Source organism: Urtica dioica, chromosome 1, assembly GCF_054948205.1.
Source record: "Urtica dioica subsp. dioica isolate 48M chromosome 1, U.dioica_male_clone48M_v1_H2, whole genome shotgun sequence".
NCBI classification, from domain to species: domain Eukaryota; kingdom Viridiplantae; phylum Streptophyta; class Magnoliopsida; order Rosales; family Urticaceae; genus Urtica; species Urtica dioica.
Window position 1 is genome coordinate 53733776 of NC_142756.1, and position 72089 is coordinate 53805864.

The following is a 72089-nucleotide window of genomic DNA, read 5'->3' on the forward strand; positions in this document are numbered from 1 at the left end:
GAGTCTTGAAGTCGCAGAGCTAAACTCTAGGTCAAATGAGGACCTAGGTGCCAAAACAATAAAACGAAATTGACTAGAGAGAGAGAGGAGAGGGGCGGCCACAAGTTCTAGAGAGAGAGGCTCTCAATCTCTAACCTATGTGGAATGAAAAAAATGAGAAGAATGAGGCTCCTATTTATAGGAGAGGTCTTACCTTCAATAAGGTAGTTTCCTCTTCTATAGAATATCACATATTCATTAGCCAATTTCCACTTTTCCTCTATGACATACTCGGCCAAGGTAGGCTTCATTAAGCCTTGGATTTGTTTCCTTTTTTGTTCCTTGCCTTGCTTCTTTCTCAACTTGGGCGCCTACCTCATTTCCCTTAGGGGAAATTTGTTTCCTCTTTTTCATTTGGCAAGTATCTTCATACATTTATGCACAAAATATTCTCTCTATCTCTTGGGTATGTTGGGCGCCTATCTCATTCAAGAAAGGCCTTCTAGAACTTTTCCACTTGTTCATGACAACATGAAAAAGGCCCATTAAGAATTTTCAATAAAATTCTTATGAAATGAAATTAATCCACAAGGCCCAATTATTTCAATATGGCCGAGTGACATTAAGTCATCAAATGAACATGTCAAAAAATTTATTGACATCCATTTCATCCTATGTCTCAAAAGACAAACATACCATTTTGACAATTGACTCCACTAAAGAGTTGACACTGAAAATCTCTCTGTTCAAATGAATTTATTTTCTACTCAAGAATTCAACCTAATTGTAATGAGCGGATCCACAGAATATTATCATGTTTACCCTTCGTGAATATCATCAGCTAGTCGGGATTTACCAAATTACCATTTTACCCTTCTAGTTGTTATTTCCTCAACTCATTTGTCGATTGTGAATAAGTTAGAAACAATGTATTGACGATGAGCTAACAAGTCACATTGTTTCATCCAAAAGAGTCAAGACTCAATTTGGACACTGACCAGCTCATTTATTCACACTCGAAGGAACAAAGCATGAGGTGACATACATTGCATTTCAGCAATCTTGTACATGAATTCCATATCTATGAGAACTTCACAAAGTTACTCATGACATACTCACAACTTAGTACTTCACCAATAGGCCTTGTTCGGAATCACATAGTGAGTCCGAACTCTGACTTTCTCAAATGAGAATACTAAGGTGTGAAAAGACATGTCTCATTTCAGGATTAAGGTAAGCACGATGAAATTCATACGTAGTGACTTCGAGACATAAGAGGTTAAATGGTTTGTTCTTATCTTGTCTCTAGAAGTGCACTGGTCAATTCAGTACCTTCGCAAGATACCTAGAAGAACTATAGAGTCTCCAACTCTCGATGCCTCATAACCAGACATCATAGATTCTTCTAACAATCATACTGAGGTCAATAATCCTTTGACCCTTAGATTGCGAATATATCGTTTTAAGCAAACTACGAAGAGTTTGTTCATGCAAATCTACATTTGTCTCTTCGTAAGTTGTTTAGTTTGTTTATGGACTAAAGACTAAGGTTTTATCATAAAGCTTCAAACAAGGAAGATTGAATGAACGTTTCAACTTTTTATTAATGAATAAGCAATTATAGGCAAGAGTCTTCATGACACTTTATTACATCAAATGTAGAATATAAAGATTACAACTCTTCTTGTGGGAACTATTGACAACATACTCCCACTTGACTCAAAGAAGATGTGTGTAGTCCTTCATGCCTAATCCCTCTCGATGTTGGTCGAAGACCTTGTTCGCTAGGGCCTTTATGAATGGATCTGCTAGGTTGTCCACCGTTGAGATCTTTTTCACTTCCACGTCTCCGCGCTGCACGATCTCTCGAATCAAATGGTATTTCCTCTCAATATGCTTAGAGCGCTTATGGCTTCGAGGTTCCTTTGAGTTAGCGACAGCCCCACTATTATCACAATAAAGGGTCATGGGCTCGTCGACGTTTGGAACAACTTCCAAATACAGATGTCAGGTCTAGTGCAAAGCATAGCATACATGAGGCTTCCTACAGCAGAGGCGTAAGGAATTTTCCTCATGTCTTCAATCTCTTGTGCAGTCTTGGGAGACTGGTCCTTAGAGAGTGAAACTCCATGCCTAAAGGGTGTTTGGCCCTTCTTGGAGTCTTGCATCGAGAAGCGATCCATTACCTTATCAATATAAGATGCTTGAGAGAGCGACAGGGTCCGGTTTTTTCTATCTCGAAAGATTTGGATCCCCAGAATGTACGCGGCTTCTCCTAGATCCTTCATATCGAATTGCTTTGCCAGCCAGACCTTAATCTCAGATAACTTACCCACATCATTACCAATGAGTAGTATATCATCGACATATAGTACCAAAAACACAACTTTGCCTTCGTGTATTAACTTGTAAACACAAGGCTCATCTATTGACTGTTCAAAGCCGAAGCTTTTTACAGTTTCATCGAATCTAATATTCCATGACCTAGATGCTTGATTTAGTCCATAAATGGACTTAAGTAACTCACAAACCTTGGTCTCTTGACCTTCTTCCACGAAACCGTCTGGTTGAGCCATGTAAATGCGCTCGTCAAGATTTCCATTCAGGAAGGCTGTCTTGACATCCATTTGCCAGATCTCATAGTCGAGAGCTGCAGCTATGGATAGGAGTATGCGGATGGATTTAAGCATTGCGACTGGCGAGAAGGTTTCTTCATAGTCAATCCCTTCTTGTTGGGTATAACCCTTCGCCACAAGTCATGCTTTGAACGTCTCGGCGTTCCCATCAGGACCCTTTTCTTCTTGTATATCCACTTACACCCTACGGGTTTAATCCCTTCAGGAAGGTCTACAAGTTTCCAGACTTTGTTGACATACATCGAGTGCATTTCAACTTTCATGGCATCAAGCCAAAGGTTTGATTCAAAACAAGCCATCGCTTTGCTATAGAAAACAGGATCATCCATGTCAGAGACAGCTACGAGAGAGTCTCCATAAGACATGTACCTGTCAGGCTTTTGAGTAGCCCTCCCCCTATGTCGAAGTACTACTTGACGAGATTCTGATGAGTTAGTTTGTGTTTCAGTTGGGGTAAAAACAGTTCTTACAGATGAGGTAGAAGCTTCCTCACCCAACTTTTCTTCAAGCACAATTTTGCTTCTAGGTTTTGCATCCTTCATAAAGTCCTCCTCAAGGAAACGAGCATTTGTGCTAACGAAAGTCTTATCGTCCTCGGGACTATAGAAGATGAAACCCTTGGTTTCCTTTGGATATCCCACAAACAAGCACAATTCTGACCTACTAGCCAACTTGCTAGTCTTTTGCCTTAGCACGTGTGCAGGGCAACCCCAAATTCTGATGCGGCCAAGATTCACTTTACGGCCAGTCCATCGTTCATAGGGAGTACCAGGAACCGTTTTGGACGGAACTTTGTTCAGAATATAAGCGGCTGTTTCGAGGGCATATCCCCAAAAGGAAGGAGGGAGTGATGAGTAACTCATCATTGATCTAACCATCTCCATAAGAGTTCGGTTTCTTCTCTCTGACACTCCGTTTTGTTGAGGTGTGCCAGGTGCGGTAAGCTGAGAAGCGATTCCTTCTTCTTTAAGAAAGTCATCGAACTCTCCAGACATATACTCACCACCTTGATCAGATCGAAGTGTTTTGATCACTTTGCCAGTTTGCTTTTCCACTAAAGCCCTAAAGACCTTAAATACGTTAAAGGTCTCGGATTTGTGTTTGAGCAAATAGACAAAACCATATCGTGAGTAATAATCGGTGAAGGTAACGAAGTATTCGTATCCTTCACGTGCCTGTTGGTTGAGCGGACCAGATACATCAGAATGTACTAGTTCCAGTAACTCAGTGGCTCTTCGACCCTTATCGGAGAAAGGTCGCTTAGTCATTTTTCCTTCTATGCAAGATTCACAAGTAGGCAGTGAACCAATTGCAGAGGCTTGGAGTGGACCGTCCCTCACAAGTCTCTTAATCCTATCTAGACTGATATGACCAAGTCTCAAGTGCCAGAGGTATGTTGATTTTGTTAGATCGGAGGATTCATAAAGTTTGATCCTCTTTGGCTCCCTAATTAGATCGTTATCTATTTCGGTGTCTAAAAGAGAAGGTTGAGTGGGATAGATGTAAAAAAGACCATTCTGCATACGTGCATCAGTGACAAAAAAATTAGAAAAAGAAATACGAATTCCATTCTTTATAAATTTTAAATAATAATTTTGCTCTAAAAGTTGAGCAACAGATATTAAGTTTTTCCAAAAGGAAGGAACATAATAAACATTATTCAAATTTAAAGTGCGATCTTCAAAAGATAGCGTCACGGATCCCACAGCCTTCGTAGCACCACGCTCCCATTACCCCACTTCAAGCATAAGTCGCCATCCTCTAAGCTTTTTCTTTTCCTAAAACCTGTTAAGGAGCAGCAAATATGGTTAGTAGCAGCGAAGTCAATAATCCACGATGATACATTATCAGCTACTAAACAAGCTTCAATAATAAGTACAATACCTTTTACTTTAGTTTTGAGGTAGGCATGACAGTTCCTACGCCAGTGACCAGGCTCATTGCAGTGGTGGCATTTGTCCTTAGACTTATCCACCTTCGGAGCCTTTCGCGCCTTCTTCTTCGTTTGAACCTTAGGTTGGTTCTTCTTCTCGGCATTGCGAGGTCTCTTCTTAGATCCAGAGGTGGAGGCAGTAGCATGTACATCTCCTTGAGCCCTCTTTTTCTTAGTGAGTGCCTCAGCGGTTTGAAGTTCCTTCATGAGCTCAGTAACAGTGTACTCTAGCTTGTTCATGGAATAATTCAACTTGAAGGTATCAAAGGTTTCGGGGAGAGTTTCCAAGATCATATCTATTTTCGTCTCCCTATCAATCTCGGATCCAAGGATCTCCATTTCGTTTAGATAGCTAATGATCAGCATCATATGATCTCTAACGGGAGTTCCAGCCTTCATACGACAGTTCATGAATTGTTGGACCGCTTGTTGCCTAGCTTGACGTCCTTGCCCTCCAAACATCTCATGGAGATTGTAGAGCATATCGGTGGCAGTTTCGTAATCACGATGTTGTTGTTGCAACACATTGTTCATCGATGCCAGAATGTAGCACCTCGCAATCTCATCGGATCGAAGCCAGGCCGCCAGGGCGTCTTTTTCCTCTTGCGTCGAATCTTCATTCGTTTGAGGACAGGGGGTGGTGAGAACCCATTTGTGCTTGTCGACAGTAAGGACTATGTCGAGGTTACGTTTCCAGTCGACGTAATTGTCGTCTTCGAGTTTATTCGAGGAAAGAATGGTTGAGAGAGGGTTGAGAGACATATTGCCTATAAAAGTTGAAACAAGTTTATGATTAGTCTTTGGTTTAGGATTTAAGTTTTATTAAGACTTTTATAAAATCCAAAGGTGTTATAAACCAAACGATAATTTGCTCCCTCAAGAGAAGGCCGCAAAAAATCTCCATTTATAAGTAAATGACACATCATTAATGCTTAGCCAAGATGTCAATACATCAATTTTGACTAGCCACCTTTTAAATTGGTTTGATCACTCACATCCTTTCGCAGAGCCTCAAGGGAGGATTACTAGGGATTGAGCCTAAGTGTGCAACCAACCACTTAGTCCAAAAGATCAACTTTGAAAAACAATCCCCCAAGGGGAGGCCTTGTCATCATCGTCTCACTCTCGGACGTAGCTCATTGAGCAATGATCGAAGCAAAAACGCCTTGGAGTACTCCCATTTAAGAGAGGGTCGCAAGAGCGGCTCTTAGTCCCACGTTAATTGCTTCTTTCATTAGTGTTGGGGATCGTGGGTTACAAACAACAAGTATAACTCTCCCACTTAGTTTTTGGAGTTGGTTCATCTACTCTTATAAGTTCGGAAACGATTTTCCTAGTTATAGAGCGATAGAGCGGACAACTAGAAGAGAATCCTAGATATTCATGTTCAGAGCAGTATTAGTGCATAAAGGCACAAGGTACATACTCGATCTTTTCCTATTTTCTATTTCGGGAAAGTGCGTGAGGGAAGTGTGAACTTCAACTCACTCGAACACTTGAAAGTTTGAGATTACACATCTTTTTATTTTTCGGCTTGTCTACAAGGAGACCTCCCACTCAAATTTTCAAGAGCATATAGATTTTGAACATATGTGATATAGATATAGTTTTGAAAACATTTTGAAAATTTATTTGATTTGGATGACAAAATATTTTTCAAGTTTGAAAGTGAAAACGGTTTTTCAAAATTTAAACTAGTTTTGTAAAAATTCAATTTCAATTAAACTTTCAAAAATCAAAACATTTTAATCTTACACATCATGTTTATAATCTTATGAAAAACATTTTTGCTCAAGAAATTTTTCTCATTAGAGTTCTATAACTCATGGTAGTGTGGCTGAAAATCCGGAATTCTAAAAAAACTGGAGTTTCGGAACAGCCGCGCACCTCGGAGTAAAATCGCCATAACGGGCGGCTCCAATGTCCTTTTGAACTGAAACTGGTGGCATTAGACAGAGGACAGACAGAGATTTAATTGGATTCAAGAATCATTAAATTTTAATTTCTGAACAGAGAGTTATTCCACTTTTACTGCGGGTTATACTCCAGCTCGAATAAAAAGAAATAACTAAAGCTTGGTCCTTTTTAGGTGCGAAAAAGAATCGAGTGTAACGGAACGTTTTATGAAGGTTGTTTAAGCTTTTATTTTTGTTTTATTATCAAGTTAATAACAAGGTATAAAAGAAATAACAACAAGCATAAAACGATTCAAGTAAAAATAAGAAACTAGTAAGACAAGAAAACTAGTCACAAAATTTTACTCGAAATTTCTCAAACCTTTAAAACACGTTTTTCAATATAAAAAATTAAAAAAATTTAGAACTGATTCTATTGTGTTTTAAAAACATCCCAACTCATAAAAAATCAACATTGTTTTTACTTTAAAGGCAAGAGCAATAAATTAAAAAAAATCTAAGATAACAATTCTAACTTGTGACAAAATTAGTAAACTTTCGAAAACGATTTTCAAGCTCATATTTCTAAATACATGTACATGCTAATCTTTGACCATAGATCTGATACCATTTGTTGGAATTGATCTAGGGTTTAAGAAAAAGTTTAACGCTTCGCAAAGCGGCGGAATTTTAAAAATTTTCTTTTAAAGTAAAAACACTTTTTTACTAACCTAGACAAAGAGCAAGTACATATAAATAAAAACTATAATGAGCATAGAAGTTTACTAACCTTTCTTGAAGCTTGAACTTTGAGAAGCTTTTGGAAAGTTTGCAACGCTCGTCTCCCCTCGCAGCACGTCTCTCTTTCTTTCCTCGGCACCTCGAGCAACCACGAAAGTTTCTATCACTAAATCACTCGAAATAAAAGGAATCAGTGAGTGGGCACTTTTAAACACTACGACTTAAGAACGAGTTTTGAAGTTGCAGAGCTAAACTCTAGGTCAAATGAGGACCTAGGTGCCAAAACAATAAAACGAAATTGACTAGAGAGAGAGAGGACAGGGGCGGCCACAAGTTCTAGAGAGAGAGGCTCTCAATCTCTAATTTATGTGGAATGAAAAAAATGAGAAGAATGAGGCTCCTATTTATAGGAGAGGTCTTACCTTCAATAAGGTAGTTTCCTCTTCTATAGAATATCACATATTCATGAGCCAATTTCCTCTTTTCCTCTATGACATACTCGGCCCAGGTAGGCTTCATTAAGCCTTGGATTTGTTTCCTTTTTTGTTCCTTGCCTTGCTTCTTTCTCAACTTGGGCGCCTACCTCATTTCCCTTAGGGCAAATTTGTTTCCTTTTTTTCTTTTGGCAAGTATCTTCATACATTTATGCACAAAATATTCACTCTATCTCTTGGGTATGTTGGGCGCCTATCTCATTCAAGAAAGGCCTTCTACAAGTTTTCCACTTGTTCATGACAACATGAAAAAGGCCCATTAAGAATTTTCAATAAAATTCTTATGAAATGAAATTAATCCACAAGGCCCAATTATTTCAATATGGCCAAGTGACATTAAGTCATCAAATGAACTCTTCAAAAAATTTATTAACATCCATTTCATCCTATGTCTCAAAAGACAAAAATACCCTTTTGACAATTTTCGTTCTTGTTTTGACTTAGCTTCCAGTTTAACTATTCCTAATCGATGTAATTCGTGACAGTGACATCATGGATCCAAATGAACAAAGCTTGAGCTAAAATACTTGGACTCAAAAGTTCACAAACCTTTTCCAAGTTTAGCTTAATGTCAACTGACTCCGCTAAAGAGTTGACACTGAAAATCTCTCTGTTCAACTGAATTTATTTTCTACTCAAGAATTCAACCTAATTGTAATGAGCGGATCCACAGAATATTATCATGTTTACCCTTCATGAATATCATCTGCTAGTCGGGATTTACAAAATTACCATTTTACCCTTCTAGCTGTTATTTCCTCAACTCCTTTGTCGCTTGTGAATAAGTTAGAAACAATGTATTGACGAGGAGCTAACAAGTCACATTGTTTCATCCAAAAGAGTCAAGACTCAATTTGGACATTGGCCAGTTCATTTATTCACACTCCAAGGAACAAAGCATGAGGTGATATATATTGCATTTCAACAATCTTGTACATGAATTCCATATCTATGAGAACTTCACAAAGTTACTCATGACATACTCACAACTTAGTACTTCACCAATAGGCCTTGTTCGGAATCAGATAGTGAGTCCGAACTCTGACTTTCTCAAATGAGAATACTAAGGTGTGAAATGACATGTCTCATTTCAGGATTAAGGTAAGCACGATGCGATTCATACATAGTGACTTCGAGACATAAGAGGTTAAATGGTTTGTTCTTATCTTGTCTCTAGATTATCCGTTGTAGAAAGTTCTCGCCGCGGCTAGAAAAACACGTCACTACGGTGAGGCTTATACAACGGATAGTCTAAGCGTTGTTGGAGATCTGAAATATGGTGAAATTTTACAACACTTATAGTAAGTGTTGCAGAAACATCAAGCTTCTACAACACTTATAGTAAGCGTTGTAGAAACACCAAGCTTCTACAACGCTTAGCCATAAGCGTTGTAGAAGCACTCAGTTTCTACAACACTTATTTCAAGTGTTGAAGAATCTCCAGTTTCTTCAACACTTAGCCGTAAGCGTTGTAGAATATGGGTTGTAGAATCCAACATTTATAGTAGTGTAAGCATGATGTTATTCATACATAGTGACTTTGAGACAGAAGAGTTAAATGGTTTGTTCCTTCAATGTCTCTAGAAATGCACTAGTCAATTAAGTATCTTCAAAAGATACCTAGGAAGAACTATAGAGTCTCTAACTCTCTATGTCTCATAACCAGATATCACAAGTTCTCCTAAAAATCATACTGAGATCAATAGCCGTTTGATCCTTAGATTTTAATACACTATTTTAAGCAAACAATGAACAGTTTGTTCATGCAAATCTATATTTTACTCTTCATTTGTTGTTAGGTTTGCTTAATGATTAAAGACTGAGGTTTCTCATAAACTTCAAACAAACAAGGAAGAATGAATGAAATTTTTAACTATTTATTAATTATTCAGCAGTTACAAGCAAGAGTCTTTGTAAGACTTTATTACATCAAATGTATATAAGTTATGACTATTACTCTTCTTGTGGGCACCAATGCCAACACCGTTGAGTTGTTGGAACTCGTACATTCTGATGTATGTGGTCCGCTCAGTACACAGGCACGGGGAGGATATGAATACTTTGTTACCTTCAACAATGATTACTCGAGATACGGTTTTGTCTATCTGCTTAAATGTAAATCCAAGACATTTGACATATTTAAGGTCTTCCGGTCTTTAGAGGAAAAGAAAACTGGCAAACAGATCAAAACCCTTCGATCCGATCAAGGTGATGAGTACATGTCTAGAAAGTTCGATGACTTAAAGAAGAACGTATCGCTTCTCAGCTTACAGCACTTGGCACACCTCATCAAAACGGAGTGTCAGAGAGAAGGAACCGAACTCTAATGGAGATGGTTAGATCGATGATGAGTTACTCATCACTCCCTATTTCCTTTTGGGGATATTCCCTCGAAACAGAAGCTTACATTCTGAACCACGTCCAGTCTAAAACGGTTCCTAATACTCCTTATGAATGATGGATTGGCCGTAAAGTAAATCTAGGCCACATCAGAATTTGGGGTTGCCCTGCACATGTGTTAAGGCAAAAGACTAGCAAGTTGGCTGGTAAGTTAGAACTATGTATGTTTGTTAGATATTCAAAGGAAACCAAAGGTTTCACATTCTATAGCCCCGAGGACAACAAAAGATTCGTTAACACAAACGCTCGTTTCCTTGAGAAGGACTTTATGAAAGATGTAATACCTAGAAGAGAAGTTGGGTGAGGATGCTTCTGTAGGAATAGATCTAGGATTAAGAATAGTTTATCGTTTTTAGCAAGCGGCGGAATATAAAAAATTCTTTAAAAACACATAAAACGATTTTACTACCTAGACATAGTGCATGAGCATATAATTTAAAATTTAAAAACTATTAAGAGTTTTCACTCGGTACCAACCTCGCTTGAAGCTTGAGCGTTGAAAAGCCTTTAGAAATGTTGAATCGCTCGTCTCCCCACTTAGCTTGTCTCCTTCGTGTCTTCTTGAATCCCGAGTGACCACGGTAGTTTCTACCACTAGAGGCTTTGAGTTTAGAAAGGATTTAGTGTGTGGGCACTATTAAACACAATGACTTAAGAATTAGTCTTAGAGCCAAAGAACTAATACAAAACGCTAGGTCTAATGAGGACCTATTGGAATAGAATAAGGATTAAGAAAAGATTATCGCTTCTAGCAAGCAGCGGGATATAAAAAATTTCTTTAAAAACACGTAAAACCATTTTACTACCTAGACAAAGTCCATGAGCGTATAATTTAAATTTTAAAAACTACTATGAGTTTTCACTCGGTACCAACCTTGATTGAAGCTTCAGCATTGAGAAGCTTTCGAAAAGGTTGAATCACTCGTCTCCCCACTAAGCTTGCCTCCCTCGAGTCTTCTTGAACCTGTGAGTAACCACGAATTTTTTTACCACTAGAGTCTTTCGAGTTTGATTAGGATTTAGTGTGTGGGCACTTTTAAACACTATGACCCAAGAACTAGTCTTTGAGCAAAAGAGATAAAACAAAACGCTAGGTGTAATGATGACCTAAGTTCCAAAACAAACGAGCAAGAATGGAGAGAGAGAGAGAGAGAGAGAGAGAGGTGGGGCGGCAAGGCTAGAGGCTAGAGAGAGAAGCTTTCAATCTCTAAAACTTGTGTATTCAACATTGTGATGAGGTGTGGTATTTATAGGAGGAGTGATTGCCTTGAAGAGCTAGTTTCCTCTTTTCTATTGAATATCAAATATTCATGAGCACAATCTTTATTTACCATTCCTATCAAAATACCAAGCCTGAAAATAGTTTCCTCTTTTTCTCCACGTTGGCCGTGCAAACCTATGTGGCATGTGCCACAAAATTGTTTCCTCTTTTTCCTTTTGGCAAGTATCTTCATACATCAATGCACAAAATAAATTACGTTTCTCTCTTGATGGTGCACGAATTAGATCTTCTAGAACATGCTTCTAGATGTTTCTTTATTTGTTCATGACAATATAAGAAAAGCCTATGTAGAATTTTCAAATAAAATTCCATAAAATAAAATTCAATCCTCAAGGCCCAATACACTAATGTTGGCCGTATGACTTATTTCATTGTCATCATATGACAATGTCAAAAAACTTATTTATCGATATTCATACCATCTATTGTCCTAATGGATAAACTTATCCTTTAGACAACTTTCGTAAAAGTTGTCTAGTTCAACATTTGAACTTATTTTGACTTAGCTTCTAGTTTAACTAATCCTACTCTAATGACTTGTGGTAGTGACCTCTGTTGTCGCACGAAAATGAACAACTATTGAAAACCTCGGGCGGTTCGATCCAAGGCCGGACCAAGTGATCGCACCCGGGCCAAGAGTGTGAACTCGATAGTCTCGAGCTAGGTTTTCTCCGATCAACCCGCCTCTCAGGAGAGGTAGGGGGTGAGGAGGAGGAGTGACCGTGCCATGGTTGTCGCCTGCCTACGTACCCGTGTGTGGGATCAGGTCAGAACGTAGTTCAAGCGTGTGAGACGCAGTATGAGGTGCGGAGCCTTGGTGGAGAGGCGTTCTCAACGAAGGAGAGGAGGCGCGGAGGAGTCCTCGGTGACGTCTCATAACTTCGGAGATCGCGTATGCGAGAGAGAATGTGTGTTTTCTCTCTTTTGGAGACGTGGAATACTCTAAGTCAAGAGTTCCTTGTTGTGGCGGAGATTCCGGACGCGTAGGCGATTCCTAGTTGGAAATGCCAGACGCGTAGGCGATTTCTTGTCAGAAATGGTGGACGCGTCTAGGGTGCTAGACGCGTAGGCGATTTTCAGTCGAAAACCGTTAGAGCACTCGTGGGCTCAAGATTAATCGTTCGATCAAGAGAGGCGGCACTCGGGAGTCCCCGGAAAGCGCTTCAGAATCTCTGAGAACGAGAAATCGAGGAGAATCTGCTTCAGGCCAAGGATGGCATCCAGAGAAGCAGAGAAAAGTCTCAAGTTCCTTGAGAATAAATGGGATGGCTTTCCCCTCTATGAGAGGGCGTATTTATAGGTGTTTGAGGGCCTTAGAAGGCTTCTTTTTCGTCCATGTGGGACTAGGAACGCGCGCGCCCTCAATTGGAGGTGCACGGCGCGCGCGGCGCACAACACGCGGCGCGCATCGCGCGGCGCAGGGGGCGCGGCGCGCAGGTCAATGGGCGCGGCGCGCGATGCGCGGCGCATGGGGCGCGCGGCGCGGGCATGTCTTGGCGCGGCGCGCGGCCTGCCTGGCGCGGCGCACGGATTGCTGCATGGCTGGCCGGCGCAGCGTGCTGCGCGCGCGGCGAATGGCTCGTCTTGCCGGACTCTTGTGGGCCTTTAGGGGTCTTCGAATACCATTCTTACCACGTGAAATATGAAGGTTTCCACTTGACGAGAGTGACTCGACTCGAGGAGCGAAGCTCGACTCGAGGGGACTGACTCAAGGCTCGACTCGAGGAGCGAAGCTCGACTCGAGGAGACTGACTCAAGGCTCAACTCGAGGAGCGAAGCTCGACTTGAGGAGATTGACTCAAGGCTCGACTCGAGGAGCGAAGCTCGACTCGAGGAGACTGACTCAAGTCTCGACTCGAGGGGCTAGGCTCGACTCAAGGAGTCAAGAGTTTGGGCGAGGGCTTGAAGACTTGCCGCTCTTCAGGACCTCCGGCCTGACCATCGGCCCTTTGAGCAACGTGCCTTCTTGGCGTCTCGGGTTTTCCGAAAACGACCGACAACATTAGCCCCCCAAGTTCATTGCTCGGGAGGCCCCGGGCGGTGAACTTTTAGTTGTTTCCGCCGGGTGTTTGAGGAAAATAGACTTCCCAGAGCTTCACTGTCACGAAGCTTTTGTGGCTATAAAGAATATTCTCACAATTGCTAGTGCTCTCTCTCGCTTTTCCGTCTCTCTCGACACGAGTGTGTGATCGACACGTGGAGGAGGATCCAAGCGGATAGGAGACGTAGCTCGACGTGGGCGAGGCAGACGCGTTTGCGTCCGTCGCTCTAGCCCCGGAGCAAAGGGGACATGCGTCGGCAAGCGGGGCACGCATTTGTGTAGAGGCGGCCCGGCGTGTCGCGGCTTGTTGATCTTTTGGTGAAGTCACGCCCCAAGTCTTTCTTCAATGGAGCTTTGTTTTGACGATATCATCATCCCGGAGTCCATGGGACTTGACGGTGACTAGCAGGGCGAAGATTGTGTAATCGTGACCTATTGGGGGAAGATCATGGCGTCCATCTCGGCCAGCTTGGAAGGCGACTGCACTTTTGCGTTCCGCAATGGCGTGCTCATTCCGAGGTCTCGGAGATGGAGGTTGACGTTGCGGGCTGATGCTTCGAGAAGACGGAGTAGCACGTGGTGGGAGGCTCTGCCGCACCGGAGGGCTTCGACTACTCGGGGATCAACGCTAAAAGTTTGACCACGCATCAAGCATAAGTCGGTCTCACGGGGCATCCGCCATTCCCACCCTGGTGACGCTTCCCCGTCTGCATTCGGAAGATCGGCCCTTAGTCCCCAGGCACGAGCGCGGGTCTCTACTTCGGCTGACCTGTTCTTCAGGTCGCTCCAGGTGTTTGTTCGAGGAGCGGGACTCGACTCGAGGAGAATGACTCAAGGCTCGACTCGAGGAGCGGCTCGAGGCTCGACTCGAGGAGCACAACTCAAGGCTCGACTCGAGGAGAACAACTCGAGGCTCGACTCGAGGATGACTCGAGGCTCGACTCGAGGAGGATGACTCGAGGCTCGACTCGAGGATGACGACTCGAGGCTCGACTCAAGGAGAACGACTCGAGGCTCGACCCGAGGAGAACGACTCAAGGCTCGACTCGAGGAGCGACTCGAGGCTCGGCTCGAGGAGCACGACTCAAGGCTCGACTCGAGGAGAACAACTCGAGGCTTGACTCGGGGAGGACGACTCGAGGCTCGACTCGAGGAGGATGACTCGGCTCGAGGAGCAAGGCTCGACTCGAGGAGAGTGACTCGACTCGAGGAGGGAGGCTCAACTCGAGGAGAATGTCTCGACTCGAGGAGCGAAGCTCGACTCGAGGAGAATGACTCGACTCGAGGAGCAAGGCTCGACTCGAGGAGAGTGACTTGTCTCGAGGAGCGAAGCTCAACTCGAGGAGAATGACTCGGCTCGAGGAGCGAAGCTCGACTCGAGGTGAATGGTTCGATTTGAGGAGCAAGGATCGACTCGAGGAGAATGACTCAACTCGAGGAGCGAGGCTCGGTTCGAGGAGAATGACTCGACTTGAGGAACGAGGCTCGACTCGAGGAGAGTGACTTGTCTCGAGGAGCGAAGCTCGACTCGAGGAGGATGACTCGACTCGAGGAGCGAAGCTCGACTCGAGGAGAGTGACTTGACTCGAGGAGCATGACTTGACTCGAGGAGCGAAGTCTCAGCTAGTTCAGGCCGAGCGAGGTTCTTGCTCAGAGGCAGGGTTCGCGAGGCTTTGCGAGCAGCTTCAATTAGCTCGCACGGAATGGGGAGTCTCCTAAGGCGAGTGTGATTACGCTCAGTAGGCGGTGGTGAAGATGGCACGACCTGCGCCTTGTATAGCAGTTCAGGTGCGTTGAGATTAGTCATCATACGCAGCGCCTAGCGGTGACTCAGAGCGCGTCTTTGGAGACGGTTGTGTGCGTTGTTTTAGGCATCTTGGGCACGTCGTAATGGATGGTCTAGATGCGCCAAGTAGGCTACTTAGGTGCGCCATGCAGGCGTCTTAGGTGCACCATGTAGGCGTCTTACGTGCGCCATGTAGGCGTCTTAGGTGCGTCGCGAGGGACGACTTGGTTGCGCCATGTAGGCGTCTTGGGTGCGCCATGTAGGCGGCTTCGATGCGCAATGTAGGCGTCTTTGGTGCGTTGCGAGAGACGGCTTTGGTGCGCCATGTAGGCGTCTTAGGTGCGCCATGTAGGCGTCTTAGGCGCATCCCGAGGGACGACTTTAGCCTGCATCTCTGGGATGTCTTATGGCGCGCCGCGGAGGCGTCTTAGCCTGCATCTCTGGGATGGCTTATGGCGCGCCGCGGAGGCGTCTTAGCCTGCATCTCTGGGATGGCTTATGGCGCGCCGCGGAGGCGTCTTAGCCTGCATCTCTGGGATGGCTTATGGCACGCCGCGGAGGCGTCTTAGCCTGCATCTCTGGGATGGCTTATGGCGCGCCGCGGAGGCGTCTTAGCCTGCATCTCTGGGATGGCTTATGGCGCGCCGCGGAGGCGTCTTGAGCCTGCATCTCTGGGATGTCTTATGGCACGCCGCGGAGGCGTCTTAGCCTGCATCTCTGGGATGGCTTATGGCGCGCCGCGGAGGCGTCTTAGCCTGCATCTCTGGGATGGCTTATGGCGCGCCGCGGAGGCGTCTTGAGCCTGCATCTCTGGGATGTCTTATGGCGCGCCGCGGAGGCGTCTTAGCCTGCATCTCTGGGATGGCTTATGGCGCGCCGCGGAGGCATCTTGAGCCTGCATCTCAGGGATGTCTTATGGCGTGCCGCGGAGGTGTCTTGAGCCTGCATCTCAGGGATGCCTTATGGCGCGCCGCGGAGGCGTCTTGGCCTGCATCTCTGAGATGGCTTATGGCGCGCCGCGGAGGCGTCTTAGTTGAACGCTCGTTCCCGTTTGTGTTCGGGTGTTTTGTTTTGGTGGAGCGTTCTTTCTTTTTGTGGAGCGTACTTTTTTGAGGGTTTTGAGTGTACTTGTCGTTGCCTATGTCACTAGCCCCCCGAGTTTTTGGGTTTATAAACGTTATCGAAAAACTATGATAATGCGGATTTTGAAAGAAAAACCTCAAACTTTATTAATATTGCAAAAATTTGAAATCCTAAAACATTGGCTCGTAGGCCTTATTGAATGTTGGAAAGCAAAGAAATAAAATGGGGGGAGTGCTGGCTAGTGGTAGTAGTCTCTCAAGTTTTTCGCATTCCACATGCGACGGATCGGTGTATCGTCATGTATGACTTAGCAGACTTTGTGGGGTCCCTCCCTGTTTGGGATGAAGACTTCGGCGCCTTGCACTTGAGTGTCATGCAGAGGTCTTCGTAGATTTCGCGGAGGACCTTGGTCGACTCGACGCTATCTCTGATTCGGGAGATCGTGTTAACCGTCTTTCTAGCGGTTTTTCCATCGATTCCTTCGATGTAGCATATTCTGGCTTGGGATTGATCTCCAGCCATGGTGCCGATTCCATCCTCGGTGGGGAACTTCACCAGTAGGTGGTATGTTGAAGTAATGGCCCTTAGTCAGTTCAGCGTGGGTCGCCCAATGATTACATTGTAGGGCGACTCTTGATCGACCACTAGGAATGGGACCATGTGAACGACTTCAATGCCTCCGGGAGTTCCGAAGGTGACCGGCAAATCGATGATGCCTTCGGTCATGACTCTCTCCCCAGTGAACCCGAATAGAGGCGTTTCGGTCGGAGTTGGACGTAGCCCCCCGAGCTTCATGCGCTCTAGGGTGGACTTGAAAACTATGTCGGCAGCGCTGCCGTTATCGATGAGAACCCTTTTCACCAGGTTATTAGCCACTTGGGCTTTGAGCACGATCGCGTCATTGTGCGGATGCACAACTCGCTTGGCCTCTTCATTGGTGAAATACATCGTCTCGTGAGGCACGGACGGAGGTTCTTCATACGTAAGGTTGACGTGCATAGCAGCGTCTTCTTGAGCCACGGCCCTTAGGAATTTTTTCCGTTGTCGGGCCGAATCTCCAGCTTGTGGACCTCCCAATATGGTGGTCACAATGTGGAGTTGTGGATTGGCATTGGCAGTAGCCGTGGTTCGGTCGGCAGAAGCGGCTGTTCCTCCTCCCTTGCCAGACTGTGGTGTGTTCGAGGTGGGGACCGCAGCGCTAATCATGCGTAACACGAACTCTTTTAGCTCACCCCGTTGGATCAATGCCTCGATCTGTCTTTTAAGACTGTAGCATTCGGAGGTCAAGTGACCGTATTCCTGATGGAACTCACAATATTTAGATCTATCGCGAGTCGCGGGATCTTTGCTTATTGGAGCCGGGGGAGTGAACTTGTCATGTGCCAAAGCCAGGATCCGCTCTGGCGGCGTGTTCAATGGCGTGAACGACGAGTACCCTTTGAAGTTTTCCGCAAGTCGCGGCTTTTGGGGCATCGGAGGTCGGCTATTGGAAGTCTGACCCCCTTTGTTTCGTCTTTTACGGGAGTGGCCTTGCTCGTTGCTAGGCTCGTCTCGACGGTGAGGGCTTTGGTTATTGCCCTTGCGGCCATCGAGGTAATCTTCGACTCCCATGAAGGTCTTGGCTCGAGTCATTAACTCGGCCATGGTAGAAGGGACACGGCCGACGATGGACTTAAGGAAGTCACTTGTGCGCAAGCCTTCAATGATGGCAGTGATTGCGTCTTTGTCGTCAAAGCGGTCGACCTTATTCGATTCTTCAGTGAATCGGGCGAGGTATCGTCTAAGAGACTCGCCATTCTCTTGCCCGATTGACCACAGGTACATCTTGGTCTTCTTTTGGACCATAGATGTAGCAAACCGTGCTAGGAACATGTCCTTCAGGTCTTTGAACGATCGGATGCTTCCTGGCCTTAAGTTCTTGAACCACTCGAAGCCGGGTCCGGCGAGGGTAAGACTAAAAGCTTGGCACATGGCACCGGGAGCGACACCCTGCATCATCATCCAGGTTTCATAGTGCTGGATATGGTAAGCGGGATCCGCTTTTCCATCATATGGAGCAATGTTCGGGAGTTTGAAATTTCCTGTGCATACCTCTGCCAATATCTGAGCCGTGAAAGGGGAGGACTTCTCCTCAACGACCCCATAGGCACTTCCGCCTATTCCGTGTTCTCGGAGATCTCGTACTTCATTTCGAAGATTGTGGATCATTGTGATCACATCGAGACCGGTAGTCGGAGTAACTCCCTGTTCGGGAGGAGTCACTTGTCGTCTTTCATTTGACCCTTGACCCGTGCGCCGGTTCCCGTTAGTTGGGGCTGCTATGGGGATGTTTGGCCGAGAGCTTAGTCGCTCCCTTAGGTCATCGCCACGCTCGATGCGTTGGGCGGTGAGGTGATCCCTAAGATCAGGGCTGGTCGTACGGAGGCGCAGGCTTCGTCTGCGACGCCGCGCTCTCCGCGTGCCCTGACTCTCCGTAACATTCTCCCTTTGACCTAGTCGGTCGAGGGCCGAGCGTCGGGAATTCCCCTCTTGAGAAGCTGTCGGCGCGTCTCCTACCCGGGGTAGGGGATTTGAAGGACCGGCTTCAAACACGGCGGGGAGTCCCCCATCCTTCGTGAGAGAAGTCTCGATACCCTCCGAATCGCCAGTACCCTCGTAGTCAGGGTCGCGGTCATGACTTTCCTCATTGAGGTTCTCGGGATCCCCGTTGGGGATCGCCGTGTTATGCGCGGGTTGCTCCACAGCGAGTCGACTATGGTACCTCGCGTTCTTCGCCTTTAGTTGGCGGACATTCTCCTCCAACTCCATGATGCGGTGGTCCCTGCTATCTGGAGATGGAGATGGTGAGCGGGTCGAGCTCTCTTCATGGAGCGACTCTTCGTCACCATGCGCTCAGGAGCGCAAGAAGTATTTCTTGGTCCCAGTGACGTTTTCGGGGTTGTTCACGCCCTCAATACGTACGGGTGGTTGGCTACTCATCGTTTCCCAAGTTCGAGAAGGTTGAGTTCGCAGAAGAAAAGAAGAAGATGAACAGAAGGGATTTCGGGCTGAATAGATCGGGAAGTCCCCTCCTTCTAGCGCCAAAATGTTGTCGCACAAAAATGAACAACTATTGAAAACCTCGGGCGGTTCGATCCAATGCCGGACCAAGTGATCGCACCCGGGCCAAGAGTGTGAACTCGATAGTCTCGAGCTAGGTTTTTCCGATCAACCCGCCTCTCGGGAGAGGTATGGGGTGAAGTGAAGGAGTGACTGTGCCTTGGTTGTCGGCTGCCTACGTACCCGTGTGTGGGATCAGGTCAGAACGTAGTTCAAGCGTGTGAGACGCAGTATGAGGCGCGGAGCCTTGGTGGAGAGGCATTCTCAACGAAGGAGACGAGGCGCGGAGGAGTCCTCGGCGACGTCTCAAAACTTCGGAGATCGCGTATGCGAGAGAGAATGTGTGTTTTCTCTCTTTTGGAGACGTGGAAGACTCTAAGTCAAGAGTTCCTTGTTGTGGCGGAGATTCCGGACGTGTAGGCGATTCCTAGTTGGAAATGCTGGACGCGTAGGCGATTTCTTGTCAGAAATGGTGGACGCGTCTAGGGTGCTAGACGCGTAGGCGATTTTCAGTCGAAAATCGTTAGAGCACTCGTGGGCTCAAGATTAATCGTTCGATCAAGAGAGGCGGCACTCGGGAGTCCCCGGAAAGCGCTTCAGAATCTCTGAGAACGAGAAATCGAGGAGAATCTGCTTCAGGCCAAGGATGGCATCCAGAGAAGCAGAGAGAAGTCTCAAGTTCCTTGAGAATAAATGGGATGGCTTTCCCCTCAATGAGAGGGGGTATTTATAGGTGTTTGAGGGCCTTAGAAGGCTTCTTTTTCGTCCATGTGGGACTAGGAACGCGTGCGCCGTCAATTGGAGGTGCACGGTGCGCGTGGCGCGCAGGTCAACGGGCGCGGCGCGGGATGCGCGGCGCGGGATGCGCGGCGCGGGACGCGCGGCGCAGGATTCGCGGCGCGGGATGCGCGGCGCATGGGGCGCGGGCATGTCTTGGCGCGGCACGCGGCCTGCCTGGCGCGGCGCGCTACCTTCCTGGCGCGGCGCACGGATTGCTGCATGGTTGGCCGGCACAGCGTGCTGCGCGCGCGGCGAATGGCTCGTCTTGCCGGACTCTTGTGGGCCTTTAGGGGTCTTTGAATACCATTCTTACCACGTGAAATATGAAGGTTTCCACTTGACGAGAGTGACTCGACTCGAGGAGCGAAGCTCGACTCGAGGGGACTGACTCAAGGCTCGACTCGAGGAGCGAAGCTCGACTCGAGGAGACTGACTCAAGGCTCAACTCGAGGAGCGAAGCTCGACTCGAGGAGACTGACTCAAGGCTCGACTCGAGGAGCGAAGCTCGACTCGAGGAGACTGACTCAAGTCTCGACTCGAGGGGCTAGGCTCGACTCAAGGAGTCAAGAGTTTGGGTGAGGGCTTGGAGACTTGCCGCTCTTCAGGACCTCCGGCCTAACCATCGGCCCTTTGAGCGATGTGCCTTCTTGGCGTCTCGGGTTTTCCGAAAACGACCGACAACAACCTCATGGATCCAAATGAACAAAGCTTGAGCTAGCATACTTGGACTCAAAAGTTCACAAACCTTTTCCAAGTTCTAGCTTAATGAAAACTTACTCCATTGAAGAGCTGACACTGAAATCTCTCAGTTCAAATGAATATATTTTCTACTCAAGAATTCTACCTAATTGTGATGAGGGGATCCATTGAATATTATCTATGTTTAGCCTTCATGAATATCATCAACTAGATGGGATTTACAAAATCACCATTTTACCCTTCTAGTTGTTTTTTCCTCAACTCCTTTGTCGCTTGTGAATAAGTTAGAAACAATATATTGACGAGGAGCTAACACGTCACATTGTTTCGTCCAAAAGAGTCATCGATGCCATTGGTTGGTTTGAGGGGCTGGCTCTCATTGTCACAAGGCCGTTGATCCCCTATCCTGTGTGCCAAGCTTCTCAAGCCATACCTCGGCCTAGTCGCTCGGCCGGCAGTGGAGGTGGCGGGCAAGTGACTCATCTATTGAGAGTTTTTTCGTCGAAGGTCGAAAGTGAGTGTGGTAAGGGAACGAGCTACCAAGTACGGAAGCCTCCTCCTTCTAGCGTTGTTGTCGCTCGTTTTCGGACAACTATTTAGGAGCCCCAAACGGTTCAATCCAAGGCCGGACCAAGTGGTCGCGTTCGGGCTCGAGCGTCTCGAACTCGGTATCCCGAGTTCTCTCTAGCAGTGAATGGTGTTTGCCTCGTCCGTCGTTGGTCCTGCAAAAGAAGGAAACAATGAACTACAAAGGGGAAACAGAGGGGATGCCTCTGTTTACCTCTGTGACGCTCATCATTAGGAGGATTGATGTGGGATATAGAGGGTTTAGTGTTTAGAGGGCCGAGGTTGAGAGAAACGACTGAAGTACGAGTTCAGCAGCGTTTTGGTACTCAATTTCGGATTACCTTACTCTAGGGGTCGAGCTCGTATTTATAATCGACCAAGGGGTGTTTGGGGAACCCCTTGGCCGAGTGAAAGTTTGCCGGCCATTGGCCGAGTAAAGCTCGGTCGGCCAATGGCTCGGTGAGGGCATTGGGCCAGCCAATGGTCGGGTGAGGACTCGGTCGACCATTGGTTGGGTGAAGCTTGGTTGGCCAATGGCCGGGCGAAGGAGTAGGGCCGGCCAATGGCCGGATGAAGGCCGGGCCGACCATTGGCAGGGTGAGAATGGTGGGCCGGCCATTGGTCGAGTAAAACTCGGTCGGCCAATGGCCGAGTGAAACTGTTGGGCCGGCCAATGACCGGGTGAAGGCTGGGCCGGGCATTGGCCGGGTGACAGTCAGTCGGCCAATGGCCGGGTGAAAGAGTTGGGCCGGCCAATGGCCGAGTGAAGGCTGGGTGGGCAATTGGGCGGGTGAAAATGCTGCACCAGCCATTGGCCGAGTGAAACTCGGTCGGCCAATGGCCGGGTGAAAGAATTGGGCTGGCCAGTGGCCAAGTGAAGGCTGGGTCAGCCATTGGCCGGGTGAGAACGTCCGGTCGGCCAACGGGGCCGATAGTGCTGCGGATCGCACCGGGCCGATAACATTAGCCCCCCAAGTTTTTCACTGGCGTAGCCCATGTGGTAAACTGAAGCGTGCTGCGTCATTCACTGTATTGTCGGACCACCCCCTCAACGAACCGGTAAGCCTCTTTATTATTTTTTTATTCGCTTTTCTTGACACGTTTTCTAATTCCGCGTGCTCATGGGGTCCCCTAACCACCTGTCGGCGAGTGGGCCCCTCGATGATGTCTTCACCTTCTTTCTTGATGATTCCTACGAGACTCTGGACAAGTTCTTGAACCAACTTCCATTGCCCTCCAACGACCCTCGCCTTCTTCTAACGATGGGCTTGGATTTTACTGGACGGGCGGCAGTGAGCTCGACCGACTGCGACTTTTCTCTAGTGGACACATGGCTGACAGGCGAGGACGACCACCCGGCGAGACTATCGCGTCAGAGGGACCGGCCGGACTGGCTCTTCACGGCGCAGGGGCGGCGCTGGAGGAAGCGCGTGCCGGAGATCTCCCGCGTGACCCGAGTGAGGAGCCTCCATACGGGACGAGCGTCAGGGAGGTCCCGCGCGGCCTGGGCGAGGGGCACCCGGCCGAGAAGATCGCCCGGGAGGGCTCGCGCAACTCGGGCGCGACCGGCCTAGATGACACGCGCACCGAGGGGACTGTTTGGTTGGGCCCCCGCGGATCTGGAGAGGCACACGCTCCCGGCGGAGGTTCTCCCGATGAGGCGAGCATGGGAGGAGGCGCACCGGCCTTGGGTGGCTTCGACTTGACCAGTGCCGGGGTGGGAAAGGCGGCGCTCCGGCAGGCGGGACCTATTTGGCTGGGCATTGGCGACTCTACGGACCCACACATACCATGCAGGGCCGCGTCCGGCCGGGAGCGCGGCGGGGGCGATGCGCCGGCGCCGGACGAGAACGGCCAGGCTGATGCCGGCGCCGGAGGTGAGGCGCGCCGGCTGGGCGACGCCAACCGTGGGGTGGCAATAGAGTCACAGCCCGCCAAAACCCTAGGGGTTGGCGGGCCAGGCCCGCGCGAGGAGAGTCCACCCGGCCGTGGGCCGGGGGAGCACGAGGAGAGCCCAACCAACCCAAGCTCGTAAGGGGGGACCTCGGCCGGGCCAGTTGCGCAGGAGCCAGGCCCTGCTGGGCCGGGTGCTTGTGGGGCCGGCCCACCTGTCCTGGGCGACCGGAAAGAGAGCTCGGTAGGGCCTAACGGGCAGGACGCGCGCAAGGGGACCTGTCTGGCCGGCCTAGGCGCGGACGAGGAGGCCCACCCGACCGGCCCAGGCGCGGGCAATGAGGCCCGGCCGGCAGGCCCGGCCGGCAATCTTGCATAGCTGACTCCACAATGAAGCAGAATATGTGGCTGCTTGTGAAGCATCCAAAGAGGCTGTATGGCTTAGAAAATTCCTTAAGTATTTGGAAGTTGTTCCAAACGTCGACGAGCCCATGACCCTTTATTGTGATAATAGTGGGGCTGTCGCTAACTCAAAGGAACCTAGAAGCCATAAGCGCTCTAAACATATTGAGAGGAAATACCATTTGATTCGAGAGATCGCGCAACGCGGAGACGTGGAGGTGAAGTAGATCTCTGGAAGATCCATTCACCAAGGCCCTAGCGAACATGGTCTTCGACCAACTTCGAGAGGGATTAGGCATGTAGGACTACTCACATCTTCTTTGAGTCAAGTGGGAGTTTGTTGTCAATGGTGCCCACAAGAAGAGTAGTAGTGTCTATTTATGTACATTTGATGTCATATAGTCTTACGAAGACTCTTGCTTGTAATTGCTTATTCATTAATAAAAAGTTGAAACGTTCATTCAATCTTCTTTGTTTGAAGCTTTATGATAAAACCTTACTCTTTTAGTCCATAAACAAACTTAACAACTTACGAAGAGACAAATGTAGATTTGCATGAACAAACTCTTCGTAGTTTGCTTAAAACGATATATTCGCAATCTTAGGGTCAAAGGACTATTGACCTCAGTATGATTGTTAGAAGAATCTATGATGTCTGGTTATGAGGCATTGAGAGTTGGAGACTCTATAGTTCTTCTAGGTATCTTCCGAAGGTACTGAATTGACCAGTGCACTTCTAGAGACAATATAAGAACAAACCATTTAACCTCTTATGTCTCGAAGTCACTATGTATGAATTGCATCATGCTTACCTTAATCCTGAAATGAGACATGCCATTTCACACCTTAGTATTCTCATTTGAGAAAGTCAAAGTTCGGACTCACTATGTGATTCCGAACAAGGCCTATTGGTGAAGTACTAAATTGTGAGTCTGTCATGAGTAACTTTGTGAAGTTCTCATAGATATGGAATTCATGTACAAGATTGCTGAAATGCAATGTATGTCACCTCATGCTTTGTTCCTTGGAGTGTGAGTAAATGAACTGGCCAGTGTCCAAATTGAGTCCTGACTCTTTTGGATGAAACAATGTGACTTGTTAGCTCCTCGTCAATACATTGTTTCTAACTTATTCATAAGCGACAAAGGAGTTGAGGAAATAACAGCTAGAAGGGTAAAATGGTAATTTAGTAAATCCCGACTAGCTGATGACATTCATGAAGGGTAAACATAGATAATATTCAGTGGATCCGCTCATCATAATTAGGTCGAATTCTTGAGTAGAAAATAAATTCATTTGAACCGAGAGATTTTCAGTGTCAGCTCTTTAGTGGAGTCAGTTGGCATTAAGCTAAACTTGGAAAAGGTTTGTGAACTTTTGAGTCCAAGTTTTTAGCTCAAGCTTTGTTCATTTGGGTCCATGAGGTCACTGTCACGAATCACATCGATAGGAATAGTTAAACTGGAAGCTAAGTCAAAACAAGAACGAAAATAGTTAAAAGGGTATTTTTGTCTTTTGAGACAAAGGATGAAATGAATGTCAATAAATTTTTTGACAAGTTCATTTGATGACTTGATGTCACTCGGCCATAACTTGTTTATTGGGCCTTGTGGATTAATTTCATTTCATAAGAATTTTATTGAAAATTCTTAATGGGTTTTTCTCATGTTGTCATGAACAAATGAAGAAGCTTCTAGAAGCTCCTTCTAGATGAGAGATGGGCGCCCAAAATACCCAAGAGAAAGAGAATATTTTGTGCATAAATGTATCAAGATACTTGCCAAAAGAAAAAGAGGAAACAAATTTCCTCTATGAGGAAACAAGGAGAATCGGCCAAGGCAACCAAGAAGGGAAACAAAAGAGGAAACTAATCCCTTGTGGATTGTATGAGATGGGCGCCTATTTTGATAGGTATGGATAATAAAATATTGCTCATAAAGGCTTGGAAAATAAGAGGAAACTACTTCTTTCCAAGGCCAACCCCTCTCCTATAAATAGGACCCTCATTCCCTTCATTTTATTCATTCCACATAAGTTAGAGATTGAGAGCTTCTCTCTCTAGAACTTGTGGTTGCCGCCCCTCTTCTCTCTCTCTCTAAGTTTATTTTCGATTTTTCTTGTCTTGGCACCTAGGTCCTCACTCGACCTAGTGGTTAGCTCTGCGACTTCGAGACTCGTTCTTAAGTCGTAGTGTTTAAAAGTTCCCACTCACTGATTCCTTCTTTTCGAGTGATTTAGTGATAGAAACTTTCATGGTTGCTCGAGGTGCCGAGGAAAGAAAGAGAGACGTGCTGCGAGGGGAGACGAGCGTTGCAAACTTTCCACAAGCTTCTTCAAAGTTCAAGCTTCAAGAAAGGTTAGTAAACTTCTAGCTCATATTGGTTTTTAATTACATGTACTTGCACTTGTCTAGGTTAGTAAAAACTGTTTTACTTGTAAAAGAAATTTTTTAAAATTCCGCCGCTTACCGAAGCGTTAATTATTTTCTCAAACCCTAGATCGATTCCAACACCAGCCGGCCCAGGCGCGGGCGAGGGGGCCCGTCCGACCGGTCCGGGCGTGGGCGAGGCGACCTATCTTGCCGGCTTGGGCGCACGTCGGGAGGAAAATTCGACCGGCCCGATAGATAACGACGCCCCGACCAGTCCCGAAGATGTGGCGAACCCAGAAGGCTCGAGAAAATTTCTTTTATTCCATTCGCCGGCGGCCGCGGTGCGCACCTTGACCGCCCAAGAGGAGGAGCGCGCCTTGTCCTTCCCTATCGGAGAGTCGGCGATTCTAGGTGGCTTTGACTGCTCTGGTGTAGACGTTCTGAGCTCCCTCTCATTGGCCAGCTTCATGAGCCTGAGGAAGCGGTTCAACATCCTGTCATCCGTATCGTTACTACAACCACTGCCCGACGATCTCCCAACTCGCCCGCGAAGGGGGTATGCCGCCGTTCATGAGGCGAGCCTTCACGGGGGACTACAGCTACCCTATTAGCATGTGATCCGAATATTCTAGTTCGACCGAATGTTCATGCGTCCCGGATGTCTTCATCCTTTTATCGTGTGATGGTTGTGCGCCGTATGATGCTCTATCGAGCGAAAAACATGGTCATGATGGCTGACGACATTAGGAACCTCGTGTCCATCTACGAAGTCCCCGGGAAGCCGGGCTTCTATAAGGTTCAAAACCGCAAGCGCTTTCCCATACTCACCAAGCTGTCTTCCAAGAATCAATACCCTTAGGTGTGGCTATCCAAATCCGGCTTTGGGGCGGCGCCTCCTATCTTTGGCCCCACGGCGACAAGGGTCTGAGCTCGCACTCGTGATAGGAGCTGTTCTGGACTTGAGGCGACAAGGGTCGCTCTTCAAGTCCCCGGATCTCATGTCGACTACTGGGTGGTTTGTACCCGGCAACGAGGTGCCTCGTTGTTCTCCTCGGGGCGGCGAGGCCCTGTCGAGCCCTGAGCTCGAGGCGGGGGGCTCCTTCGCCCCACCCCTCGATGTGGGGGGTACTAAACATTTTCATGTTATCGCGTTTGTTTATCGTTTGTGTTATACCTTACTCTAACCTCTTGACGTCCTCTTTTTCTTTTATGACAGGTGCCATGGCTCGAGACTATTTGTGTACGAGACTGCCTAGGGCGCAAACCACCGCTGATGCTGTTGCCGCGGCCCGCTCTCGGACCGAGGCTCGCCGCGGGGGATCGCCCGTGCGAACGCGGAATGAGGCAAATTCTTCGAACAAGCGGCCTTCATCATCGGTCTCTCTGAGCTCGCCCTCTTGTCAAAAATGCACTCACACATCGGTGGCAAGGGACGGCATGGACTCGATGCTAATAGCAGAAGCGGAAGAGCTGAGGGGTCAATGCTCCCAAGGGATTCTCGAAGCCCCTTTGAGGGACTTTATATGTCTTCTAACGATGAGCGACATAGAGTACTTCCAGAACGGAATCAGCGACACTCGGAAGGTACGATCCATTTTCTTGGCTTATGTATAATCATCATGCTTATTATGATTACGCGTGTGCCATCCACTCTTGCAGATGCTTGCACGCCAAGAGCGGGGCGACCGTATTCTCCGGGACCTGCTGCGACGGATGCAGAACATGAAGGCGGACACGGAGAGCGCCACGGTCAACCACGCCGCTGCCCTGGTGAGGGTCCGATCTGCCCAGAGTTTCAAGCACTCGAGGAGAAGTCGAAACGGGCCCGCGAGGAGGCGGCCTGTCTCGGCGCGGAGCTGGCCACTGAGAGGTCACTGCGGGCGGCCGAGCAGGCGTCTCGGGAGAAGGCGGAACAGTCGGCCGACACCTTCCTAGGGGAGACAAGGAAACTCCAAGCGCTACTCTCATGCCGGGATGAAGAGCTGAAGATCGTCCACGCTCAACTATCGGCGAGCGAGATCTCCCGCGTCAAGGCGGAGAGGGAGCGGGACTCCTTACTGGTGGAGACGCAAGCCATCATCGAGGAGAAGGACGACGTCGTGTGAGCTAAGGAAGATCTAGAGGATGATTGGGACATCACTGTAGAGGAGGCTCGTTATGCGGCATCTGTACAAATCGCGACGTGACTGCGAAGGAGAACGCATCTCACGGAACCACCTTCTCTTTCTTCGACAACATGTTCCCCCCTTTGGACGACGTGCCACAGGCAGACGATCCTTGTCCCCAGGTTCCCGCAGAGTCTGCCCAATCGACAAACTGTCCCCCTGACAAAGAGGCCACCGATGGGTCGGGCGTCCCCCTGCCCAAGATTGACGAGGAGCAAGTCGACTTTTGTTCCGAGTAGCTGGTTTCGTTTCGATTTGTTGCGCACTTGTTTAGCACTTGTTTTCTTTGATGCTTTCCTTTCGGATATTTGTCATATTTTGTCTTTTTTTTGGGTTGTTTCCGTGACGTTGATCATTTTTATTAAAGCTTTTCTGGTTTGCCATACGTCTTATTTTCTCGATTTTACTATGTTTAGCGTAATCAATTCGCGCAATCCGGATGATGCGTGTCTCATGAACCTCGGTTTACTACGTCTAGCATAACCGGTCTGCATGGCTTAGCACCATACTTAGTGGCTAGGTTTTCCGTGGACGTTGGCTAGACCAATTTCGTCGGCAGGCGCAACCTTTGAAACCCATTGGTGACTCGTTGCCTCTCGGCACACGAGATGGGCGGCTAGCGGGCCCCTTTCCTGGCATGTACACTTCCTGTAGGTATGCGTGTTGTGCATCAGGACACGCTTGGAGTAAGCGCAGTTCCCAGAGAGCGTGGTATCTATCTGTATGCTTGTCGTGTTTTGGGTTTTGACTACTGTCTTAGGGTTAGCAGTCCGGTGCGCGGATGCAACCCGTTGACAATTCGCTACCTTTCAACGCACAAAACACTTGTGGGTCCGGTGGTCCACCTCCTTGGAGTCGTGCGAGGGCGTTGCACAAAGGGCGTATACCTGTTAGCCCCTCGAGTTTCTTAGGTACTCGTAGAGGAGACTACAAATTATAACAATGCGTAACAAAGCTTAAGATGAAACGTAATCCCATGGTCTTATATTACGTGAAATAAAATTACATCCCATGGCCTTCAGCCTCGTTCAAATTGTCACTTAACAAAATATGAAAATGAAAAGAAAAAGGAGGCAAAAGGAGCCGAGGACGGGCCTCATTGGTAGTATTGTCTTAGATGCTCGGCATTCCACGGGTGAGTGAACACGAGCCCTTCTAAGTTCTGCAGCTCATAGGAGCCGCAGTGTATGTCTCGGCGTACATGATACGGGCCTTCCCAGGTGGGACCCAAGACTCCTACCCCTTGCACCTTGGTATTTTGGAACACTCTTCTGAAGACGAGGTTCCTGTCGGTGAACTTCCGAAGCTTGACCTTGGAGTTGTAATACTTCTCGACCTTCCTCTTTTGCGCGGCGAGGCGGGTCAGTACGTCAGCCCTCTTCTCGTCTATGAGGTCCAGTTCGAGCCTCATCGCTTTGTCATTGGCGGCTTCTTCAAATTCTTCAATGCGGGAAGTCGGGAGTTTGGTTTAGACGGGAACCACAGCTTCGACGCCGAATGCGAGTGCGAACGTGGTTTCGCCGGTTGCATTCCGCGCGGTCGTCGGTATGTCTACAAGACCGTAGGGAGCTCTTCGGCTCATGCCCCCTTTCTTTCTTCTAACTTCTTCTTCAGGTTCTCCTTGATCGTTTTGTTGACCGCTTCGACTTGGCCATTGGCCTGAGGATGACGAGGGGAGGAGAAGGTCTTGCTGATTCAAAACTGCTCGCATATGTCGCGGACGCGCGTATTGTAGAATTGCTTCCCATTGTCGGTCACGATCGATGCGGGGATCCCGAAGCGGCAGACGATGTTCTTCCAGATGAAACTAGTCGTGTTCGCCTATGTGATCTTTGCCAACGGTTCTGCCTCCACCCATTTCGTGAAGTAATCGATAGCCACGATTACGTGCTTGTATTGTCGCGGGGCCGTAGGCAGTTCACCGATGAGGTCGATTCCCTACTTCTATCACCCCTACGTCGCTTCTCGAGATGTAGGGTCGGGTCAACACTTCTATTGGGACATTGCCTTCTCCTTCTTCGTCTACTCCTGACGCAAGGCGTGCCAGGGCATCGGCCTCGATGTTCGCCTCACGGGGAACTTGGACTATCTCGAACCATGACATGGCTTCCAGGTTCTTCTGGGTCTTGGACAAATATGCGATCATGCTCGGCTCCTTGGCTGCATAGTCTCCTTTCACCTGGTTCACAATTAGTTGCGAGTCGCAATGGATGCGCAGGTTCCGGATTTCTAGCTTGTTCGCCAATTCCACGCCAACGATCAGAGCTTCGTACTCCGCCTCGTTGTTGGAGGCCTTGAACTTGAATCGCAAAGCGTACCTCAATTTTTACCTATCGGGGTTTGTGAGTACGACGCTGGTGCCAGTCCCCCGGGCGTTTGATGCGTCGTCCACGTGCAAGTCCTAGACTGGCCCTATCGGGTCATTGGTCCTTTTCTTTGACGACCCGTTGTGTTCGCTCTCCTTGTCTTCCTTGTCTTCATCCATTGAGGGCGTGCTAGATAATTCTGCCACAAAGTCGGCGAGGGTCTGACCTTTGATAGCGGTTCTCGGTTGAAACTTGACCCCGTACTCTCCCAGCTCTTGAGACCATATGGACATTCATTCAGAGGTCCCTTTTTGCAGAGCCTTTTCGATGGGATGCCCCGTGCCCACCACGATTGGATGTGCTTCAAAGTAAGGGCGCAATTTTCTCACGCTCATGACAAAGGCGAGGGACAATCTTTTGATTTCCGGGTATCGAGTCTTGGCATGAAGGAGCGCCTTGTTAACGTAGTAAACTGGCCATTGGACCCTGTCTTCTTCGCGTATCAGGACCGTGCTCACAGCCCTGTCGGAAACCGCGAGATAGACGTACAAGATCTCACCGTCCTTAGGTTTTACGAGGCATGGAGGGGAGCTGAGGTAGGTCTTCATCTCACGGAACGCCTTCTCAGACTCCTCCATCCACACGAATCCGTCAGTCTTTTTCAACGCCTTGAAAAATGGTTGGCACCTGTCGGTGGCCTTGCATATGAATTGCGTTAAGGCAGTGATTCTTCCTGTCAAACTCTGTACTTCTTTAACCTTCTGTGGCGACCTCATTTCCAAGTTCGCCTTTATTTTTTTGGGATTAGCCTCAATCCCAAGACGGCTCACCGTGTAGCCTAGGAATTTTCCAGAATCAATCCCGAAAGCGCACTTGTTGGGATTGAGCTTCATTTTGTAACGAAGCAAGATCGTGAACATCTCCCTGAGGTCTCGGACATGGTCGTGGGCTTTGAGACTTTTGACTAACATGTCGTCCACGTAGACCTCCATTGTCTTGCCAATCTGGTTGGTGAACATTCAATTTACCAACCTTTTATACGTGGCACCCGCGTTTTTAAGGCCAAAGGGCATGACCTTGTAACAATAGAGTCTGCGGTTCGTAATAAAGGTGGTCTTGATCTGATCCGGCTCGTGCATGCGGATCTGATTGTACCCTGAATAGGGGTCCATGAAGCTTATCAGCTCATGGCCCGCCGTGGCATCTACGAGTTGTTCGATCCTCTGGAGAGGGAAGCTGTCCTTCGGACAGGCCTTGTTGAGATCTTTATAGTCGATGCAGATCTACCCCTTCCCGTTTGGCTTCTTTACCATCACGACATTGGACACCCACTTGGGTGTTCCGCTAAAGTTTGTGGCGAGAATTTTGTCAACCTCTTCTCCAATGGCCTGGTATCTCTCCCTGCTGAACGCCCGTCTTGGTTTGACGCGTTCAGTCACTCTCTTGTCATCGTTGAGGCAGTGGACCATTATTTTGGGTTCGATCCCCGGCATGTCGGCGTGTGTCCACGTGAAGACGTCTATGAACTCGTGGAGGAAGGCCGCAAGTTGGAGTCGGATCTCGGTCGGGAGCTGGGCGCCTACCTTGACTACTTGGTCCGGCTTGGCGTCTTCCAACACGATGGGAACGAGGTCATCCGACGTCTCCACCTTCCGATGCTCGACGTCGTCCCTTTGGTCCAACTCTCCGAAGGTGCCTCCTTCCTCGATCTTGCAAGGGAACTTGTCTCCGAGATGGAAGACGGTACTCACCATCTTTCCCTTCATCTTACCATCCACCCCCTGAATGTAGCACATTCTCTCCATCGATTGGTCTCCCAACATTATAGAGATTCCCTTTTCGATCGAGAATTTCATCATCAGATGATAGGTGGAGGTTATGGCCTTCAGTCAGTTGAGAGTCGGGCGACCTATGATGATGTTGTATGCGGAAGGTTGATCCACAAGTAGGAAAGACACAATGTTGGTGGCCTCGATCCCCCCAGGACTCCCGAAGGTAACTCGGAGGTCGATGGTGCCCTCCTTCGTCACCCTCTCCCTGGAGAAGCTGAAGAGCGGGGTTGAGATCGAGGTCGGTCTTAGTCCGGTCAGCTTCATCTTGTCCAGAGCTGATTTGAAGAATATTTAGGCCGAGTTACCGTTGTCAATCAGGATCCTCCGGACGAGGTTGTTAGCGACTACGCTGAGACGACTATCGCGTCATTGTGCGGGTGGAGCACTCGCACCGCCTCTTGGTTGGTGAAGAACATGGACTCAAAGGGGGTCGGACGTTCTCTACCTTCTGCGGCCGTCACGATCATTTTGAGGACGTATTCCTTCAGTTTCCCATCTTGGATGAGGGCTTCAATCTGACGTTTGAGCTGGTAGCACTCGGACGTCAGGTGCCCGTGCTCTTGGTGGTATTCACAAAACTTGCTTCAATCCCGCTTCGTAATATTATTCGTGAAAGGAGCGGGACTTCCTAGCTTGTCACGGTGCAAAGCCAGGATCCCCTCTTGCGGAGTGATGAGAGGGGTGAATGCTAAGAACTTTCGGAAGCTGTCAACATGCGAGGGCCTTGGCCCGGGGAGGGAGCGACCGTTAGGGATCTAGCCTCCCTTATTTCTCCTCTTTCGAGGGTCGGGGCGGTCCCCGTCCTGATCATCACGACGACGACCACTTTGTCCCCCAGCTTTCCGGCCGTCTCGACCATCGAGATAGTCCTCGATCCCCATGTAAGTGCGGGCTCTTGACATGAGCTCCGCCATGTTCCTTGGGACCTTTTCGACGATGGACTTGAGGAAGTCTCTCGTGCGAGCTTCCTCCGTGATCGCTGTGATGGCATCCTTATCGTCGAATCCCTCCACCTTGTGGGATTCCTCGGTGAAGCGAGCTAGATACTGCCTCAGGGTCTCGTCTCTCCGTTGCCGGATGGCCAGGAGGTACGTCTTTGATTTCTTCTGTGTCACTAGAGTGGCAACTCGAGCAAGGAACGCCTTTCGCCTGGCTCGAAAGGATTGGATTCTCTCCGGCCTTAGACTTTGGAACCACTCGAACCCCGACCCAGTGAGACTCAGGCTGAATGCTTGGCACAAGGTGGCATCCGACTGCCCCTACATCGACATCCACGTCTCATAGTGTTGGATGTGGAAGTTCGGGTCCGTCCACCCATCGTAAGGAGGGATGGACGGTAGCTTGAAGTTCTCGACGCATGGCTGCGCAAGGATCTGAGTGGCAAAGGGAGAGTAAGATTCCTCGATCCCGCCGTATGGCCTTTGTCTCCTCGATTCCCTCATTTCGATGATCTGGTTTTGGAGGCTCTGGATCATCGTTACCATGTCAAGCCCATTAGCAGGGCTGACCGCCGGGGCCACGGGAGTCGCCTGTTGGCGCTCATTGGACGCTTGGTCCCCGACCTTGGCCTGGGGTTGGCCAAGAGTGGCAGCAGGGAGCGTGTCCCTTCGGGAGTTAAGCCTTTGACGGAGGTCCTCTCCTCGAGAGTTCCTCTGCGCCGTCAATCATTCTCTTAGATCCCCGCTTTGCGCTTGGTGGGGCGAGGCGACCCTCGGTCGAGCTGTCCGGCGAGCGTCTCGGCTAACGGCCCCGTCATTACCGGGGGAGGCTCTCTCCCCGGTGAGGGGCTGCCTTCGGCCACCTCTTGAAACCGAGGGGGCAAGCCCCCGAGACTGGGAGCGCGAGCATTGACGTGTCGGCTGGCCTGGCCCGGTCGTGGCATATCTCGTCCTTTCGGACCGGGAGCGTACGAGACTAGGGGTTGCCTCGTCGGTCCTAGACTCCCACTCGTAGTCGAGATCGGAGTCGCCGTGACTGGGACCACCCTCGACATCGTAGCCAAGAAGGTTAGCGATAAGCGTGCTATCCACGCCGGGGCGGTCTAGGAGCTCGGCGAGCCTCCGAGCCGTTTCCTTGCGGAGGATGGCTTCGGGATCGGCCGCCGGGTCTTGGGGCTGGCTCTCTTTTATCACGAGGCTGCCCTCCTAGACGGTGTACGAGGTTTTTGAGGCCTTACCTCGAGCCAGTCGCTCGGGTGCCCGCAGAAGTGGTTGGAACTTGACTCATCTTTCGAGAGTCGTAGAGGTTGCAGGAAAAGAGGTTGCAAAGGAGGGCGTCGCCAAGGTCGGGAGGTGCCCTCCTTCTAGCGCCAAAATATTATCGCTCGTTTTCGGACAACTATTTAGGAGCCCCAAACGGTTCAACCGAAAGTCGGACCAAGTGGTCGCGTTCGGGCTCGAGCGTCTCGATCTCGGTATTCCGAATTTTCTCTAGCTGTCAATGGTGTTTGCCTCGTACGTCTTTGGTCATGCAAAAGAAGGAAACGATGAACTACAAAAGGGGAAACATAGGGGGTGCCTCTATTTACATCTCCGACGCTCAACATTAGTAGGATTGAGGTGGGATATAGAGGGTTTAGTGTATTGAGTGCCGAGCTTGAGAGAAACGACTGAAGTACGAGTTCAACAGCGTTTCGGTACTCAATTTCGGATTACCTGACTCAATGGGTCGAGCCTCATATTTATAGGCGGCCAAGGGGTGTTTGGGGAACCCCTTGGCCGAGTGAAAGTGGGCCGGCCATTTGCCGAGTGAAGCTCGGTCGGCTAATGGCCGGGTGAGGGCGTTAGGCCGGCCAATGGCCGAGTGAAGACTGGGCCAGCCATTGGCCAGGTGAGTATGCTGGGCCGGCCATTGGCCGAGTGAAGCTTGGTCGGCCAATGGCCGGGCGAAGGAGTAGGGTTGGCCAATGGCCGGGTGAAGCTTGGTCGGCCAATGACCGGGCGAAGGAGTAGGGCCGGCTAATGGCCGGGTGAAGGCCGGGCTGGCCATTGGCCGGGTGAGAATGCTGGGCCGGCCATTGGCCGAGTGAAACTCGGTCGGCCATGGATGGGTGAAACTGTTGGGCCGGCCAATGGCCAAGTGAAGGATGAGCCGGCCATTGGCCGGGTGAAACTCGGTCGGCCAATGGCCGAGTGAAAGAGTTGGGTCGGCCAATGGCCAAGTAAAGGCTGGGCCGGCCATTGGCCAGGTGAAAATGCCGGGTCGGCCATTGGCCGAGTGAAACTCGGTCGGCCAATGGCTTGGTGAAAGAGTTATGTCGGCCAACGGCCGAGTGAAGGCTGGGCCAGCCATTGGCCGGGTGAGAACGTCCGATTGGCCAATGAGGCCGATAGCGCAGCCGGATCGCACCGGGCCGATAACAAGCGCAAAAATATTTTAGCTCGTTTTCGGACAACGATTTAAAATTCCCAAACGATTCGACCCAAGGTCGGACCAAGTGGTAGCGTTCGAGCTTGAGCGTAGTGAACTCGGTTTCCAGAGTTCTCCCTAGCTGTGATTGTTCTCCCTCGTCCTCCGTTTATCCCGCAAGAAATGGAAACAGTGAACTACAAAGGGGAACAGAGGGGGTGCTTTGGTTTACCTCTTCGACGCTCAACATTAGTGGGATTTAGGTGGAGTATAGAGGTTTTAGAGGGGTGAGAGGCCAAAGATGAGTGAATTGAGTGACCCGAAGGTTCGTCAATTTTTAGGACTCAAAAATGGATACCTTTGGAATAAAATTGGGGTCTCTATTTATAGGGAGCGAGGAGTGCTCAAGAGAAGGAGATGGCCGGCCGAGCCCATGGCCGACCGAGTGGATGGCTGAACGAGTGGACAGTCGTACGAGTGCATGGCCGGCCTAGTGGATGGTCAAGCTAATGGATGGTCGAACGAGTGGATGGCCGGCCGAGTGGATGGCCGAGTGAGCCAATGGCCAGCTAAGTGGATGGTCGGACGAGCCAATGGCCGGCCGAACCAATGGCCTGACGAGCCAATGGCTGGTTGAGCTGATGGCCGGCCGAGCTGATGGCTGGTCGGGAGAATGCCAGACGGGCCTTAGCCAGCCGGGAGACGGCTGAGCGGGCAGCAGTGGGTCTGCTGCCCCGGGACTGGCCGACCGAGCCTTGGCCAAACGAGTTTGCTGCCCTGGGACTTTCCGGCCGGGCCTTGACCGAGGGGGCTCGCCGTGTCACAGGATGGCTGGCGGGGCCATTGCTTGGCAGCCTAGTCCTGCTCCTTGTGTGACTGGTCGGTCTGGTCACTCGGGCGGTGTTCTCCCGAGAGGGGCCTCCTTAGGTAGATTTGGCCTCCAAGTCTGAGGTTTGGAATTGACATATAACAAATTATAGTTAGAGTCGTCCTTATTCAGGTCGAGACTCGAGACGTCCCCGTTTCCAACTCGAGACGCAAAGGATGGCTCGATGAGCCTTTGGGCCGAGCCCCGAGATAATTGGGTTCACCGCTTGAGGATGGAAGTCCAAGCGAGTGCCCAAGACCTTTGGGTACAAGTCGGACTGAAACAGCCCCGTTAGGGCCCAAGGCGTTGCTGCTCTGTCTCGTCGTTTCCGTCCCTCGTCATATTTGCCCGTATCCACGTCTTCTTGAACGAAGCGAGTGGCCGCGTTCGCAGAAGTTTCCATATTACCTCGACACAAAAGCAACAACAAAACGAACGCCACGAGCATAATTATACACCGATAAAATAAAGTTTGCTAATTATTCACATCCTAATCGAACTCGAAACCAAGCAGAAATCAGACTCACTTAAATCGACGACACGAACGAAAATCGATTCTCAGATTCATTACCAACAAAACAAACTAAAAATCAGAATCCAATCCACAAGAACGAGCACAACCAAAACCAATTTTACGAACCACTTGTTTTTGGCACCGCCGCACCCTAGAAAATACTTTGAACACCTGCTTCGTCACCTAATTCCAAACCTTGTTCGAAATGATTTTTTCAGCCAAAAAAGTGGATGTCGCGCATTTCCCATCATCATCAATCCTTCTAGTGATTACTATAGATTACTTGCCATAAAGGATGTGGTCTGGTTTATATCCTCTTCTAGCGTCTCATGTTAGCTATTTTTGTAATCCAACCTTGTTTCCCTTGAACCCAATGGAACCCTCTGCATAGAAGCTCTAGTCAACTCATCGATAACCCTTGTGTTTCCCGGAACCTACTCGTCTCAAGACCTCAAACTTAGAAAAACAAACGAACCACACTACCAAAACCCGAAACAGTGAAACTCAGCCTAGAGAGAAAAACTCACTAAAATACAAAAGTCTCACTTTTTGTGTTTATGTCAAGGATTTAAATTTTGGGAAATTACGTTGAATTGCATGTTTCGAATGAGTCCGACACAAAAGTGACCGCATGGCCGTTTCGTCGTATTGTGTCACCGATATTGAATCGTTAGGCTGGTGAAATTTCCATTTCGTCGCGTCTGACGCAAACTCTAATCATGTGATTTCTGTGAGATCGACAAAATCGCGGCCTTACCGTCCAAAAGTTGACTGTCGTAATGAAGATTCACCATTATTTCGGTCATATCGCCGTGCTGTCGTCGACATTCCCACCCTTTGTCCATGAAACTGTATCGTCCAAGAAGAAAAGAAGAAGAAAAGAGAGGCGGCCAAAACTTTTGGTTTCAAATAGCATGAATGATGTCAGCGAGAAGAAGAGACTAGGGGCTACGTTTAATATATTGAGCTTTTGTTTCATCTGAAAGTCATTCTCATATGTTTCTATTTTAATTTCGTAACTAGTGGGCTTCTGAAACCCGAACGCACGCACACAATAAATCACTATTGCATTTCATTACTTTACATTTTTTTTTTCTTTTTCTTTTATTTCATTTTAGTTTAACTTTCTTATTACTATGCTTGTTGGAAGTTCAAACTTTCAAAAAAATATTATAAATATTAGTTTATGTATCTAGCACATTGATACAATATTATGGGTGGTGGTCCGGACACGAAACACGAAACGGTTACGACACAATATTAAGCGGATTTGGATCTCAATAAATGGGTCGGTTCTTAATTGGATCGAACACGCTAACACGATTAAATAATGGTTCGAAACGACACGATTACGGTAACACGATAAAAAGCCGATTAACACGATTATTAAATGGTCGACACGAAACACGATTACGACCCGCACGAATATGATCCAATTAACACGATTACGAGTAATAGCACGATTACGATCCATTTAAACACGATTAATATTATATATGTAAAATTATAAATTTATAACTATAAACATAAAATTGATATTAGAAAACATGATGTAAGAAATAAAGTATGTTCGTATTAATATCAATTCACGTATGATAACATATAGTCAATAGTATACCAATTGACTTAACGGGAGCAATAAGAATCCCAATTCATTTTGAACAATCACAATTACTATAGTCTCATAATAACGTATCATATTCAATTTTGTTTTATTTCAATTCATATCGAACAATTTTCATTCACAATCACAATAACTATCATCTCATAATAACGTATCATATTCAATTTTATTGGATTTCAATTAAATTCATATTGAAAAATCACAATTTGAAATTGACTGTCAAAAAACTGTAGTCTCATAATACTGTATCACATTCAATTTTATTTTATTTCAGTTCAATTCAATTCATATCGAACAATTACAATTTACAATCACAATAACTATCATCTCATAATAACGTATCATATTCAATTTTGTTTGATTTCAATTAGATTAAATTTATATTGAAAAATCATAATTTAGAATTGACAGTCACAATAACTATAATCTCATTATAATGTATCATATTCAGTTTCTTTAAATCGTATGGGCATTGTTGAACTTCTGATTTTGGCTTGAGTTTAAAGTGTGTTTGTTTTTGGTGTAAGTGTTTTTATTTTATTTTTTTCAGGCTATAAATGGATTGTGATTCTAAATCAGTTGAACAAACAGTGTCGATGTATCGGAAGTTAGTACAAAAAGATAGAGGACAATTCTGATCTTATGACCGTTATGTTTTTTATAATTATATCGCAACTAATTGAGTCCGAAAGTCTAAACATGGTTAAAACACGGTTAAATACCCATTTAACACGACTATTAAATAGTTTAATTTAAACGGTTATGGATCTGTAAAAAAAATAAACGGTCGGATTTGGATCTAGATTTCAAACACGATTAATAAATGGTCGGATTTGGTTCTAGCAATTATTTATATAAACACGATTAACACGACACGGTTACGACACGAACACGAAATGTAAAGCATAAGTTCTTAAGATGCGTCTGTTATAGCTATGAAAATATTTAAAATGTATTTTTACACATTATGCAACATTATTTCCGTCGCAATTTTCGTGTTTATCTCAATTTTCATCGATCTCCACCATTTCCGATTTTTTGGACCATCGATAGATAATCGATCGACGGCCTTTCAAACATTCGTTTACGTATCTCATACTTAGGCAACGAAATTGCTTGTAAGAAATATCTTCCTAAATTGTAAATCTTAAATACTACTTGAATAACTGCGCATGTTATGTTGATTTATTTGCAATATTTCAAAATTCATTTTTTGATTTGTGAAAAGAGTACGTACGTAGTAATATCACAAATGGATATTTTCGTGGCAGTGATTGTGCTACTAAATTTGCAATTAGTTACTGTTTCAGTCACTAGTGGAGAGTGGCTGTTTTGAAGTTGAACCACTGCAAGAGAGAACAACCAAACGACAAGAAAATACACTATCTGTCTTCTTCTCTATGCTCTCTTTGGTTTTTTTTTTTTTTTTTTTTTTGAACTAATGTCTATGCTCTTTTGTTGGCATCCCGATGAAAGGGCAAAATATTGAGATTCCAATTCGAGGTTTCTCGTTGCACATCCCTATACAAATGCTATTTCAATCTCAAATCTCAATGGAAACATACTTTGCCTTGTTCTTTACAAAAGCTCGATTTTTCTTTTTTTGCTTTTTTGAATAAATACAAATTTCTTCCTTTCTTCTTCTCCTCCTCGCTTTTTAGATTTTTTTTTTTTTTTACTAAAAAACAAATGAACAAATTGTAGTTTCTAATCTTTACAAACAATCATTTTAGAATATTCAAATTTTTAGCAACTTTCCAAAATAAAAATTACACAAGTGAGGGGATTAGAAGACCATCTTCCTTGATTCTCCTCTTCTTGAGGCTTTTCAGATTTTTCTCCAAAACGAATTAGCATACTATTAGTCATTTTTAATACACTGACCCCAACAAACATATACAAACGAAACAATCAATCGTGTTTAGGAATATAATTCAAGGTTATCAACCTTCCAACAAAAAAAAAAAAAAACACATTACCAGACAACAAAAAAAAAAATAATTTTTATTTTCTGTCAATGATAATGATTAATTTACACAAAGATAAAACACTCCAAAGCCACCAATGGATTCTCTAGAGACTCGCTTCCCGCCTCCGTACCCCTCGCCGGCGACCTCCCTCCTCCGCCTCTTCCGCCTCCCCTCGCCGCTCCGCCCCCGCGCCGAGTCGCCGGAGACCGCGACCTCCGCGCCGACGCCTCGCCAGAATCCCGCCGCGCCACCACGGCGCGTCTCCTCTCCGGCGCCAGGCTCCCCCGCCCCCTCCGGCCACCGGAAAACTCGCCGGCGACAGGCCTCTTCCGCCGCGCGACGGGTCTGTGCCCCGCCGCGGCGGCGGCGTCTCTTCTACGCTTGCTGGTGGCCTCCTCGTTGTTGTCGTCCCTCACCTCCGTCACGGTGGTGGTCGTGGTCGTCGACGTGGCGTATGAGAAACCCTCGCTGGCTTCTTCCTCTTCTTCGGCGACCTCTTCTCTCGGTTTGAGCTCCGAGTTGACGATGATTTCCAACTCGGAAAGGCTTTTCTCCTCTTTTTCCGGGACCGTCGCGGCTTCTTGCGGCTTCACTATCTCCTCTTTCGTCGTTGTTGTCGTTTGGGGTGGCTTTGAGATGGGCGTTTCGGAGATTACGACCTCTTTGACCGACTCTTCTTGGTCAACCACTGGCGGTGGGTCTCGAAGATTTGCAGACGCTTTGTGGGCGACGGAGGAGTGTTTGTCGTTCCGGCGGTGGGTAGTGGCATTTTGGTGATTTGGGACTTCTTTGCGGGGTGGTTTCTTCTTGGCTGTGGTGGTGGTGCTAACACAACATCCCATTTTTCGGGTTACAAGTTCAAAAAGGACATGGACTAATAAAGATTGGGTTTTTGGGCTTGTAGTGTGGCCAGTGGTTTTGTTAGTGCATTTGTATAGGGTTTTAGATAAAAATTGTTTTTTATTTTTATTATTTTATAAAATAAATATCCAACGGTCTTTTCGTGCAAAGACTACATTAGAGAAGAGAGCTAGTGAGGAAACTCCGAGCAAAATAAAAAAATAAAAAAAAATAAAAAATAAAAAAAAAAAAGCTAGTGAGGGAACTGAAGATTGGAGATAGAGAGGGGTTGTAGTTGGGAAATTTGAGAAAATAAGCTAACTGAAGATTGGAGAGAGACGGGTTTGTGGCTCGAAAATTTGAGAAAACAAGTTTAATGTAACATTATGTTTGAAAATCAAGTTTCATGTTTTGCATTTTATGAAAACTAAATTTTTAGGAATATAAAGATTCCAAAATATCCTTGTTAAAATCTGAAAACAAACCTAACCCTTACAGTTATTTTCACGATCAAATAAATCTTTTTTACTCCATGAGAATTTAGGATTTCAAGTATTATTGAAGATCTTGAAGTTTTTTTCGACATGGATAAGTTTTCATGTTATTACAGCTTTTTTAATATAGCGCTTTAATTTAATCAAAATGTAGTTACTTTTTTGTGATGTTTTGTGTTCGTTAAAATTTTTATCCAAGAACTCGGAGTTTTTTATTTTATTTCAAAAAAAAAATATTATTCATTTTGAAGTTTATCATTAAAAATTTAAATATTTTTTGGTAATTTGAAATATGGCAAAATAATTAGAAAATTTGAAGTTTATTGATGAAAAATTGAACTTCCAATTTTGTACTTTTAACTTCAAAATAGTACAATTTCAAACTTTTTTAGAGAAATCTCTAATGATTTTGAAATTTCAAGATATTTAAGGCATTTCAATACCCCAAAATCTTGGTTTTCTTGGTGTGTTCAACATAGACTTGGTTTTCAAATCTGAGATTACATTAGACTTGGTTTTTCAAATCTACCTTATGATTTTGGCGGAGATACTGATAGGGTTCTCCGTAACCAAGAGAGTCATATCATGAATATTAATATATTATCGGTGTTTTGTACAATTTTTGCCTATTAGTTTCATGTATTTAAACCAGAAAAAATGAAGTTTGTCAGTATAAATATATTCTCAATTTTTTATAATCATAACAAATATTTTTATATGTTCATGAATAAATAAATAAAAATCAAAGAAACTCGATGAAATAAATGAGTATATAATGCAGCGATAGACTTGATCTCAAAATAAATATTACATCTCTATGAAAAATTGATGAAACCAACTTTTATAACATCATATGTGTCTGATTATTGATTATGATAATGGAATAGATAATTGTTAAAGCGATGTTTTTCATATGAAGAAAAATTACATGTGACTAAAAATGACATAGGAAGACATTGCACAAAGCTCATAACTCGGTAAATGTGGTATAATAAGTACAATTTGGTCAATCTGAATAATCACTTTTCACATACTTTTACTTCAAAACTATCCTAGTAAATTCTGACCCAGGCTCCTTCCTGAATCTGAGTCCTCTCACTTCTACTCAACTCACTCACCAAGTGGTTGATCAACACTTATATTTGTACGTAATCTACAGTACCACGAAAACAAACTTCATTATATCAATTGCATGAACAACGGTAATAGAGACAAGACATAATTAAACCACACAATGAACAGCAGTGTTTACGCTCAAAGACTCTCACGAAAAACTCAAAGTATGTAACAAGACTCCTAATGGCAGACTTTCTCTTTTGTAGGAGTTGAAACCTAGTAATTGATGCCTGCTAGGGTTTCCCAATATGGTCGCCTTGCTCTGATTCGGTGGAGAGGAAATCAGAAGCAAATCAATCAATTAATAGACTTGCACAAAATATTCCACATAATTGTATCCTTTGCAATCTTTGACAAACAACACATGTCACAGCAAGATGTTAGAGCATGACAAAGAACATCTTGAGTGCCGTTTTGCCAGACTAGAAAAATAACCAATCAACGTAAGAACAAACTCCCCCTTATAGCTTTTTGTAGGCAAATCACATGGTGTCATCTACATTAGTAACTCAATAAACGTCCAAGTACTCATAATCATAGCCATAATGCGAAAGTAGAAGTCATTCACATGGCCTAACAATAATACATATTTGGAAACCATGAAGTAAGTCAAAGCACACATGTCAAAATAAATGACAAGGTTACTGTCTCTCTCCTTGTTTGCCTTATTAATTTCAAAGGCAGAATAATACGACGAAGGGAAGGCAAGGTGAAAAAATAAATTACAATGACTAGCATACCAACAAGAGTACACAAACATGAACAAGAGGAGTCTTAATATAATAGCAAGTGACGAAGTAGGCTAAATATATTACAGACCATAATCAAAAGAAAGTTTCATGTAAATGAAAGAGTAAATTGGAACATACATAAATCTTCAAACAAATCAGGCATTATCTGGATTAACCTGATCTTGAGCATCGGGCGCAACAACAACAGAAACTAGGACAAAAAGGATCCTTAGACACAAAACTGACTTCACACACACTCAACACCGAGCGCACACACACACACACGCACGCACGCGCACACACGCACACACACACATGCACGCACGCGCACACATACACACACACACACACCAATGTTTCAGCCACGCAGACACATACACAATATTCTTAGCATAAATGCCCTGGGAAAGAAGTATGTCATCTTTCATCAGTCTGATTTGAAATCCCAAGAAGTAAGTGAGCTCTCCAACCATGTTCATCTCAAACTCGGATTGCATTTGTTCCACTAAGTGTTGTACCATGGCTTGCGACATATCACCAAACACAATGTCGTCCATGTTGTCAATGGTGCCCACAAGAAGAGTAGTAGTGTCTATTTATGTACATTTGATGTCATATAGTCTTACGAAGACTCTTGCTTGTAATTGCTTATTCATTTAATAAAAAGTTGAAACGTTCATTCAATCTTCCTTGTCTGAAGCTTTATGATAAAACCTTAGTATTTTAGTCCATAAACAAACTAAACAACTTACGAAGAGACAAATGTAGATTTGCATGAACAAACTCTTCGTAGTTTGCTTAAAACGATATATTCGCAATCTTAGGGTCAAAGGACTATTGACCTCAGTACGATTGTTAGAAGAATCTATGATGTCTGGTTATGAGGCATTGAGAGTTGGAGACTCTATAGTTCTTCTAGGTATCTTCCGAAGGTACTGAATTGACCAGTGCACTTCTAGAGACAAGATAAGAACAAACCATTTAACCTCTTATGTCTCGAAGTCACTATGTATGAATTGCATCATGCTTACCTTAATCCTGAAATGAGACATGCCATTTCACACCTTAGTATTCTCATTTGAGAAAGTCAGAGTTCGGACTCACTATGTGATTCCGAACAGGGCCTATTGGTGAAGTACTAAGTTGTGAGAATGTCATGAGTAACTTTGTGAAGTTCTCATAGATATGGAATTCATGTACAAGATTGCTGAAATGCAATGTATGTCACATCATGCTTTGTTCCTTGGAGTGTGAATAAATGAACTGGCCAGTGTCCAAATTGAGTCCTGACTCTTTTGGATGAAACAATGTGACTTGTTAGCTCCTCGTCAATACATTGTTTCTAACTTATTCACAAGCGACAAAGGAGTTGAGGAAATAAGAGCTAGAAGGGTAAAATGGTAATTTAGTAAATCCCGACTACCTGATGACATTCATGAAGGGTAAACATAGAAAATATTCAGTGGATCCAGTCATCGCAATTAAGTTGAATTCATGATTAGAAAATAAATTCATTTGAACCGAGAGATTCTCAGTGTCAACTGTTGGAATTGATCTAGGGTTTAAGAAAAAGATTAAACGCTTCGGGAAGTGGTGGAATTTTAAAAAATTTATTTTCAAGTAAAAACAGTTTTTACTAACCTAGACAAAGAAGCAAGTACATGTAATTAAAAATCAATATGAGCTAAGAGTTTACTAACCTTTCTTGAAGCTTGAACTTTGAAGAAGCTTTTGGAAAGTTCGCAACGCTCGTCTCCCCTCGCAGCACGTCTCTCTTTCTTTCCTCGGCACCTCGAGCAACCACGAAAGTTTCTATCACTAAATTACTCGAAAAGAAGGAATCAGTGAGTGGGCACTTTTAAACGCTACGACTTAAGAACGAGTCTCGAAGTCGCAGAGCTAAACACTAGGTCGAATGAGGACCTAGGTGCCAAGACAAGAAAAAATCGAAAATAAACTAGAGAGAGAGAGAGAGGATTTTCGGCCAAGTTCTAGAGAGAGAGTCTCTCAAATCTCTTAAACTTGGATGAATGAAAAGTGAGGAATGGGGCTCCTATTTATAGGAGAGGTTTTACCTTCAATAAGGTAGTTTCCTCTTCTATAGAATATCACATATTCATGAGCAAAAATCCTTTATTTCCCATTCTATCTTGGGCGCCCAAGGCTGCCTCCTAGAGGCTTGGATTTGTTTCCTTTTTTGTTCCTTGGCTTGCCCTTTTCTCACTTGGCCGAAATTCCCCATGCATGTGTGGGAAATTTGTTTCCTCTTTTTCTTTTGGCAAGTATCTAAATACATTTATGCACAAAATAAACTCTCCTATTTCTCTATAGGGTAGGCGCCCATAATCTTCTAGAAAAGGCTTCTAGAATTTTCTTCACTTGTTTATGACAACATAAGAAAAGGCCCATTTAGAATTTTCAATAAAATTCTTATGAAATGAAATTAATTCACAAGGCCCAATGATCAAGTCATGACCGAGTGACATTAAGTCATCAAACGATCTTGTCAAAAAATTTATTGACATTCATTTCATCCTTTGTCTCAAAAGACAAAAATACCCTTTTGACTATTTTCGTTCTTGTTTTGACTTAGCTTCCAGTTTAACTATTCCTATCGATGTGATTCGTGACAGTGACCTCATGGACCCAAATGAACAAAGCTTTAGCTAAACACTTGGTCTCAAAAGTTCACAAACCTTTTCCAAGTTTAGCTTAATGCCAATTGACTCCACTAAAGAGCTGACACTGAAAATCTCTCGGTTCAAATGAATTTATTTTCTACTCAAGAATTCACCTAATTGTAATGAGCGGATCCACTGAATATTATCTATGTTTACCCTTCATGAATGTCATCAGCTAGTCGGGATTTACTAAATTACCATTTTACCCTTCTAGCTGTTATTTCCTCAACTCCTTTGTCGCTTGTGAATAAGTTAGAAACAATGTATTGACGAAGAGCTAACAAGTCACATTGTTTCATCCAAAAGAGTCAGGACTCAATTTGGACACTGGCCAGTTCATTTATTCACACTCCAAGGAACAAAGCATGGGGTGACATACATTGCATTTCAGCAATCTTGTACATGAATTCCATATCTATGAGAACTTCACAAAGTTACTCATGACAGACTCACAACTTAGTACTTCACCAATAGGCCTTGTTCGGAATCACATAGTGAGTCCGAACTTTGACTTTCTCAAATGAGAATACTAAGGTGTGAAATGGCATGTCTCATTTCAGGATTAAGGTAAGCATGATGCAATTCATACATAGTGACTTCGAGACATAAGAGTTAAATGGTTTGTTCTTATATTGTCTCTAGAAGTGCACTGGTCAATTCAGTACCTTCGGAAGATACCTAGAAGAACTATAGAGTCCCCAACTCTCAATGCCTCATAACCAGACATCTTAGATTCTTATAACAATCATACTGAGGTCAATAGTCCTTTGACCCTAAGATTGCGAATATATCGTTTTAATCAAACTACGAAGAGTTTGTTCATGCAAATCTACATTTGTCTCTTCGTAAGTTGTTAAGTTTGTTTATGGACTAAAAGACTAAGGTTTTATCATAAAGCTTCAAACAAAGAAAGAATGAATGAACGTTTCAACTTTATTATTAAAGAATAAGCAATTACAAGGAAGAGTCTTCGTAAGACTATATGACATCAAATGTTCATAAATAGACACTACTACTCTTCTTGTGGGCACCATTGACAACAAACTCCCACTTGACTCAAAGAAGATGTGAGTAGTCCTACATGCCTAATCCCTCTCGAAGTTGGTCGAAGACCATGTTCTCTAGGGCCTTGGTGAATGGATCTGCCAGAGATCTACTTCACCTCCACGTCTCCGCGCTGCGCGATCTCTCGAATCAAATGGTATTTCCTCTCAATATGCTTAGAGCGCTTATGGCTTCGAGGTTCCTTCGAGTTAGCGATAGCTCCACTATTATCACAATAAAGAGTCATGGGCTCGTCGACGTTTGGAACAACTTCCAAATACTTAAGGAATTTTCTAAGCCATACAGCCTCTTTGGATGCTTCACAAGCAGCCACATATTCTGCTTCCATTGTGGAGTCAGCAATGCAAGATTGCTTAATACTTCTCCACACAACAGCTCCACCATTAAGGATGAACACAGATCCCAAAGTGGATTTCCTGGAATCCTTATCCGCTCGAAAATCGGAGTCGGTATATCCCGTCATAGTCAGGTCAGTATCTGAGTATGTAAGCATCAAGTTCCTAGTTCTTCGAAGATACTTAAGAACATGCTTAACAGCAATCCAGTGCTCGGGTCCAGGGTTCGATTGGAAACGGCTAACTACACCAACGGCGAAACATATATCAGGTCTAGTGCAAAGCATGGCATACATGAGGCTTCCTACGGCAAAGGCGTAAGGAATTTTCCTCATGTCTTCAATCTCTTGTGCAGTCTTGGGAGACTGGTCCTTAGAGAGTGAAACTCCATGCCTAAAGGGTGTTTGGCCCTTCTTGGAGTCTTGCATCGAGAAGCGATCCATTACCTTATCAATATAAGATGCTTGAGAGAGCGACAGGGTCCGGTTTTTCCTATCTCGAAAGATTTGGATCCCCAGAATGTACGCGGCTTCTCCTAGATCCTTCATATCAAATTGCTTTGCCAGCCAGACCTTAACCTCAGATAACTTACCCACGTCATTACCAGTGAGTAGTATATCATCGACATATAGTACCAGAAACACAACTTTGCCTTCGTGTATTAACTTGTAAACACAAGGCTCATCTATTGACTGTTCAAAGCCAAAGCTCTTTACAGTTTCATCGAATCTAATATTCCATGACCTAGATGCCTGCTTTAATCCATAAATGGACTTAAGCAACTCACAAACCTTGGTCTCTTGACCTTTATCCACGAAACCGTCTGGTTGAGCCATGTAAATGCGCTCGTCAAGATTGCCATTCAGAAAGGCTGTCTTGACATCCATTTGCCAGATCTCATAGTCGAGAGCTGCAGCTATGGATAGGAGTATGCGGATGGATTTAAGCATCGCGACTGGCGAGAAGGTTTCTTCATAGTTAATCCCTTCTTGTTGGGTATAACCCTTCGCCACAAGTCGTGCTTTGAACGTCTCGACGTTCCCATCAGGACCCCTTTTCTTCTTGTATATCCACTTACACCCTACGGGTATAATCCCTTCAGGAAGGTCTACAAGTTTCCAGACTTTGTTGAGATACATCGAGTGCATCCATGTCGGAGACGGCTACAAGAGAGTCTCCATAAGACATGTACCTGTCAGGCTGTTGAACAGCCCTCCCACTACGTCGAAGTACTACTTGACGAGATTTTGATGAGTTAGGTTGTGTTTCAGTTGGGGTAAGAACAGTTCTTACAGATGAGGTAGAAGCTTCCTCACCCAACTTTTCTTCAAGCACAATTTTGCTTCTAGGTTTTGCATCCTTCATAAAGTCCTCCTCAAGGAAACGAGCATTCGTGCTAACGAAAGTCTTATCGTCCTCGGGACTATAGAAAGTAAAACCTTGGGTTTCCTTCGGGTATCCTACAAACAGGCACAATTCTGACCTACTAGCCAACTTGCTAGTCTTTTGCCTCAGCACGTGTGCAGGGCAACCCCATATTCGGATGCGGCCAAGATTCACTTTACGGCCAGTCCATCGTTCATAAGGAGTACCAGGAACCGTTTTAGACGGAACTTGGTTTAGAATGTAAGCGGCTGTTTCGAGGGCATATCCCCAAAAGGAAAGCGGGAGTGATGAGTAACTCATCATTGATCTAACCATCTCCATAAGAGTTCGGTTTCTTCTCTCTGACACTCCGTTTTGTTGAGGTGTGCCAGGTGCGGTAAGCTGAGAAGCGATACCTACTTCTTTAAGAAAGTCATCGAACTCTCCAGACATATACTCACCACCTCGATCAGATCGAAGGGTTTTGATCAATTTGCCAGTTTGCTTTTCCACTAAAGCCCTAAAGACCTTAAATACGTTAAAGGTCTCGGATTTGTGTTTAAGAAAATAGACAAACCCATATCTTGAGTAATCATTAGTGAAGGTAACGAAGTATTCGTATCCTCCACGTGCCTGTTGGTTTAGCGGACCACATACATCAGAATGTATTAGTTCCAGCAACTCAGTGGCTCTTCGACCCTTATCGGAGAAAGGTCGTTTAGTCATTTTTCCTTCTATGCAGGATTCACAAGTAGGTAGTGAACCTATTGTAGAGGCTTGGAGTGGACCATCCCTCACAAGTCTCTTAATCCTATCTAGACTGATCTGACCAAGTCTTAAGTGCCAGAGGTATGTTGATTTTGTTAGATCGGAGGATTCAGAAAGTTTGATCCTCTTTGGCTCCCTAATTAGATCGTTATCTATTTCGGTGTCTAAAAGAGAAGGTTGAGTGGGATAGATGTAAAAAAGAGCATTCTTCATACATGCATCAGTGACAAAAGAATTATCAGGAAACGAAATACGAATTCCATTCTTAATGAACTTTTAACAATAATCTTGCTCAAGAAGACGAGCAACGGATATTAAGTTCTTACCAAAGGTAGGAACAAAATAAACATTATTCAAGTTTATAGTACGGTCTTCAAAAGACAATGTCACGGATCCCACAGCCTTCGCAGACACCAGGCTCCCATCACCCCATTTGAAACAGAACTCGCCTTCCTCTAAGCTTTTGGTTTTCTTAAAACCATTCAAGGAACAACAAATATGATTAGTAGCAGCAGAGTCAAGAATCCACGTTGATACATTATCAGCTACTAAGCATGCTTCAGTAACTAGTACAATGCTATGTTCCTTTGCTTTGAGATAGGCAGTACAGTTCTTTTTATCGGCCTTGTGAGGTCTCTTCTTAGTTCCAGAGGAGGAGGCTTATTGCTCAGTAGCATGTGCCTCTCCTTGATTCCTCTTTCTCTTAGTGAGACCTACAGCAGTGTGAAGTTCCATCATAAACTTGGTAACAGTGTACTCTAGCTTGTTTATGGAGTAGTTCATCTTGGAGGTATCAAGAGATGCGGGGAGAGTTTCTAAGATCATATCTATGACATTCTTCCCATCAATCTCAGATCCTAGGATTTCCATTCTACTCAGAAAACTAATGATCAGTATCATAAAGTCTCTAACAGGAGTCCTAGCCTTCATATGACAGTTCATAAACTGTCGGACTGCTTGTTGCCTTGTTTGACGCATTTGCCCTCCAAACATCTCAAGGAGATTGTAGAGCATGTCAGCGGCAATCTCGATGTTACGATGTTGCTCTTTCAGCATATTGTTCATAGATGCCAAGATATAGCACCTCACAATCTCATCGGATCGAAGCCAGGCCGCTAAGGCGTCATTGTCCTCTTGAGTTGAATCATCATTCGTCAGAGGAGGACACGGGGTGGTGAGTACCCATTTGTGCTTGTTAACGGTAGGTTTTATGTCGAGGTTACGTTTCGAATCTACGTAGTTTTCGTTTTCGAGTTTGATCGAGGAAAGAAAGATAGAGAGATGGTTGAGAGACATATTGCCTATATAAGTTCAAACAAGTTTATGATTAGTCTTTGGTTTAGGATTTAAGTTTTATTAAGACTTTTATAAAACTATTGATTATTAAGTTAAAACTATTGAGAACCAAACTATTGAGAACCAAACTAAGAGAGGTGGGTATTGATTATTAAGTTAACAAAGCTCCCTTGAAAAATCTCAAATATCTTGGAAACTGCAAAACAAGTAATTAAAAATTCAATACAACAAGTGACAAGAATGCATCAGATGAATAGATGTTTAATAACATAACTGATATTAAACATATAAAGAGATTAATCCATGGACACAGTTGCAGTAAAGAAGATTAAAACCAGAATTTATCCGAACAGTCAATAAAATGAACCCATAGTATTCTGTTATTGACAACTCCATAATAAGCATGAACAATCATAACAGTTATACTCTCATATTTTCAAGTAGGACTTGCGGAGCTATCATTCAAACAAAGACCAAGTCATTTACCGGCAGAGGGGGGACAAAGCATAACTTGTACCGATCCGGGGCCCGAACCTTCCAAGCCAATGCCACCACGTTGCTCAGAGCCTCCGCCGTTTCTCACAGCGCCTCCGCTTTCCAGAATCGTTGTGAGCTCTGTGGAGCCCGCGTATGCCGCGCAACAACCTCATTGCGGAGCATAGACCCTCACACAAACACAAGACCCAAAACAAAGAAACCAAAACAAGCATTCACAAAATCCAGTACCAAATGACATTGATTTAACAGGAAAAATCCATTCACAAAATTTTTTCCCCTCTTTGTTTTTCTTATTTTTCTAAATTTAAACCTCTCTCTTTTATTATGGGAAAAAAATGATGATGAAAGGAAAAAAAAAACAAAAAGAAAAACATTAAACCTCCACTGCAATTCAACACGAGCTTGGTTCCGTCCGGGAGCTCTGGGCAGAGCTTTTCCAAGTCTCCAAAGGCGGGGCTGCGACTTGATCGGTGGTGCCTCGCAGGGGGCTGTCGGATTTGGGGGGCTCGGAGTTCAACATGGGACAAATGGTGGTGCCTCGCAGGGGGCTGTCAGAGGAGACTCGGAGTTCAGCAGAGATGGTCACTGGCGGAGATGGTCGCGGACGGCGGGACGGGCCTGGTCGGAGAGAATGAGATTGAGAGAGAGAGGGTGAGACAGAGAGAGAGAGAGGGGCGTACCTTGGAGGACGGCGAGATTCACGTCGAAGAGGAGAGTGATAGGACGAATTGAGGCTGGTCGGCAGCGAGAGGGCCGAGGAGATGGCGAAGAGGAGGGATGGGTGCTGGTCACGGGCGGCGGGGCGGAGATGGTCGCGGACGGCGGGACGGGTCTGGTCGGAGAGAATGAGATTGAGAGAGAGAGGGTGAGACAGAAAGAGAGAGAGAGAGAGAGAGAGAGAGAGAGAGAGAGAGAGAGAGAGAGAGAGAGAGAGAGAGAGGCGTACCATGGAGGACGGCGAGATTCACGGCGGAGGAGACGCAAGTCGCCGGAGATTCATGGTCGAGTGGAGGCTGGTCGGAGAGAGAGAAAGAGTGAGATTGAGAGAGATAGTTTTGAAAACTCGGGTAAGGAAGAAATAGTCTCGGGTATTTATATTACCCTAAAACTATTGGGTGCGACATTGTCGCACCCAATACTCGTATTAGGTGCGACATGTCGCACCGGATATGAAATCCGAAACCCAAAAAATTTCGGGGGAATATGGCTGACAACTTTAAATTTTTAAACTATTAGGTGCGACAAAGTCGCACCGAATGGCATTAGGTGCGACAAAAAAATAGTAGGTGCGACAGTGTCGCACCGGATACGACTAAACACCAGCGAAATTTTTAGTCATCTGGCGGAGTATCCGGTGCGACATGTCACACCTAATATGAGCTTAGGTGCGACTTTTAGGTGCAACATGTCGCACCTAATACCCTTCCGCACCCAATATGTTAATTTGTAGTAGTGACAAGATCAGTAGATTACTTCTTTTGTGTCTTTAATTAGCGTATCACTATTGGAATTTCGCAAAACACAATCAGCCATATTTAGATTTCCCATCCCATTGAACATCACCAAAACTGGATCAGATCACTTGCTGAGAAACTCAATAAACCCATTGGAATGAATTCAACCAAGACATAACTGAGTCAATTGGAAAAAGCAAACCACTAATTAAAAATAACTTAATGCAATTTCTCAACTTATTGAAAACCAAAACTGGTTCCATAACTCGCTCAGAGACTCCTAACATTCTAAATTTTACACTAAAAGAAAAATAAAAAGACATAACATTATAAATAGTTGTTTATTTTATTTTTCAAGCCCGCCACTCAAAATCGTTTTAAAGTGATACAAGAGAATTCCCTCACTAACGAAATACAGTGATTTGGAGAGTTTGCTTCAGTGGAATTTTCATTTACTTCTGAGCAGCTTCCTTGCGCTTGGTAGCAGGGATAGTGGCTCGATCGCGGGACATCAGCTCAATCGCTCGACAAAGGGTCTGAAAAAAAATAAAATAAACTTGTACACACACCCGCAGAGTTAGGCAGCACACACGCACATCACATAAACACACACATGAACATGGATAAAGACAATAATCAATGATACATGATGTACAACAATAAAGACACAAGCAAAGAAGGCTGTAAAAAGCTTGAGCTAAGACACAATAATCAATTTGATTGGATTCTTAGTTTAAGTATGAAGAAAAATGCAAGTGGCTTATTTTACAAAAATCATCCTACCAAATTTCCAACAAAAGTACTTGATCAGACTTCTAATTTAATAAGTCTACATTTTATGCTCTGACACAATCTCTTGCACTCCTCCTGACAATAAGAGGAAAATATTTTGTTATCTTACGGCAGTAAAAAGATACACAATCAGACTCACTATCTTACAATCAGTAAAAAGATACAACAGTAAAATTGACATTGCTTTTGATTATTACAGGTTTTCTTAAGTTCTACCTGATCCTACCCCGTCCCAAACAGAAAACAACAACAAACAACACAGGGACAAGTTCGAGCCAAGTAAACTATCTCGTAAGTCCTACATTATTCACATCCTAGTGAGTCTCCGACTCGTCTAACAACAACACCACAATCTCAAATCTGATCCCTTACCTAAACAATTTCAAAACCAAACCAAAATTCCATACTCTCAAGACAATCTCATATTCCAAATATCAAATCCACAACCTAAACAACTAAAAAACAGGACCAATATTCATTCAGAAACGTTACTGAGCGGAGCAGACAAAACTTATAATGAAATATATCCAAAACACAAGCAAACAAATGTAAGACACTAAATCAAATCTCAATTCACATAAAATCTGAAATTGACCAAGCAAAAACTCCAATTCAACTCTCAAAACCAAGGCCCAAAAATCAATTAACAGGTTCAAGCTAAACAACATTAAAAAAAACCCAATTTCTTTACAAATTTTCGGCCAAAAAATCAATTAAAATTCAGGAACCCTAACTCAAAGAATTTCATATCAAGAACAACAACAAACCGAGCCCAATCCAACCCATATACCATGGAAAATCATAGAACAAGCAAGAGAAATCAGAAACCCCGAATTTCTAGACCTAAATCGAACTAAAAGAAAGAAGAAATTTTCAAATAGAAACTCCTACCTCTTATTAATGAACGAACCACGGACTCTTTGTCTCTCATTAACCAGAAATCCGCGCTCAAGACCTTGTAAAGAAATGAAACGGAGCTGTAGACTAAGATTAGACGCGATTCAACTAAAGAAACGAAGATGGACGAAGTAAAAAGAAACATGAAGAACAGAGGAAGGACGAGATCTCACCAACACAAGTCCGGCGACGCTCAACCCTCACTTACTCCCTCGCTCTCTCTAGCTCTCACTCTCGGAATCTCTCTGGCTCGCTCCCTCTAGCTCTCTTTCTTTTTCTTTTTTTTTTCTTTTTGATGTTTTTACGGTGAAGCAAAGAAAATAAAGAAAATATTCAATTTGTCTAAGTGAATATATCATTGTATCTATACTTAGTCAAATTTGAAGTTTTCATACACTGTCTTAAACAAAATTATTAGTGGGAAATTTCCCTTCACACTTAAATAGTAAAATTTTGATAATTTTTTATATTTTAAGTATTACAATTGTTGTCAATGGTGCCCACAAGAAGAGTTGTAGTGTGTATTTATGTACATTTGATGTCATATAGTCTTACGAAGACTCTTGCTTGGAACTGCATATTTATTAATAAAAGTTGAAACGTTCATTCAATCTTCCTTGTCCGAAGCTTTATGATAAAACCTTAGTCCTTTAGTCCATAAACAAACTTAACAACTTACGAAGAGACAAATGTAGATTTGCATGAACAAACTCTTCGTAGTTTGCTTAAAACGATATATTCGCAATCTAAGGGTCAAAGGACTATTGACCTCAGTACGATTGTTAGGAGAATCTATGATGTCTAGTTATGGGACATTGAGAGTTGGAGACTCTATAGTTCTTCTAGGTATCTTCCGAAGGTACTGAATTGACCAGTGCACTTCTAGAGACAAGATAAGAACAAACCATTTAACCTCTTATGTCTCGAAGTCACTACGTATGAATTGCATCGTGCCTACCTTAATCCTGAAATGAGACATGCCATTTCACACCTTACGTATTCTCATTTGAGAAAGTCAGAGTTCGGACTCACTATGTGATTCCGAATTGGGCCTATTGGTGAAGTACTAAGTTGTGAGAATGTCATGAGTAACTTTGTGAAGTTCTCATATATATTGAATTCATGTACAAGATTGCTGAAATGCAATGTATATCACCTCATGCTTTGTTCCTTGGAATGTGAATAAATGAACTGGCCAGTGTCCAAATTGAGTCTTGACTCTTTTGGATGAAACAATGTGACTTGTTAGCTCCTCGTCAAGACATTGTTTCTAACTTGTTCACGAACGACAAAGGAGTTGAGAAAATAACAGCTAGAAGGGTAAAATGGTAATTTTGTAAATCCTGACTAGCTGATGATATTCATGAAGGGTAAATACTGATAATATTTTGTGGATCCACTCATTACAATTAGGTTGAATTCTTGAGTAGAAAATAAATTCATTTGAACCGAGAGATTTTCAGTGTCAACTCTTTAGTGGAGTCAGTTGACATTAAGCTAAACTTGGAAAAAGTTTGTGAACTTTTGAGTCCAAGTGTTTAGATCAAGCTTTGTTCATTTGGATCCATGAGGTCACTGTTACGAGTCACATCGAGTAGGGATAGTTAAACTGGAAGCTAAGTCAAAACAAGAACGAAAATAGTCTAAACGGTATTTTTGTCTTTTGAGACATAGGATTAAATGACTGTCAATAAATTTTTTACAAGTTCATTTGATGACTCAATAACACTCGGCCATGACTTGATCATTGGGCCTTGTGGATTAATTTCATTTCATAAGAATTTTATTGAAAATTCTTAATGGGTCTTTCTCATGTTGTCATGAACAAATAAAGAAGCTTCTAGAAGCTCCTTCTAGAGAACATGATAGGCGCCCAAATACCCAAGAGAAAGAGAGAATATTTTGTGCATAAATGTATCAAGATACTTGCCAAAAGAAAAGAGGAAACAAATTTTCCATGCATGCATAGGGAATTTCGGCCACCAAGCAAGAGAGAACAAAAGAGGAAACAAATCCAAGCCTTCTAGAAGGTGTCTTGGCCGTGTGACTCTAAGGGAAAAGGGAAATAATTTGCTCATGAATATTTGATATTCTATAGAAGTGGAAACTACCTTATTGAAGGTAATCCCTCCCCTATAAATAGAGGCCTCATTCTCATTGTTTATTCATTCCACATAAGTTAGAGATTGTGAGCATCTCTCTCTAGACCTTGTGGCCGACTCCTCTTTCTCCCTCTCTAGTCAATTTCGTTTTATTGTTTTGGCACCTAGGTCCTCATTTGACCTAGTGTTTAGCTCTGCGACTTCAAGACTCGTTCTTAAGTCGTAGTGTTTAAAAGTGCCCACTCACTAATTCCTTTTCTCTCGAGTGATTTAGTGATAGAAACTTTCGTGGTTGCTCGAGTTGCCGAGGAAGGAAGAGAGACGTGCTGCGAGGGGAGACGAACGTTGCTACCTTTTTCCAAAAGCTTCTCAACGTTCAAGCATCTAAAAAGGTTAGTAAACTTCTATGCTCATATTAGTTTTTATTTACATGTGCTTGCTCTTTGTCTAGGTTAGTAAAAACTGTTTTACTTGAAAAAGAAAATTTTTAAAATTCCGCCGCTTAACGAAGCGTTAAACTTTTTCTTAAACCATAGATCAATTCCAACAACAACTCCATCTTTACCTTTGACTGTAGTGTAAATGTGCCAAAATTTTGGGGGAAATTTCCCTCCATTTTAAAATGGTGAAATTTTGATCATTCTTAATTTTTTTTGTAAAACCACTACTTTTTTATATAAGCTGTAGAGAAAAGCAGACTATTATCTACAGTTTTATATTCGACTAGAGTCTAATATAGGCCAAAAAAAAGGTGACCGTAGTCTGTATTCAAAGACTCCATTAAAAGGCTAAACTGAAGTTAAAAAAAAAAAACTGTAGTTGTATCCTATATTTCTGGTAGTGCCTTTTTCTTTGTGTCTTAGCAATTAACCGTGATCATTGCTGAATGAGATGACTTGCGAACTTATTTTCTTGTATGTATAACTACTGAAAAAAAGACTTATATATCAGGTTAGGAACTAATTATTTTAATTATTAAACTCATCTCTTAAATATATATATATACATATATATATATATATATATATATATATATATATATATATATATATTGTTCAATCATAGTAGAAAAAAGATTCACTTCTCTATGCATTTTCACAGATCTCTAAAATAATTTGTACCACTTTACCACATCAATATCACATATAAACATATATATTCTATACAAAGTTCATATGTCCATCGGATTAACATGATCACACTATAAACATAGATAATTGAATCAAAACCATGTAACATTGATGTAAAAGAAAAAAAGTTCATATCTACATCAGATGACAATTTCAAAATAAAACTAGAGTACAAAGTTTAAATTTGTTTACCTTTGATGGTTGTTATTCTTTTCCCCTCATTCTCATTTCACCTATGAGTCTAGATTATTTTCTTCTCTTATTCTCGGTGGTTTATCAATCAGCAAAGAAAACCAAACACACCAAACCATTCAGAAAATTTCATTATACTTTTCCAGGAAAAAAACAGACTCCGATAAATGGTTATAAACAAGTTAACCTATCATCTTAATCAACCAATCAAACAACGATGTCATATAGAAAAGAAGAATGAAATGTAGGCTCAATTTTAACATATTTCCATCATCACGCACACGAAAAATAATTGACGAAAAGGAATAAGAAATTTAGGATTTTTTTTACGTGGCTTCTTACCGTCTCTTCTAAAGAATTAGGTGAACAAATGAAGCTAGAGAATCACGAAAAATGTCTAAAAAATCTTTGATCAGAAGTTTTCAAATTTAATACACAACTCAAGATAATTTAAACCAAAACCCTTGATTAAAGAACAGAGGGACAGATAAAGAGAGAATAGATCGAAAAAAAAAACTTGAATAAGAAGACATAACCGAAAACATCTACTTTATTTTGCTTTGAAAATTAAAAAAATAAAGCACTCAGAGAAAAGGAGAAATTAGAAGCGAGAGAGAAAGAGAGAGAAATCAGCAGAGCAATTTTCCAATTAAGTTCTAACCTCGATCATAGTCTGATAAAAATCAAATCTGGATCGAAAATAAATTTGGTTGGAGAGGTCGGTGTGATCTGTAACGAAATCGCACAGAAATGAAAACAAACTCGACTCAGAGACGAAAACAAGTACACAGAGAGAGAGCAAACAAACGAGAGGAAGAAAATCTTACCTTTTCTAATTAACCGAACACAAACGCGTCAGCTGAAAAAGCCTAGAATAAAACCTAATCAGAGAGAGAGAGAGAGAGAGAGAGAGAGAGAGAGAGATTTTATGCGACTCTTATGAAACTCTAAGAAAGGAAACTGAAAAAAAGCCAAGAAAACCTAATCGGCATTGAGAGAGAGAGAGAGAGAGAGAGAGAGAGATCAGAGATTTTATGCGGCTCTATCAAATGATGAAACCTTAAGGAAAAGGAAGTCTATATATACGGGCTTTATAATTTGGGCTTCTGTTTTTTGCTTAATATTGGGCTTTCAATTCCGTTTAATTTCATGAAGTAAAGATTATATTGGGCTGATTTCGGAAATTGCTTTATATATGGACTTCTACCATTATTTACATAAATATTTATTTTCACAAAATATAATGAAATACTTCAAACAATTGTTTAACATCAATAACATCCCGCAGTAACGCACGGGCATTCCGCTTGTAGATATATATATATATATATATATAAATATATATATATCTATATAATATAATAAGTCAGAATGACTACTTCACTATTTATAGACTATTCCTTTTTGTTTTTAATCAATCATAATTCGACACGTCACTTGAATGAATTATTTTGAAATTATAGAAGAGAAAATTAGAGAAGAAGAAAAAGCCATCTTTAAGTCTTTCAATCGTAATAAAGTTGGAGAAGAGAGAGCCACAACGTAACCTGTTCGTTTTCCTCTTTTCGATTTTCTAGGGTTTCCTTGTTCGTCTAGAGAGATGGTTGGCTCTGAGAGTCCGGGTAAGTCTTCGTCAACAAAGCCGGCGGCTGAGACACATAGGATCACAAAGCCGATCTTCGGAGGCTGAGATCTTATGGATGTTTGTCGATTTTTGGGAGTCCGGGTAAGTCTTCGTCAACGAAGCTGGCGGCTGAGACACATGGGATCACAAAGCCGATCTCCGGCGGCTGAGATCTTATGGATATTTGTCGATTGTGCTTAAGCCGATCTGCGCCAGAGTCTTACTCAATCGAACCCAGTCGTGTTCCAACAAGTATAAGTTTTGGTGAGTCGGAATTTCGCTCCTCGACAGGCTTTATTGTAAGTTCTATATCAAGGTCTCTATATAAAAAAATGTATTTCGGGAGCGAGCAGATTGGTTTTGAAATTGACATTATTAGTATCCGTAAGGCTTTATTTCTTCCTTTATTTTGTAGGAGAAGCAAACAGAGGAAATATGTAATGGAATTCCTCCGAAGTCTGTGTCAAAAAGGGCACGTAAGCAAATAAATTTTGATAGTATACAAATGTACGCTTATACAATTCTTGCTTTCAACAAGACACTTTGTATTTTGTTTAGTTCTTACTGATACCTAAATATATATATATATATATATATATAAATATATATATTTTTGTAACAATGGATTGCGGGCTAAGTTTCCCTTTTCTTTAGGACCCGGTGAGACAGGAAGAAATTGATGCAATTCTGCAACAACTTGTGAAAGAAACTCCTGAGCTTCTTGGGAAAAAGTTTAGTCGCCATTCTTCAGACGAACTTATGAAGGAGCGCAATGCCTTAGACTTTCCTACCACTTTTAAAGTAACCACATAATTAATAACAATCTGTTGTGCCCATTCTAGCTTGCTACAATTTCAATTGGGCAGTGTCCGCCGCAGTCTGCAAAGCAGGTGCTTCTGCCAAGAAAATCCCGTTGTTCCAAGTAATATATATATATATATATATATATATGTTGTCGCTGTTTTTCGGACAACGATTTAGGAGCCACAGGCGGTTAGACCCGAGGCCGGACCAAGTGGCCTCGCCTGGGCTCGAGCGTGTCGGACCTGGTTGCCCAGATCTTCCCTTGGCTGTCGATGGTGTTTGAGCTCGCCGGGGTACCTGGAAAAGGTGAGAGGACCGTGAGCTAAGAAGGGAAAATAGAGGGGGTGCCTCTGTTTACCTCTCCGACGCTCAACATTAGTGGGATTGAGGTGGAGTATAGAGGATTTATAGGGTGAGAGGCCAAAGATGAGGAAACGAGTGAAGTCTGCGTCCTACAGCGTTTCTGGACTCAAAAATGGGTTACCTAGAGAAGGTGAGTGGCGCCTATATTTATAGGCGACCAAGAGGTCACTTGTGGGCCCCCTTGGCCGAGGATAACACGGGCTGGCGTCATTGGCGTGTCCCTTCGCCGAGGATGATGTAGGTGTTGTCAATGGTGCCCATAAGAAGAGTTGAATCTTTATATTATGCATTTGATGTAATAAAGTCTCATGAAGACTCTTGCTTGTAATTGCTTATTCATTAATAATAAAGTTGAAACGTTCATTCATTCTTTCTTTGTTTGAAGCTTTATGATAAAACCTTAGTCTTTTAGTCCATAAACAAACTTAACAACTTACGAAGAGACAAATGTAGATTTGCATGAACAAACTCTTCGTAGTTTGCTTAAAACGATATATTCGCAATCTAAGGGTCAAAGGACTATTGACCTCAGTATGATTGTTAGAAAAATCTATGATGTCTGGTTATGAGGCATTGAGAGTTGGAGACTCTATAGTTCTTCTAGGTATCTTTCGAAGGTACTGAATTGACCAGTGCACTTCTAGAGACAAGATAAGAACAAACCATTTAACCTCTTATGACTCGAAGTCACTACGTATGACTTGCATCGTGCTTACCTTAATCGTGAAATGAGACATGTCATTTCACACCTTAGTATTCTCATTTGAGAAAGTCAGAGTTCGGACTCACTATGTGATTCCGAACAGGGCCTATTGGTGAAGTACTTAGTTGTGAGAATGTCATGAGTAACTTTGTGAAGTTCTCATAGATATGGAATTCATGTACAAGATTGCTGAAATGCAATGTATGTCACCTCATGCTTTGTTCCTTGGAGTGTGAATAAATGAACTGGCCAGTGTCCAAATTGAATCCTGACTCTTTTGGATGAAACAATGTGACTTGTTAGCTCCTCGTCAATACATTGTTTCTAACTTATTCACAAGCGACAAAGGAGTTGAGGAAATAACAGCTAGAAGGGTAAAATGGTAATTTAGTAAATCCCGACTAGCTGATGACATTCATGAAGGGTGAACATAGATAATATTCAGTGGATCCGCTCATCATAATTAGGTTGAATTCTTGAGTAGAAAATAAATTTATTTGAACCGAGAGATTTTCAGTGTCAACTCTTTACTGGAGTCAGTTGGCATTAAGCTAAACTTGGAAAAGGTTTGTGAACTTTTGAGTCCAAGTGTTTAGCTCAAGCTTTGTTCATTTGGGTCCATGAGGTCACTGTCACGAATCACATCGATTACGAATAGTTAAACTGGAAGCTAAGTCAAAACAAAAACGAAAATAGTCAAAAAGGTATCTTTGTCTTTTGAGACAAAGGATGAAATGAATGTCAATAAATTTTTTGAAAAGTTCATTTGATGACTTAATGTCACTCGGCCATGACTTGATCATTGGGCCTTGTGAATTAATTTCATTTCATAAGAATTTTATTGAAAATTCTTAATGGGCTTTTCTCATGTTGTCATGAACAAATGAAGAAGCTTCTAGAAGCTCCTTCTAGAGACATAATGGGCGCCCAACATACCCATAGGAAGAGAGAATATTTTGTGCATAAATGTATCAAGATACTTGCCAAAAGAAAAAGAGGAAACAAATTTCCCCTAAGAGGAAATGAGGTAGGCACCCAAGAGAGAGACAAAAGGCAAGGCATGGAACAAAATAGGAAACAAATCCAAGGCTTAATGAAGCCTACCTTGGCCGAGTTTGTCATAGAGGAAAAGAGGAAATTGGCTCATGAATATGTGATATTCTATAGAAGAGGAAACTACCTTATTGAAGGTAAGACCTCTCCTATAAATAGGAGCCTCATTCTTCTCATTTTTCTCATTCCACATAAGTTAGAGATTGAGAGCCTCTCTCTCTAGAACTTGTGGTTGCGCCCCTTCCTCTCTCTCTCTCTAGTTTATTTTCGATTTTTTTTGTTTTGGCACCTAGGTCCTCATTCGACCTAGTGTTTAGCTCTGCGACTTCAAGACTCGTTCTTAAGTCGTAGTGTTTAAAAGTGCCCACTCACTAATTCCTTTATTTCGAGTGATTTAGTGATAGAAACTTTCGTGGTTGCTCGAGGTGCCGAGGAAAGAAAGAGAGACGTGCTGCGAGGGGAGACGAGCGTTGCAAACTTTCCAAAAGCTTCTTCAAAGTTCAAGCTTCAAGAAAGGTTAGTAAACTTCTTAGCTCATATTAGTTTTTAATTATGTGTACTTGTTCTTTTGTCTAGGTTAGTAAAAAACTATTTTTACTTGTAAAAGAAAATTTTTAAAATTCCGCCGCTTCCCGAAGCGTTAATTATTTTCTTAAATCCTAGATCAATTCCAACAGTAGGTATCAGAGCTATGGTCAAAGATTAGCATGTACATGTATTTTAAAGTATGAGGCCGAGGTCGAGCTCGCCTGGAGGTCGGGCTCGGGCGGCCGAGTAGAGGTTGAGCTCGACTGGAGGTCGAGCTCGCCTGGAAGTTGTTCGTGAGGCCGAGGTCACTCGTGAGGCCGAGGTCGAGCTCGGGCGGCCGAGCGGAGGTCGAGCCCGACTGGAGGTCGGGTCATGGCCGGCCGGGGCGTGTTGTTACCGAACTGGCGGATTATACAGTGTTTTCACGTTGTTCACCGAACCATGACATCTATTGACATCTTTACCCCTGTCGGTCGTCGACGGGCCGACAACATTAGCCCCCCGAGTTTCTGGTCGAGCGTAGGATGAGTGGAAACTCAAGAATCACGTCGACATGCGGACTTCAGACAACCACTCTCGGGTTTGTGAGTACATCGTGGAGCGGCTTCGGCACATTGCGAGGGGCGACTTTAATGCGTCGCGAGGGACGGCTTTTGTGCGTTGTTGAGACGGCTTTAGTGCGTCGTTAGGGACGGCCTTTGTGCGTGGCTTATTTTCTCGATCTACCTGTGAAGGTGCGATCGATTTGCACGACTTGGGCCCCGGGGGAGCCTTGTTGTCATATCTGTGTGATTGGGTTTTTCGCGGGCGCTTGCTAGATCAGGTACGCCCGGTGCACGCAAGCCTTTGAAACCCTATTTGTAACTCGTTGCCTAGCGGCGCACGAGCTGGGCGGCGAGCGTGGTGCCACATTCGTGTGGCGAGGTTTCCCGTGGACGCAGGCTAGACCAGACACGCCCGGCGGACGCAAGCCTTTGAAACCCATTCGTAACTCGCTGCCTATCGGCGCACGAGCCGGGCGGTGCCGCATTCGGGACTCGACTCGAGGACTCATGCAGAGTCTGCACGAGGAGACATGTGGCGAGGTTTCCCGTGGACGCTGGCTAGACCAGATACGCCCGGCGGACGCAAGCCTTCGAAACCCATTTGTAACTCGCTGCCTATCGGCGCACGAGCTGGGCGGCGAGCGCGGTGCCTTATTCGGGACTCGGCTCGAGGACTCATGTAGAGTCTGCACGAGGAGACATGTGGCGAGGTTTCCCGTGGACGCTGGCTAGACCAGATACGCCCGGCGGACGCAAGCCTTTGAAACCCATTTGTAACTCGCTGCCTATCGGCGCACGAGTTGGGCGGCGAGCGCGGTGCCGCATTCCGGACTCGACTCGAGGACTCATGTAGAGTCTACACGAGGAGACATGTGGCGAGGTTTCCCGTGGACGCTGGCTAGACCAGATACGCCCGGCGGACGCAAGCCTTTGAAACCCATTTGTAACTCGCTGCCTATCGGCGCACGAGCTGGGCGGCGAGCGCGGTGCCGCATTCCGGACTCGACTCGAGGACTCATGTAGAGTCTACACGAGGAGACATGTGGCAAGGTTTCCCGTGGACGCTGGCTAGACCAGATACGTCCGGCGGACGCAAGCCTTTGAAACCCATTTGTAACTCGCTGCCTATTGGCGCACGAGCTGGGCGGCGAGCGCGGTGCCGCATTCGTGACTCGACTCGAGGACTCATGTAGAGTCTGCACGAGGAGACATGTGGCGAGGTTTCCCGTGGGCGCTGGCTAGACTAGATACGTCCGGCGGACAAAAGCCTTTAAAACCCATTTGTAACTCGCTGCCTATCGGCGCACGAGCTGGGCGGCGAGCGCGGTTTCGGGACTCAACTCGAGGACTCATGTAGAGCCTGCACGAGGAGTCACATGTGGCGAGGTTTCCCGTGGATGCTGGCTAGACCAGATACGTCCGGCGGACGCAAGCCTTTGAAACCCATTTGTAACTCGCTGCCTTTCGGCGCACGAGCTGGGCGGCGAGTGCGGTGTCGGGACTCAACTCAAGGACTCATAAGAGCCTGCACGAGGAGTTACGTGAACGGTCGGGATGAGGAGTATCGGTCGACTCGTGGACCTGGACCCAACTTGAGGAATGAGCTCGTCTCGAGGAGCGAGCTCGACTGGAGGATCGAATTGGACTCGAGGAGCGAGCTCGACCCGAGGAGTTACGTGAAGAGTCGGTACGAGGAGTAACAGTCGACTCGCGGACTCGGTGCTCGACTCGAGGAGCGAACTGGACTCGAGGAGTGAGCTCGACTCGAGGAGCGAACTGGACTCGAGGAGCGAGCTCGACTCGAGGTGCGAACTGGACTCGAGGAGCGAGCTCGACTCGAGGAGCGAACTGGACTCGAGGAGCGAGCTCGACTCGAGGAGTTGTGTGAAGAGTCGGCACGAGGAGTATTAGTCGACTCGCGGACTGGGAGCTCGACACGAGGAGCGAGCTCGACTCGAGGAGCGATCTGGACTCGAGGAGCGAGCTCGACTCGAGGAGTGAACTCGACTCGAGGAGTGAGCTCGACTCGAGGTGCAAACTGGACTCGAGGAGCAAGCTGGACTCGAGGAGCGAGCTCGACTCGAGGAGTTGTGTGAAGAGTCGGCACGAGTATTTGTCGACTAGCGGACTGGGAGCTTCGACACGAGGAGCGAGCTCGACTCGAGGACCGAACTGGACTCGAGGAGCGACCTCGACCCGAGGAGCAAACTGGACTCGAGGAGCAAGCTCGGCCCGAGGTGCGAACTGGACCCGAGGAGCGAGCTCGACTCGAGGTGCTACCGGATTCGAGGAGCGAGCTCGACCAGAGGTGCGAACTGGATTCGAGGAGCGAGCTCGACCCGAGGAGTTACGTGAAGAGTCAGTACGAGTATCTGTCGACTCGCGGACTCGGAGCTCTTCTCGAGGAGCGAGCTCGACTCGAGGACCGAACTGGACTCAAGGGGCGAGCTCGACCCGAGGAGCGAACTAGACTCGAGGAGCGAGCTCGACTCTGTTGTCAATAGTGCCCACAAGACGAGTTGTAGTGTGTATTTATATACATTTGATGTCATATAGTCTTACGAAGACTCTTGCTTGTAATTGCTTATTCATTAATAAAGTTGAAACGTTCATTCATTCTTTCTTTGTTTGAAGCTTTATGATAAAACCTTAGTCTTTTAGTCCATAAACAAACTTAACAACTTACGAAGAGACAAATGTAGATTTGCATGAACAAACTCTTCGTAGTTTGCCTAAAACGATATATTCACAATCTTAGGGTCAAAGGACTATTGACCTCAGTACGATTGTTAGAAGAATCTATGATGTCTGGTTATGAGGCATTGAGAGTTGGGGACTCTATAATTCTTCTAGGTACCTTCCGAAGGTGCTGAATTGACCAGTGCAGTTCTAGAGACAAGATAAGAACAAACCATTTAACCTCTTATGTCTCGAAGTCACTATGTATGAATTGCATCATGCTTACCTTAATCCTGAAATGAGACATGCCATTTCACACCTTAGTATTCTCATTTGAAAAAGTCAGAGTTCGGACTCACTATGTGATTCCGAACAGGGCCTATTGGTGATGTACTAAGTTGTAAGTATGTCATGAGTAACTTTGTGAAGTTCTCATAGATATGGAATTCATGTACAAGATTGCTGAAATGCAATGTATGTCACCTCATGCTTTGTTCCTTGGAGTGTGAATAAATGAACTGGCCAGTGTCCAAATTGAGTCCTGACTCTTTTGGATGAAACAATGTGACTTGTTAGCTCCTCGTCATATACATTGTTTCTAACTTATTCACAAGCGACAAAGGAGTTGAGGAAATAACAGCTAGAAGGGTAAAATGGTAATTTAGTAAATCCCGACTAGCTGATGACATTCATGAAGGGTAGCATAGATAATATTCAGTGGATCCGCTCATTATAATTAGGTGAATTCTTGAGTAGAAAATAAATTCATTTGAACCGAGAGATTTTCAGTGTCAGCTCTTTAGTGGAGTCAATTGGCATTAAGCTAAACTTGGAAAAGGTTTGTGAACTTTTGAGTCCAAGTGTTTAGCTCAAGCTTTGTTCATTTGGGTCCATGAGGTCACTGTCACGAATCACATCGATAGGAATAGTTAAACCGGAAGCTAAGTCAAAACAAGAACGAAAATAGTTAAAAGGGTATTTTTTCCTTTTGAAACAAATGATGAAATGAATGTCAATAAATTTTTTGACAAGTTCATTTGATGACTTAATGTCACTCGGCCATGACTTGATCATTGGGCCTTGTGAATTAATTTCATTTCATAAGAATTTTATTGAAAATTCTTAATGAGCCTTTTTCATGTTGTCATTAACAAATGGAAAAGCTTCTAGAAGGCCTTTCTAGAGCATAATAGGCGCCCACTACCCAAAGAGAAAGAGAGTTCCTTTTGTGCATAAATGTATGAAGATACTTGCCAAAAGAAAAAGAGGAAACAAATTTCCTATTCAAGGCAATGGGAATTTCGGCCAAGACAAGTCAAGGGAGAAGAAAAATAAAAGAGGAAACAAATCCAAGGTGTCATAAAGGCTTATGTGGCCGTGTGACTTGGATAGGAATGGGAAATAAAGGGTTGCTCATAAAGACTTGGAAAATAAGAGGAAACTACTTCTTTTCAAGGCCAACCATTCTCCTATAAATAGGACCCTCATTCCCCTCATTTTATTCATTCCACATAAGTTAGAGATTGAGAGCTTCTCTCTCTAGACCTTGTGGTGGCCGAACTCCTCTCTCTCTCTCTAGATTATTTTCGATTTTTCTTGTTTTGGCACCTAGGTCCTCACTCGACCTAGTGTTTAGCTCTGCGACTTCAAGACTCGTTCTTAAGTCGTGGTGTTTAAAAGTGCCCACTCACTGATTCCTTTATTTCGAGTGATTTAGTGATAGAAACTTTCGTGGTTGCTCGAGGTGCCGAGGAAAGAAAGAGGGACGTGCTGCGAGGGGAGACGAGCGTTGCAACTTTCTAAGAGCTTCTCAAAGATCAAGCTTCAAGAAAGGTTAGTAAACTTCTTAGCTCATAATAGTTTTTAATTACGTGTACTTGCTCTTTTGTCTAGGTTAGTAAAAACTGGTTTTACTTGTAAAAGAAAATTTTTAAAATTCCGCCGCTTACCGAAGCTTTAATTATTTTCTTAAACCCTAGATCGATTCCAACAAATGGTATCAGAGCTATGGTCAAAGATTATCATGTACATGTTTTTAAAATTATGAGCTTGAAAATCGTTTTCGAAAGTTTACTAATTTTGTGACAAGTTAGAATTGTTATCTTAGATTTTTTTTTTAATTTATTGCTCTTGTCTTTAAATTAAAAAGCATGTTGATTTTCTATGAGTTTGGGATGTTTTTAAAACACATTAGAATCAGTTCTAAAAGTTTTTAATATTTTATATTGAAAAACGTGTTTTAAAGGTTTGAGAAATTTCGAGTAAAATTTTGTGACTAGTTATATTGTCTTGCTAGTTTCTTATTTTTACTTGAATCGTTTTATGCTTGTTGTTATTTCTATTATGCCTTGTTATTACCCTGCTAATAAAACACAAATAAAAGCTTTAACAACCTTCATAAAACGTTCCGTTACACTCGATTCTTTTTCGCACCTAAAAAGGACCAAGCTTTAATTATTTCTTTTTCTTCGAGCTGGAGTAAACCCGCATTAAAAGTGGTATAACTCTCTTCTCTTATATTTAAATTTAATAATTCTTGAATCAAATTATAGCTCTGTCTGTCCTCTGTCCAATGCCACCGGTTTCGGCTCAAAAGGACATCGGAGCCGCCAGATATGGCGATTTTACTCCGAGGTACGCGGCTGTCTGAAACTCCAGTTTTTTTAGAAATCCGGATATTCAAACCCCACTACCATGAGTTATAAAACTCTAATGAGAAAATTTTCTTGAGCAAAAATGTTTTTCATATGATTATAAACATGATGTGTAAGATTAAAAGTTTTGATTTTTGAAAGATTAATTGAAATTGAGTTTTTACAAAACTAGTTTGAATTTTGAAAAACCGTTTTCACTTTCAAACTTGAAAATTTTTTGTCACCCAAATCAAATAAGTTTTCAAAATGTTTTCAAAACTATATCAATATCACATATGTTCAAAATCTATATGCTCTTTAAAATTTGAGTGGGAGGTCTCGTTGTAGACAAGCCGAAAAATAAAAAGATGTGTAATCTCAAACTTTCAAGTGTTCGAGTGAGTTGAAATTCACACTTCCCTCTAGAAAATAGGAAAAGATCGAGTATGTACCTTGTGCCTTTATGCACTAATACTACTCTGAACATGTCGATCTAGGATTCTCTTCTAGTTGTCCGCTCTGTCGCTCTCTAACTAGGAAATTTGTTTCCGAACTTATAAAAGTCGATGAACCAACTCCAAAAACTAAGTGGGAGGGTTATACTTGTTGTTTGTAACCCACGATCCCTAACACTAATGAAAAGTGCAAGTGTCGCCGGACTAAGAGTCACCCTCGTGGCCCTCTCTTAAATGAGAGTACTCAAGGGCGCTTTGCTCTGATCATTGCTCAATGAGCTACGTCCGAGAGTGAGACGATGATGACAAGGCCTCCCCTCGGCGGATTGTTTTTCAAAGTCAATCTTTTGGACTAAGTGGTTGGTTACACATTTAGACTCAATCCCTAGTAATCCTCCCTCGAGGCCCTGCGAAAGGATGTGAGTGATCAAACCAATTTACAAGGTGGCTAGTCAAAATTGGTGTATTGACATCTTGGCTAAGCATTAATGATGTGTCATTTACTTATAAAAGGATATTTTTTGTGGCCTTCCCTCGAAGGAGTAAATTATCGTTTGGTTTATAACACCTTTGGATTTTATCAATGTCTTAATAAAACTTAAATCCTAAACCAAAGACTAATCATAAACTTGTTTCAACTTAAATAAGCAACATGTCTCGCTAACCTCTCTCTCTTTCATTCTTTCCTCGAACAAACTTGAAAACGAAAACTACATAGATTCGAAACATAACCTCGACATAATCCTTACCAAGCACAAATGGGTACTCACCACCCCGTGTCCTCCTCTGACGAATAATGATTCAACTCAAGAAGACAAAGACGCCTTGGCGGCCTGGCTCTGCTCCGATGAGATTGTGAGGTGCTATATCTTAGCATCAATGAACAATGTGTTGCAACAACAACATCGTGACATCGAGACTGCCGCCGACATGCTCACCAATCTCCATGAGATGTTTGGAGGGCAAAGGCGTCAAGCAAGGCAAAAAGCAGTTCGACAATTTATGAACTGTCGCATGAAGGCTAGGACTCCTGTTGGAGACTTTATGATATTGATCATTAGTCATCTGAGTAAAATGGAAATCCTAGGATCTGAGATTGATGGGAAGAATATCATAGATGTGATCTTAGAAACTCTCCCCGCATCTCTTGATACCTCCAAGATGAACTACTCCATTAACAAGCTAGAGTACACTGTTACCAAGCTTATGGAGGAACTTCACACTGCTGTAGGTCTCACTAAGAGAAAGAGGAATCAAGGAGAGGTACATGCTACTGAGCAAAAAGCCTCCGCCTCTGGAACTAAGAAGAGACCTCACAAGGCGGATAAAAAAAACTGTCCTGCAAATCTCAAAGCAAAGGAACATAGTATTGTACTAGTTACCAAAGCATGCATAGTAGCTGATAATGTATCAATGTGGATTCTTGACTCCGCCGCTACTAACCATATTTGTTGTTCGTTGAATGGTTTCAAGAAAACCAAAAGCTTAGAGGAAGGCGAGTTCTGTTTCAAATAGGGTGATGGGAGCCTGGTGTCCGCGAAGGCTGTGGGATCCGTGACGCTGTCTTTTGAAGACCGCACTTTAAACTTGAATAATGTTTATTTTGTTCCTACCTTTTGGAAGAACTTAATATCCGTTGCTCGTCTTACTGAGCAAGATTATTGTTTAAAGTTCATTAAGAATGGAATTCATATTTCGTTTCCTGATAATTCTTTTGTCACTGATGCATGTATGAAGAATGCTCTTTTTTACATTTGTCCCACTCAACCTTCACTTTTAGACACCGAAATAGATAATGATCTAATTAGGGAGCCAAAGAGGATCAAACTTTCTGAATCCTCCAATCTAACAAAATCAACACACCTATGGCACTTAAGACTTGGTCATATCAGTCTAGAAAGGATTAAGAGACTTGTGAGGGATGGTCCACTCCAAGCCTCTGCAATAGGTTCACTCCCTACTTGTGAATCCTGCATAGAAGGAAAAATGACTAAGTGACCTTTCTCTAATAAAGGTCGAAGAGCCACTGAGTTGCTGGAACTAATACATTCTGATGTATGTGGTCCGCTCAGCCAACAGACACGTGGAGGATACGAATACTTCGTTACCTTCACTGATGATTACTCACAATATGGGTTTGTCTATTTGCTCAAACACAAATCCGAGACCTTTAACGTATTTAAGGTTTTTAGGGCTTTAGTGGAAAAGCAAACTGGCAAAGTGATCAAAACCCTTCGA

At 44.3% G+C, this 72089-nt stretch overlaps 2 protein-coding genes and 1 long non-coding RNA gene across 3 annotated transcripts; 1 reads left to right on the forward strand and 2 right to left on the reverse strand.

Moving 5' to 3' along the window:
* Positions 1–30845: 30845 nt before the first annotated feature.
* On the reverse strand, positions 30846–32408 carry LOC149408120 (uncharacterized). The gene is made up of 3 exons (XM_089623906.1): positions 31885–32408; positions 31694–31788; positions 30846–31390 (listed from the first exon to the last, which is right to left on the reverse strand). The coding sequence occupies exons 1-3, from the start codon at positions 32406–32408 to the stop codon at positions 30846–30848; spliced, it is 1164 nt and encodes a 387-aa protein (XP_089480032.1).
* An 8054-nt stretch (positions 32409–40462) lies between these two features.
* LOC149408121 (uncharacterized) lies at positions 40463–41729 on the reverse strand. Its single transcript, XM_089628288.1, has one exon. The coding sequence runs from the start codon at positions 41548–41550 to the stop codon at positions 40771–40773; it is 780 nt and encodes a 259-aa protein (XP_089484414.1). The 5' UTR covers positions 41551–41729; the 3' UTR covers positions 40463–40770.
* An 18254-nt stretch (positions 41730–59983) lies between these two features.
* Positions 59984–60853, forward strand: LOC149408122 (uncharacterized). The gene is made up of 3 exons (XR_016301783.1): positions 59984–60387; positions 60504–60595; positions 60743–60853. It is a non-coding gene; the product is annotated as an uncharacterized LOC149408122 (long non-coding RNA).
* Positions 60854–72089: the final 11236 nt, after the last annotated feature.

Coding starts and splice junctions, on each gene's coding strand:
- LOC149408120 (XM_089623906.1), bottom strand. CDS start 32,408: ATGAAATTCTCGATCGAAAAGGGAATCTCTATAATGTTGGGAGACCAA. Junction 31,789..31,884: donor AACTTTAGCGGAACACCCAA/GTGGGTGTCCAA, acceptor TCCGAAGGACAG/CTTCCCTCTCCAGAGGATCG. Junction 31,391..31,693: donor TTCAGGGTACAATCAGATCC/GCATGCACGAGC, acceptor GAAAATTCCTAG/GCTACACGGTGAGCCGTCTT.
- LOC149408121 (XM_089628288.1), bottom strand. CDS start 41,550: ATGGGATGTTGTGTTAGCACCACCACCACAGCCAAGAAGAAACCACCC.